Source organism: Gastrolobium bilobum, unplaced genomic scaffold (assembly GCF_033153095.1).
Source record: "Gastrolobium bilobum isolate Gb01-03AN ecotype WA unplaced genomic scaffold, APGP_CSIRO_Gbil_v1 utg3223, whole genome shotgun sequence".
Classification (NCBI taxonomy): Eukaryota; Viridiplantae; Streptophyta; class Magnoliopsida; order Fabales; family Fabaceae; genus Gastrolobium; species Gastrolobium bilobum.
Genome location: NW_026897393.1, coordinates 122235 through 192407, shown reverse-complemented (window position 1 = coordinate 192407; position 70173 = coordinate 122235). Strand labels below are relative to the sequence as shown.

Below are 70173 nucleotides of genomic sequence, written 5' to 3'. Positions count from 1 at the left end.
AGGAGAGGAGGGATTGAGGGAAGGGGAAGATTGGCTGCAAAGGCAAGTTGGCCTCGCCCAGGTTTGAATCTACGTCAGGACTATAAACATTGCATTGTAATCAGCACCTTGCGAAATGTTAAATATTAAAACATGCAGACATCTGGAAGAAATAAAGAAAAGATAATAGTGAAAAGAGAAAATGATGGTTAAAACAAGAAACAACGGAATTTAATCATGTAGAATTTATATTCATCTTCTAGATCCAAATGAAGCTTATACTAGCCAAGCCCAGCCTCAAATCATATCACGTCATCAGCAGATTGTTCAATATTCACCCAACCTCAGGACATCCTGAACTATCGATTATTAATCATCATGGTAGCAAAGAAAAGCAAGGGTCGATTGTATATGACCAATCAGATATAGAATACTATCCAAGTCTATGCATCAATATTCAACACAGTATGCACGTTTTCCCCCAAGATAAAGAAACAAAATCTAAACAACTACATGCTCCCAATTGTAGACACCCTAAGAGGGTAATCATGATATATAAGGGTAATCATGATATATGTATATGTTCTTTAATTCTGATGTAGATGAGGGATAATACCTTTGCAAGTCGGGTGACATATGCAGCAGCAAATGCAGTGACCAACAGTCCCAGCCCAAGCGTCAGCAGCTGACTGTTTCCTCCTAATGCATTAAGTTCAGATTCTTCTTTCTGAAATGCAGAAGCAGTAGTTACATTAAAGAGGCAATCAATGAAATTTCTCCCTATCCATAATTAAAAGTAAAAACAAAATCATTAATTTAATGAATTGCAAAAGAGAAGGGCAAAGAAATCACTTCAATACTGCTTAACACACAAGACTTGTAGTACATATCCTCCAGGCAAAAAACCCTGGCAAATAATACTATTGCATTAAAATAGTAAGCAATGTAAGCAAAGCAGATAATTTCACCAACAACATAATGTTAACCATCCTGTTAGAATATTAGGATTCTGATTGTTTTAGGAGTCTTATGATGCTAGGAGTCTTATTGGGCTGGGCTTATACCAGTTGAACTACACTAGGAATTGACTTAGATTATTAGTATGAATAGGTATTAGTGGTTTGCATCTATACCAGATCATATCATAATAATAACGACTGTAGAGTCTCCCTTCTCTCTTTTCTATCTTTTCCCTACAATTACTGTTTCCGCTTCCGGGTCCCCAATGGAACTCCTTTGTTTAATTGTTTGTTCACCATTAATTTCCAGTGGCTATATTCATTTTTTCCAACCACCAGTCAAGTTGTATTGAAAACCCTTCATTATCCTTTTTCTTCCTATGCTGTGCCTTAGATCCGTAGCACTTTCAACCCCCCCCCCCCCCCCCTTTTTTTTTCTTTTTATTCTCGCCAATATCTTTCCGGCCTCTGTTTTAATGGAGCCATCATCAGAAATGCTCCAGGTCTGCATATCCAGTGTGCGAGAGCACCTGGAACTCCTCTTTGAGCAGTGACTTCAACAGACATAGGTCAACCATCCTTTTCTGGTCTAATCCATTCCCTTGTGCCTCTGTCATTCTCTGGTCTAATCCAGCCAGAGAAGCTTAGGAAGAAAGCATCTGACCATCCATATTCAAACCAGCCAAACAATTTGTAGCCAAATTAATCTTCAAACATGAGTGTGAAAGATTCCTTAAAGAACTAGATGGCACACAGATCATTCACAGAAATGTCACTATCCTCCTCCAGAAAAGAACAGCATCATCAGGAAACAGGTGAGAAACCATAAACTCATCTGAACCTACTTTATATCATATAAGAGAAACCTAAAGCAGCCTATCAACCACTAAAATCAACAACAATGTTTTCTTTGTATGCTAGAGGCCAGAAAACTCTAAGAAAACTGCAGTAATATATTTTGTTAAGAAATAATGCCTAACAGCACGTCAACATGCCTTTCAGCATCATCCATTTCTTTCTTTATTACCATCCCATACTCCTCCCATGAAACACACACAGAAAATGATGAAAAGAAGAAAACAAGAACGTGAAGCTAACCGACGGCCAAGAAAATTCTAATAATGATTGAATAGCTAAAATACCAAGAATACTAAAACATCGGAGGGAAAACCAAGTACAAACTCACAATTATTGCTCTTCCAAAAGCGCCAGCACTAACATAAGCCCATGTTCCTGGAAGCATCCCCAACCAACTGCATGACATTTATTAATTAGTTTTAAATCAGAAATTCACGAGAATTATACATGTTCAAATGTAGTTCAAGATAAATAAACTGCGACAACCCCAATTAGATATACAACTTAACCAAAATATTCCAAGTTTCATTATTAACTTCATTTCATTACAATATAGCTATAATATGCTGCAAATGATTAATGACATTTTATAGCAACATAACCTCTCTTTTATGAACCAAAGCAAAGATAATTTTTATGAAATTGTGCCTAGTCCGAATTGTCACAATTTTTTTTTTTTTACCTGATCGTAAGTTCCATGCTCTCAGTATACTCATCAGTTCATGAAATCACTATTGCCAGATATTAACAATAATTGAATAGCAATGCATTTTCTCCGGAATCAAGATTAATCTATATATATTGCATGTCAAAATTTAGTCCGTTTATGCTGAGAGGTTATATCACTTGTTACAAAAAAACACTGTAGTTTAAAGACTTATGCACATAAGATACCATTCATAACAAGTAAAATCATCAAAACGGAACTATGAATATTCTAAATTTCTAAAAATATGGATTACTGAAAGAATATGAAAGATTGGTGTCTTATATTGGAAAGAAAGAAACAATTAATTCCATTATTCCAACACTAAGAACCAACCAATTAACATCTTGACACACACTAAAAAGCGTGGGAATCATCCTTTTATTAATATTATTAAACAATAAAATTAGAATTTTAAACCGGTAATTATATAATTAACCGTTTATCAATTATTTTGATTACTTATGTTTGGTCAAAGGAAAAAGAAAGTTTATAATAACTACAACTACCCATTTTTTAGGATAATGTTTGTATGGTGGTGAAGAAAAAAACACAAAATCTAACTTTTAGCATTACATACTAAAATAGATAAGCTCAGTCAAGCATGATATGATTTTGTTCTTTTCTATTCCTGTTTAACCATTTAGATGAATTGTCCAAGAAGGCAAGAACACATGGCAACTTATAAAGTCCAGAGCTTATTTTTAAATAGAGAATGTTCTCTCTAAAAGTGAAGTAGTATCGAGATTAAAAAAGACATGGAAATCAGTATAAAATTGGTATTGATCAGTAATAAGCAACACACCTTCCCAATACATATGGAATAAACTTAACAGATGTCAATCCATATAAATAATTCCCCAAAGAAAATGGCAGCAAAGGGCTCAGACGAAGCAGGGTAACAACCCTGAAGCCATTTTCTCCAATTGCTTTGTCAATAGCAAGAAACTTCTTGTTTCCTTCCACCAGTTTTAGAATACGCTCACGAGCAAAATATCTTGCAATTAGAAAAGCAACACTTGCTGCCACCTGTAATGCGTTATAATATTAGTTTCAATAATATACATACATCTAGAATCAATTAACGTAGACAAAAAGAAATGAACTCACCGTTCCGCTGATAGAGACTATGATAGTGCCAATAAAAGATCCAAAAAGAAGTCCAGCTGACAAGGTTAAAGGAATGGCAGGAATTGCAAGGATCTGAGACAACATTAAAAAAGGAGTCAGATTGAACATTAAACATCTAGTCCATGGTCATTATTCTGATGTACAAACTAGAGAGGGAAGAACAACATGTGCACGGGAAGGTTATGAAATACTAAGTTGAGTGAAGAGTTACAGAGAATTGAGATTGAGGGGAAGTGGTAGATGCATTGATACCTCCAATCCAGCATAAACTGCTACAAATAATGCATATCCAGCTGGACCATAACCTGCGATACACGGGATTAATTTAGAGGACAGACATAACATGATATGATAGTATAAGTTCCCAGAAATTTAAATGAATGAAAAGAATAAAATAAAGACCTTCTATGAAGAGTGAGAAGTGGTTGAGGAAGGAATTGATGTTGTCCTTGTATATATAACCAACGGAGGCAAAACCCCCAACAATACCGAGCAAGAGTACACCGGCCAAAAGGGTACCCTTCAAGGCAGTGTCACTGTCACCCTCCGACTCGGTTTCTCCTTCATTCTTATCGCCATCATTCTTTGGGCTAAATAGGCGCTTTATGCCAGGTGGGGCAGTGTTGATCTTGATCTTCCCTAGTTGCTGTTGCTGTTGCTTTTTGGTCTGTCTGAGGGAAGAGCATGGTGTGAGCAAGTGAAATCGTTTGTGGGGTTTGAAGATGAAAGAAGAAGAAGAAGGTGGAGAGAAGGGAAAGTGGTGGTTGTTGGGGTTGGGGTTGGTGTGACTGTGAATAGAAGAGGAGAGGCACGGCAACGTGAGAATGCGCATTATATGAAACTACGGATGAGAGCGGAATGGATGGAAACAGCCTCGGCCTCTGTCCCTGCCTCCCACTCCCATATCAGTATCTCACACATTTCTACTCTTTTTGTGGTTCTTATTATCTCTCCACAAATAACTCTGAATTTCGCTATCTTCAAATATATTATTGTGGACTTCCTTTTAATTTTGTCATTCTATCTAAAAAATTTGCAATTTATTCTTTATAGTTTGAACGATATGGACTAGTACCATAAATCATATTTATTCATTATTTGGTCTCAAGTTAACAATCTTTATAGTTAATAAATAGTTATATGGGATATGTTATTTTATCTATCTTTTTTTTTGTCTACTTTTATTTATCACTTTTCAATATTATTATATCATAATCTCAACTACTTTTACCATTTCTATCTCCTATTAAGATTCTGATATAATAATGTAAGAAAGTGATACATAAAGGTAATCAGAAAAAAAAAATATATATATATATATATAGAATAACTTATTCCTGTATCCCTAATTATAATTACTAAAAAAAACTAACTAGTTATTTATAAAGTTGTGAAACTCGCCATCTTATTTGGCATAAAAATATTATTGGAAAAAATATAACAATAATGATATATAAGTGTAATACTGAGGCATTTGTAATAGGCTAAATCACATGAACTTGTGTGATTTTTCAAATAACCACCTCAAAATTTTGATTGATACAATTAACTATGTACTATAAAATTAAAACAATTAAACATATTTAAAAAATTTAAGACATAAATATTAATTCACCAACAACCATTACAGTTGTCTATCACTTCAGCCATGGCATGGTTTCAACTAACCGAATAAAATCCATGTCTGATGTTTTCCTCCTTCGCTTTCTCGGGGTATCTTCTCCATTGGGCAGCATCGAGGACGAAGTGGGAATTATTAGGGTGCTGCCAACGTACACGATGGTGATTGGTGTTGTTCCAGTGCATGTGGCTTCTGTCGTTGTTAGTTCAGCGTGCTCAAGCAAGTAAGACTCATGCTGGAATTTGTTGCCCAACTCCTGGGTCAGCTGGAAGACCTTACCGGCGTACATCGTTGGCATTCAGATTCTTCAATTGCATCTTTTAACCTTTTAGTGGGGGTCCTTAGAAGGTTTCTTCGTTGCCATTGACATCGTGAACAACATGTTTTCCTGTGACTAGTAAACTTGTTCCAATGAAACCACTGTCAGCTCTAGCGAGATAACCATTGGTGTCGTCATCTTAGAGGGATAAATATCAATAGTGTGGGTGTGATTTTCTTCGCTGAAATCACCGTCGTAGGTAGGATTCACTTATATCCTCAGTGAAAAAAATCTCAAGAATTTTAGAAAGACCCGTAAAAATATAATATAAGAAACACTAAAAAGATTTTTAATTTACAAATTTCAATTATTTTTAATTCGCTTATACGATGATATTCAATGATTGATTTCTTCACTCTAGAGTTTCATGCCATTTGTAACCCAATGTAAAAACACCTTTAACAGTTCTTTAATAGAGAAAGGCCTAAATCAATTTTTTTAGGTTGTATAACAGGAGTAGATTTCTTTTTTGGATAATTTTTCAAATATGTGACTGGTGAAAGGTGGGTGGCAATGGTTGGAGGCCAATGGTAGCAGGTGGTGGCTAGCAATAATAATGGCTGTTAATAGGTAAGAATAAGGGCAAAAATGTCTTGAAATGTTCATATATGTTTAATTGCCCAAATCTTATAGTGTATGGGCGTTTATTGTTTTAATTGAAAATAGTGGGTGGTTATTTGAAAAAGCACTTAAGTTTATGATGATTTTATGCAATTTAACCTTTGTAATATTATATATTTGAGATTTTTAAGAGACAAGCAAATATTTATCTGAATGATTATTTTTAATTTTAGTTTGTTTGCATTTTAATTTCAGTTTTCATTGCCATTAAATGGATTTTCTTTTTCTTTCTGATAATTGTTGAGCTATACATTATATGAATTTGGACAGTTTACTTTTGATGGATCATTCTAGTTAGGCTGAGTTCTTGATTCTTAGATTATTTGACTTGGTAGTTTAATTTATGATGCTAATTATGTGATTTGGTATTCACTCTTGTGAGATCTTTGAGCCTGTATGAATGGAATTTATATTTCTGTCATTCTTTCTTTGTTGTGTGCTCTTCTCGTGATTTTTCTCTCTCTAGAACTTGCTCCTTTTTTTTTTAAACTGCACTTTTCACTTGCATGCATAAATATGATAGAGGTCTTCTTTCTCATTTCCCCATTTTGGCCAGATAGCCCCTCTTGCATTATATTCCCTTTGGTTAGTCCCTTTGGTGGTGTTTGGTTGGGAGCTTTTCAGCAGATATCTATGTTTCTCAAGTATGACTTTTAGAAACACCATGTTTGTTTCAACGTATTTTCACCAAAAACCCATCTATCCGATTTGTATGGATTTATGAGAAACATAGATATCCGCACTGTTTAGAAACCCAATTTGAAGGTGGGATTTTTCGGAAAACCGGTTATCTGGCCTTTAATGCACTGTTGATTTCATAAAGTTACCTAATTTTCCCAGTAAAGTTTTTTCCCACCAAACAACTTTTTTTTGCATTTTTCTACCTATCTCACTTTATCTATCTTTCCAATCATTTCTCTATCTATTACATTTCCCTACTATTTCAAAAAAAATTCATCAACCAAACGCCCCCTTTGTGCCTTTTATATCATTCTTTTTCTATCCATGTTACAAGCCTAAGTGTAAAATCATGTGATCCACCACCTTGAAAATTTATTGAGAATTGGTTTCACCTTAACTTTGTGTTTAAGTGTAGGAGTTGTTCGAGGCGTGCAATATTTCAAGTGCGGGAGAAGGTATTTTATTTTGTTTCATTCATCGCATTGGTTGGGTCATTGTGTTTGCATAATTAGCTAAATTCTAAATATATATATATATATATATATATATATATATATATATATATATATATATATATATATATATATATATATATATTGCAAAAATTGCAAGAGAAAAAAATGTTGAAAAATATATATAAGAAAAACACTGAAAAAATTAGAAAAGGAAAAACAAAAAGAGAATGTTTATTTCAGTGACTTTATGTTCTTTGTTAGTCTTTATCTTTGTTTAACCTTTGTTTTATTTTTATTTTAGTTTTGTTTCCTTAGTTTAGTTCTTAACTAGTGCTCTTTTAAATTTCTTGGGTGCATAGCCTCTCATTTCCATACTTAATCCATACCTTCTCCCTAGCCCCAATACAACCTTGAATAAAAAGTCCTCTTGATTTGTGCATTCATGTGTTTTGAGGAGTGGGAAATAGAAGTTAAGCAAGCTTATGGTAAGATAATTTTCTTGAGTTGAATTTGAGTGATACACTGATTTACCCTATACACTTAGAGAGATTGATTGAGTGCATCCCGTGAGAAATCATATTGCGTGATTAGCATTATTAAATGAGATTACCATGTTTTATAATTTGAGATGAAGAAATTTTTGTCCTGATTGGTTGATCTTTTGAAGCTTTGTGATCCTTGTTCAATTTTTATATTATTCTTGGCAATTGTTAGAAAGGATGGATTTATCTTTTAGTTTTTACTTTTATTTTGTTATTTCCTTAGTTTTACTTTGAGTCTTAATCTTGCTGATGAGTGCAGAAATATAAGTGTGATAGAATTTGATAATTGATATTTATTACACCTATTTGTTACTTTTGATTAGTAATTTTATGATTATTGTTGTGCAATTTGCAATCAATTAAATCAATCACACAAATACGCAAGTGCATGTGTCACAAGTAATAAAGGGATATGTGAGTCCAAGATCGTTTCCACGGAGATGATTTATAAAGCAATGATTATTTAAGTAAAGAAACTATAAAAGTATTAATTTTTATGGTTGAGTTTGTAAAATAAAAGATAATTAAACTAAGAAAACAGTAAACTAATTCTAAGGTATTAAAATGATGGATGAGATATAGGTCATGTTCAATTTCTCTGATACAGCAATATTGAAATGACGCTTTAACGATGTTATATCAATGTTTAATCAGTAACCGAACACTAAGGTATGCTGGGGCTTTTGGCCAACTTAACATATATACCCAATAACTAATTCTCACATCTCTATGGGTAAACTAATTACTGAATTGTTAAAGTGCAAGTTCAAAGGCAATGTGGTGTGAATGATCTCTCTACCCACAACTTAATCAAGTTAACTTTCTTAACCTCATTAATCCACACAATTCAACAAGGGTCTGGATTCGGAAACCTCTCGGCCCCAACCTCCTCAATATCATATATGTATCTCTCGACATGCACACATGAATAAGATTAAGCAAACTCGTTGAAAAACTAATTAAACATTAATAAAACAAAGTTTAGGCATACATCTCAATGTTATAGCATAGGTACTTTATCACCTAATCTATAGAGCAATTTAGCTCATAATGAAATTAAATAAAACAGAGAAAAGGAAGAAAGAACTCATTGGAAAACAGAAAAGAAGATGAAAACGAATGCTGATAGGAAAACTTCGTCACGGTCTTGCTCCAACATTACTCCAGCAGCTCTTCCTCCTCCGAGAATCTTACTTTCTCTCTCTAAAACGTGGGTGTGGGGTACTACATTCTTCCATGCCTTCTTGAATCGTAATGTAGTCCTCTTTAAATAGGAAAATGTGGTTGGTTAATTGGGCTTTAGGTTTGGGAGCGAAATCCATGAGTTATGCTGCTGCAGCCTTATCTTATCCCTATTTTCTTGGGTTGTTGGCAATTGATTGGATAAGATCTTGATCTTCTTGATTTTATTCTGCCAATATTGTTGCTGATTTGATAAGAGTTTGTTATCCTTGATTCTTGGGATTTTGAGATAAGAATAAATCTTCAAAAAACGTCCCTTATCCTTGCTTGCTGGTGTCTTATCCAATTGTTAGGAATAACTAACTTTTGAATTTTGAAAATTCAGTTGTTCCCTTGTCCACGCTGTCATGTTGTAGTCATTTCTATATCATTACTTCGTTAGCTTCTCTGCTACAGCATTCTGACGTTAATTTTTCCTGCAAAGTCAAACACTTAACAAGTCATATTTTCTTATACAAAATCAAGGAATATTGTCTCATTTTCCATACTTAGTCATCTCAAAGCACTTAATCATGAATATGTAATATTTAGCTCAATTATCGTGCAAACAAGACAACTTATATGAAATTTATGCAGCAAATTCATCATAAAAATATCAAATTGACTCTCATTTGGGAGAGTTAACAATTATTTAGTGTGCTAATAATGGTTTATTGGGCAAAATTGGATGTTGGATTTTTAATTGAGTTTAATTCGTTTTTATACTAAAAATTAATCTAGATTTACACTGTTGCAGTATTTTGGGCATAACTTTTGTTCTAGATATCCAATTAACCTCGTTCTTATCCCATGTTACAGATAATTTAGAGAGCTACAAATGTTATGAAGACATGGAAGCCAAATTCGGACAAGAAAGTGGTCAAAATTGGAGCCAATGTTGTACTGCAAATGCTAGAATTTTATCTAGTTAATTGGGCTTAAGTTTGTAATTAGGAACTCAATGTTTATGAGACTCAAATCCATTATTTATGTTTTATTTCCTTTTATTTTCGTTCAGAATTGTTGAGCCCATATAAAGGAAATTAGGAAACCTTGTTTAGTGAACTTTTGATTATCGTTTTGTAATTCATATTTTACAGTTTTAGGATTAAGTACAATTTACGTTTTCCTTTCTCTGTTCTTCTATGCTTTCTTTTATTTTAGTTATGGTTTTCGACTTATCCAAGCGAGGCTAAGCACCTTTTAATCAGCCTAAGGGTTGAGGATTCTATGGTTGAATCCCAAGGACTTGCTCTTCATCTTGAACCGATTTTATTTTTCTTCCCTTAACTCAGATTGAACATCGTGCGATTGTAGGTGTTGAATCTGAGATATGTGATTGCACTCTAGGGAAGAGATTAAATGTAGATTTAACGTTTAGGTTGAGCATTGGTTCTCAAAATAACAACAACAAAAATTGTCAAGCCGAAATGGTTCTCAAAATTCGGCAACTGGTTTTGTTTGGCATGAAAAAAATTTGTGCTTGTTAGAAAAAATTAGTCAACCTAAAAATTACTTAGGCCAATATTGTATCCATTAATTGTGGTTTATGTATTTCATTTTATTAAGAATTGTAAAGTATTTGATTCAATTCAAACAAGTTGATTTGTATTTTTCTATTATTACTTTTTAAAAGTTGGCAAAAGATTTGTTTGTAGAGTTGACGACACACTTTTCCAAATAAGGGATCTGGACACGAGAAAATTTTTAGTGATCCAGGACCATCAACAAGTAAATTGTTCCTTTGTGGAAATGTGGATTTTTTTTTCACTTTACTCTTTTATATTATTTATGTTTTTATCTATGTCCCAAATTTTTCAAAGGGAACACTGAAATTTTTCTCTATGAACACGCCTTTTACATCTGACACATGGTAAAAAGGATCCACATTTACTTGACAACAAATGAAATATTACATTTCGATAAAAAAAATTTGGGCGAGACATTTCAGTAAAAAAACTTCAAAATTCGTGTCAATATGTTATGTGTCCTAGGTTTTGTTTTTGCTTTTTTTGTTTTTTTGATACTAATGGAAATTAAACACATAATCTAATATAACCTACCAAAATCCCTCACCACTAAAGGTGTTCGTGTCTGGCCATTTATGTGTTGGAGAGACCGTTTCTTATTTTGTGCTGAAGCAATTTATAAAGCACAGGTCAAAACAGGAGAGATCAAATGGCATTACTTGAATGCTACTGCAGGTACATGTGAATAAGCTGTGTTCGGGGGGGGGGGGGAGTTATTGTCTATCGTCGGCATCTATGGTAGAATTACTTGGATCGATTTTGGAAGCAAAAATCATTCGATCCAATCCTTTCGGTTTGATCATATAATCATCTATTTGGTTTGGATTTTCTTTACAAATCCAATATTATTCGGTTTAGATTGAATCAGTTTTCGATTTGTTGAAAAGCTCAAGATTTGTATAATGATTATTGTGCAAATAACATATCTTTTATATGTATCGGCTTTGTAAAATTTGTATGATGATTATTGTGCAATCTAGAAGCATCAGTAAACGATAATCTAATTTTCAATATAATACAACAAAAAGTTGAATTACCATCTTTTATCTCAAACAAAAAATTTACAGTGTGATTGTCTAAGATACAGAGTAACCCAAATTTTCATCTTATAGAAAAGCGTTGTACAACAATAACTCATGCAATAAAAATATATGATGTATCTTACCAAAAAAAAACATAACATAGATCAAGCACAATCCACTTTCTCCAACATGATGAGTTAATGGGTTTTGAGTTTAGAATTTTGCTATATGATTTTTGGGTTATGATTGATGAAAGATCCAAGTAGATAGAGGGTAAGGTTGGGAAAATATTAGATCAGTTTGGATTGGATCGTTTTTCATTAACCAAACCGAAAATCGATCCAATCCAATTAAACTTTATGATTTTTTTTTGTTTTTTTTTTCGATTTTCGATTTTTCATTTCGGTTACAGCTATTTGAATCAGTTTGGATTAGTTGATGAACACCTTTAGTCACCACTAAACCAAAACTAGTGACTTAGTTTTTACTTTTTTCAGATCCTGTGTTAAAATAAATATTAATAGAGGAGGGTGGAGGTTATGAAAGTGTTCAATTACATATAACAGGCTACTTCTTCTTTTGTGTTAAAAGAGAGATTATGAATGCAGTGATTGGTTAATGTTGGGCCAAGCAGTCCATTTGTATTATTTTATCCTTAGAAGCAGAAACTTTCAGAAATAAAAAACTAAGAACGTGCAAATGGCTAGCCCATTGATGTGTTGGGTGCTAAATAACCAGCCGATGCGCTACAGAATTCTGTTCCCTTCTAATATGTGTAGAAGAGAAAAATCTAAATAAATGAAATAAAGAAATACAGTCATCCATTACAAGTCCAAAATAGGTCCTGGGCTGGTTGCAATCGCTGAATCCCTTGAACACCGCTAGACAGACCCTTTCAATGATTACTTACATAAAATGGAAGTCTTGTCTAATTTGATATTGTGACGTTGAGCATTAACACTGTCCTACTTTTTGTGTGTGTTGTTTTATGATTCAGATCCCCCCTGCCTCCCTCTTTTAAATACGTGTTGCTTTCTTTCCTTTTGTTATTTATATCCCGTTAACGTATGCATGTGGCACGTCCTTTGATTTACATTGCATTACGCCATTACCTAATAAATTAAGATTTGAGAAGAGACAGACGCATCTCTCAAAAAGAAAGAAAAGAGAGAAACATACTTTTAGGGGGTGTTTGGTCAATGGCGGAGCCACGTTAGAGCAGTAGTTGCCTTGGCACTGGCTTATTTAGCCACGTTCATTTAGCTACACTTCAAACGTAGCAAATTCTGTTTCATTTTTTTTTTGAAAATTAGCCACGTTTTGGTCGTAGCCATAGAACCGTAGCTATTTGGGCACTAGCTGAATTTTTTAGCACTTGCTAACCTGCCATGCTGGCTCCGCCACTGTGTTTGGTAGAGGATAAATTTTTTTTACCAGGGAAATATATTACTAGGGATATGGTGGAAAATGAAGTTTGATAGAAAAATTAAAGAAAAGTTGTTTGGTTGGCCAAAATTTTACTGGAAAAATTGAGTAGAATTTTATAAGGGGGCGTTTGGTAGAGGAGATAATTTTTTTAACCAGGGAAATATAATTAATGGGGAAATTGTGTGAATGTAAATTTACTAGGCAAATTTTAAAAATGGTGTTTCGTAGGACGAAATATTACTAGGAAAATTGATTTAACTTTACTGAGTCTATTTTTGGTTGAAAGTAAAATTTTGATGGGTAAATATATTGAAAAGCCAAAAATACCCCTTATAAATTTTGATGGGTAAATATATTGACAGAGTATGAGGGGCATTATAGTCTACAAGATAGCTCCAAATTTTGCACTTCCCTGGTCTTCCACAAATACCAGCTCGGATGTGGTATTCACAAACAGTATTTTTCATATCAAATTACACACAACTCTCATTTGCATGGGTAAATGCATTGCCTAATTTTATTTCTCTAAATCCTCTACCAAACATGGCTTACATGGTATCCCACTCTCACTTACCCATCCATCCCACCAAAAACCACCTACCAAACACCCCCTAAGTCTATGTTTGGTTGAAGGTAAAATATTGATGGAGAAATGGGTTAAAATTACCAAATTAACCCCTTTTTATTTTTGAGATATAATTGCTTTCATTTGTTTTCAGTGGTTGAATAACTGTGTTGGGAAAAGGAACTACTCAACATTCTTTCTTCTGATGGTCTCGATCATGTTAATGGTCAGTCCTCTCCTCAGTATTATAGTCTCTTTCAATTTCTGACCCCAATAAAAGAAAGTGTTTCAATTGGGTTAGTTGAATCTTTTCCTACATTTTTGTCCTGTTACAGCTTATCATTGAAGGAGGGGCTGCAATTGTTATATTTATCAGGTGCTTTGCGGATAGAAGGGGAATAGAAAAGGAGCTTTAGAGGAAGCTTTATGTAGAGTTTCCAAGAGGAGTTCTTGCCACCATATGTGTAAATAGTTATTTGAATTGTTTTTGGCCATTGCTGTATTCTGTGCCGTACTTGAATTTTGGATTCAACATCCCTTTTGATTTGCATTGAACTTCCTGTAATGCTTCAGGTGTTGCTTCTCTTATTGACAGCTTGTAGTTTAGCAGTAATAAATGAGGGTGATTTCCGTCCACCGTTTGTGATCTTTATTTCGTTGCCTGGCTAAACATGAAATACCACCACGAGTGTGGTTTTCTGGAACAGTGATAAACATCACATTTTGCAAAGAAAACGCAAAGGATTGGGCAACCAATTTGTCTATCTAAATTTTTTTCAATCCTGAACCAAATGTGGTCAACCACAAAACCCAAAGGAAGTTGCCTTGGTATCTCTCTCAAAAACTTCGACCAAACACCCCCTTAGACTTTAGCTAATTGGGATCCCAAATTGTACAGTTTCTATATATTTGATGCAGGGAAAGAATTATTTCACATTGGAATCAAAATAATTTTTTTTTGTCAAATTAATTGAATAATTATTTTTTTATCTGGTGATTATATAAATTAATTAGATATTTAGATTTTTTCCCAAATAAATCAATGTTGTAATTTTTGTTGAATATAGATCATACTTCGTATTCAGATGATTTATTGCTAACTCATTGCAAACTCATGACTGACTCATTGCAGATTCATCTCTAATTTATTGTTCATGACTTATTATATTTTTTTTAATAATTTCAGTTTGGGCTATGAATAATTATTGTTTTAAGTGTTTTTTTAAAACCTATTTATATTCATTTATAAATTGAATGATTCGAGGTGAAAATAATATAGATAAATTGAAAGTAATTTACATTGATAAATCACGGTAAACTGCTGTGTCATTTTTCTCTATCATTTATCTCTTTTCTTGTTTGCAATCTCGTGTGTGTATATTTTCAACAATTTGTAGATGAGCGAGTGATATTTAATATTTAAAGTTATTCATTAATTATTTTTAATTTTTCATAAAATACTGATTAAGTTTTGTTATTATTATTATATATGTGAGAGAGAATAATTATTTAAGGATTTAGTGTTTGTTGTGTTAAATTATCTCTTATTATTTTAAAAAGATGAAAATACAGAATATTTTCAGAAGATTTATAATGCAAGAGAAAAATAAAATTTTAAGAAAATAGTATTTATTTATTTTTATTTATTTATTTTTTGTTGGTGGTAGGAAATAACTTTTGTGACAGAAACACTTTTGATTTGACATTAATTAATTAATTAATTAGAATTGAAAAATAAATAAGTAACAGAGGTGGATGGTTTTCACTTTTCATTTCATTCCGGTGTTGCGCGATTGAAGACGGTAACATTCTGTTGTGAGTGAGTGCATATTATTTTGACGGAAGAAAAGAATAAGAGTTGGGATTTGGAAATCGAGTGAATTGAAGGTGTAGGTAGGGTTTGAGGGTTGTGGATTTAGCGATGAGTGAGAGTAACGGGAAGAGCAGTAGGCAGAATGAAGAAGATCTGGGGCTGTACTTCCTTGATGTGTGTAGGCGTGGAGGTCCAACGGAGATGGAAGAAGACGAGGAAGAGGCACCAACGGAGCTCAACACCATTAACAGCTCCGGTGGTTTTGTGGTTGTTTCCACCGACAAGCTCTCAGTTAAGTATCCTACCCTCAACCTTCACGGCCACGATGTTGGTGTTATTCAGGCTAACAAGGCAGCTCCAACAAAGCGCCTCATCTACTATTTCGAGATTTATGTGAAGGATGCTGGTGTTAAGGGTCAGATTGCCATTGGCTTTACCTCCGACACCTTCAAGATGCGAAGACAACCCGGGTGGGTGCCTCCTTCTTAATTCTTTCTTTCTTTCTTTAATTCTTTCTTTCTTTAATTATTTCTTTCCCTTCCAGGTGGGAGGCCAATAGCTGTGGATATCATGGAGATGATGGATATCTCTATCGTGGTCACGGCAAAGGGGAACATTTTGGCCCAAAATATACATCTGGTGATGTAGTTGGTGCTGGAATTAACTACGCCGCACACGAATTCTTTTTCACGTAATCCTCCCCACACATCCTATCCTATTCTATGATTATTTGTTCTCTTTAAACTTTTTCTCTGCTTCCTCTCATAACAAGATTTTACTCTCCATCTTCAATGCCAGTAAAAATGGGCAAGTCGTCGGCACAATTTACAAAGACATGAAGGGTCCTCTTTTCCCGACCATTGCTGTTCATAGCCAAAATGAAGAGTATGTTTAAATATCATCTATCTCTTTCTTTTTCATTTACTGGAGTCGCTGCATGCTTATTTATTTATTTTCCAAATATCGGGGTAGATTTCTATGTTTAGTGTATATTTGTGAAGCCACCTATCAGATTAGAGTAGTCAATTGCATTAAAGATTTTTGTATTTGTATAAAATCTTGCAACTCAATTTCCATGCTGACCATGCGTGTAGTTTATCTTCTCCACACCAAAATGAACCTTCGTTCTCTTTTCTCAACATGTAAAGCTGAACAAGGCTATTAATAACATGTGACCACAAAACATCAATGAGGTAACAGCTCACTTAACTAATCTGTTAATCTGACAATATTTTGGAGTGAGTTGTAACGTTTTTAATGAATTCAAGAAAGTTTTACGTATGTTATCATAATAGATGTGAGGTCTGCATAGTATATGTAAAATGTGGGGAGGGAAGAGTAATTTACTCTGATGTTTAATGTATCCGAGTATGATTCGCCTAGACCTGCCACTCATCTTTAGGAATTTTTTTTCTTTTTTTGGAGACCAGCCATTTTGATCGTCTGCGTACATTTTTTAATCCTTGATTATTTTTACCTTCCTTTCATTTCAAAGGTTCTTCTTTTTGGCATCAGTACGTACTACTTAGTTTCAAATAGCAGCTGCTTTTGATCATTAGTTGAGGTGTTCAATTTTTCAGGATTGTGTTTCATTTATCTCTAACAGGGTGCATGTCAACTTTGGCCAGAAACCATTTACTTTTGACCTAAAGGTAAGAACCATTTTTATATTTTTTTTATCTTTGTGTATATATCTTACCTTAGACTTTTAGCATGTTATCCTACTTGCTAATGCAATAACATGAATATTTTGTTACTTTGTATTTATTGAAGAGGGAAAACCTTTGAGTTTACTTCCACCCAGTGACTTGTTCCATAATTTTGTCTTTGAGCTGGCATAATGGTAAAGTATATTTTTGTTCTTATTTTCTTTGAATTACTTGCTCAATGCTTGCTACATGTTATGAGGAATATTTATTATTATGGTTTTCTCATTATTCAGATCTCGGATAGGATGCTTGTCAGATGTTAAAATCAAGTAATCATGACTTTAGTTTTCACCTTTTTATTTGCTGTTTTGCGGACTTCTTTTCTTTTTTGCATTTTCAACACTGAGAATGAGAAGATAAGCCTCTAGTCGAGCAGGATTGGGCCTATTCCTGAGAAATCTTCTGGGTCATCTGACCTGAAGGTTTTTTGCAAAATGTAGCTGAAACTTATAAATATTTCAAAACACTTTTTTCTTTGAAATTACTTAGAGGCTTGAATAATGATAATATTACTCCTGGTTTCACTTTTAAAATTTTCCATTGCAATCTTTTCCCTTCTGGACAAGTAAGAAATTGCTGATTTAAACAGTTGGGAAATGATGCTGATTATGTGATCATGATGATACATGTTTAAATTTTATGTTAAATATGTTGCTTTCGTTGTTAGTGTTATGGGGATTAGTGTAGTTGGAATCACATAAATCGCAATACAATTAATATGATTTGTCAATTCTTTGATACATATTACTTGCTGTTTCACTTTGGTGCTGGAATCGTGGCCTGAATTGCCAGAATTGTGCAAGAATTTCAAGAATCCCCACTTGGCAGCTATTTGTCTTCGTCTTCATTTTCTTCTTTATTGTTGGTGTTGTCTTTTTTCTCACCTAAAGGTCAATTGTCTTCATTGTTTTCTTTGTCATTGTCGCCGTCTTCCTCTGGTTTGAGGACAACGTGGAAGGTTTAGGCTGAGGACTTGAAGGAGGCTCAGAATTTGAGGAAAAAAGGCAAGAGATCGATAATGAAATGGATGGGAGAACATTGATATTGCTAGTTAGTCTAGTTCTGGTAACATTTAGGGAAATTACAATAAAATTACTGTTAAGAGTGTTAGTGTTAATAGTGTAGAAGTCCCACATTGAGTGTGTCTCTTTGTATTCTTCAATTGGTTTGCTATATAATAGCACCAATGTTGTGTAGTTTAATACAACAAGGATTACTATCATTTCCTCTTGTATCTATGATATTTAACATGGTATCAGAGCCTTTCACTATGTCTCCCAGTTACAATCGAGCGGCGCGGGTGGTAACGCCGGCATTGTAGCGTTCGCCCGGGGCTAGTAAAAAGACTAGCGCAAAGCCAGTCCGCGTGGGCGCCGGGACTGCGGAGCGAGGTGGAATGTTAGGGTCCATTTGTTAAGAGAGGCTTTGGGCACTCCCATCCTTTGAGCTAGCTTTTGGGGTGGTGCATCTCAAGGTCATTGAACATAAGAGGTAAACTTAGATATGAAAAAGTCCCCACACACTTCCCCTTCCCCTTGAGGATAGTTTGGAACATTTACCAGAAACACGTGAGGTCTGATCGTGTTGTGACGCAGATAAGATCAGTTCATAAGTTCGTGTCGTGATGCAGAGGAGATCGGTTTGTGAAGGGGAGTCATAAATGACGTGGTTCTACGTAGATCTGCGCGTCAAGAGATAAATTAAAACGACGATGATCTGTTGCATCCCAAACCGCATCGGTCTAAACAATTTCGCGAATTCGATTCCGCTTACATTTGGTATCAGAGCCTCCTGGACCGGTGTGTACAGCGGGTACGCTGTATTCCCAGTGGGGGAGGATGTAATGTCCCACATCGGTTGGAGAGGGGAACGAAGCATGCCTTATAAGGGTGTGGATACCTCTTCTAGTGTGAGGCCTTTTGTGGGGTGTCCCAAGAAACAAAACCGTGAGCCCGTGGGCAAAGCGGACAATATCACGCTACTGGATTTGAGGCTGTTACATTAACGAAGCATGCCTTATAAGGGTGTGGATACCTCTTCTAGTGTGAGGCCTTTTGTGGGGTGTCCCAAGAAACAAAACCGTGAGCCCGTGGGCAAAGCGGACAATATCACGCTACTAGATTTGAGGCTGTTACATTTGGTATCTAGAGCCTAACAAGAGGAATCTTAATCCGTTTAACTTAGTTAGGAATCTTAATCCGTTTAACTTAGTTCTATTTTCCATAATTTCAATATGGTTATAGAGAGATATCACCCTCCTTGAGGGATTCCCGTTGTTATTTCTTTTTCGGGTTTTTCTTAGTATGCTCTGTGACTGCAGCTTAGACTGATCTGTCACATCAGAAAAGAATGATCGTTGAGAAGTTGTTGGGTTGACCACCGTTGTCGTTGACCGACCACCGTTGACCGCGTCGTCCACCGTTGACAGCCGTCTCCGGCGACTTTTCCGATGACTTCCGGCGACTTTTTCGGCGATCCACCACCGTCTTCGACGACTTTTCCGACGACCCACCGCCGTCTCCGGCGACTTTTCCGATTTCGCGAAGCTTTGTTTTTCTTTAATCTTCTTTCTTCCCAAGATGGAGTATTTATACTATTCATCATCCATCTTGAGGGGGAGCACTATCCAAGTTGCTGATGTTGTCTCCGCTGATGATAATTCCGGCACTGTTTAGAAGTTCCTCTTAAGGGGGAGCACTGTCCATGTTGCTGATGGTCATTCCAGCACAATTGTCTTTGCCGATGATAATTCTGGCACTGTTTAGAAGTTCCTCTGGAGGGGGAGCACTGTCCATGTTGCTGATGGTCATTCCAGCACAATTGTCTTTGTCGATGATAATTTTGGCACTGTTTAGAAGTTCCTCTTGAGGGGGAGCACTGTCCATGTTGCTGATGGTCATTCCAGCACAATTGTCTTTGCCGATGATAATTTCGGCACTGTTTAGAAGTTCCTCTTGAGGGGGAGCACCGTCCATGTTGCTGATGGTCATTCCAGCACAATTGTCTTTGCCGATGATCATTCTGGCATCTTCCATGTTGATGTTCATTTCGACGCCATTTTTAGCACATTGTTGATTTTTTGGTTTCTCATTTAGGAGATTTATTTTGATGTTATGTTACTTGGTCTTTCTTGTAATAAGCTTGTAGCATAGTCAAGGGGAAACCACGGCTGCTCACCAACTGTTAAATGAAATGTCTGAGAGGGATCTTGATGCTGATGTCCTGGTCAGCTCAGTTGTCTTTGCCGATGATAATTCTGGCACCATCCATGCTCTGATGTCCATTCTAGCACTGTCTCTTTATCAGCTCTTTAGACTGATGGTCATTCCAGTTGATTTGTTGTACTTAGTCATTTCATTTCGTTGATGTAGCATTGTTGTTTTTGGTTCCTAATGGGAGTATTATTTATGTATCAAGCTTGTAGCAAATGATCTATATGCTACAACTTGAGGGGAAGTGTTAAGAGTGTTAGTGTTAATAGTGTAGAAGTCCCACATTGAGTGTGTCTCTTTGTATTCTTCAATTGGTTTGCTATATAATAGCACCAATGTTGTGTAGTTTAATACAACAAGGATTACTATCATTTCCTCTTGTATCTATGATATTTAACAATTACAATCACAAGTAGCATTTAGGGAAAAAATTGAATAGATGTGAGTTTGCAAGTGTTGAAATTTGGAGGATTTAGGTAGGGAAGGATAAAGTGAGAAAAATAGGACTCTCACTAATATTTAATGAAATTAATAGGTGTGAGGATGTGATAAGATTGATATGCTATATTACAAAAGACAAAGCCCTAATTCTTATTTATAGTAATACTAGACTACTAATCCTTATTAAATAAGGGAACAAAACATGAATTATAATGACATATGGAAACCACTCCTGAAAGATCATCCAAGATCCTTTTTGATATTTTAAGATACAATAATGATATTATGAGATGTTTCCTAGATATTCTAATGATAGTTAGGCTATGCACAAGCCTTGTAACAAAACAAAGGCTTCTAAGTTCTAACCTACCAAAATAAGCCAGTAGGAAGGAGCACTAGAATTTTTAATATGAGAAAACAGAGAGATTGAGTAGTAAAAATAAGGGAACCACAAATACATCACCCACAGACCAGCAAAGCACAACAAATTGGCATTTCCATGAACAAACTAGTATGCACCCACAAACCAGCAGAGGACAAAACAAGAGGAAGGTTGAGGTTGTTGAAGCCAACCTAGAACAGCCCACCAAGAAGTCATTCATGCAGAAACAGGGGCACAAGGTCACGACAAGCTTCAAACAAAACAGCCCTTGCAAGGGTTCAAAGAACTCACAACACCCATTTAGATAGGGTTCGAAGAATGAAGCTTAAAACTAAAAAATGTTTGAAATGCAATTTGAAGTGAGGTTTACATGTCGGTGGTCAAGTATTTATGTTCTGGAACTCCCCCCCCCCTTTCCTGAGGGATTCAACCCACACCAACATAGCACGGATTTTCTAATGACCACACTGAACATGCATGAACCCAGTGTGATTATGATGAGATAAGCAATTTTACAGCAATCCCAGCAAGTTGTGTTCTAAGTTAGGGTTGAGATTGGAGGGATCTTCCAAACACATAAGCATACGATTCTACAAGTTAGAACCTGATTTGATGACCATACTGGTAACAAGTGTGACGAAAACAAAGGGTATATAGGTGGAACTAAGAGGATAACTTGAGTATTCATGACGATGGCCATGGCGGATGTGGATTTGGTGCTATTTGTTTGTGGAAGTTTGTTTCACATTTCCCTGGATGTAAACATGTCTTCAGGTGAAGGAAGAAATTCTTCCTCCCATCCAATAGGTTTAGGGCGTACCCTTCATAGCGATGCGTTGCATCGGACCCTGGGTGCAACGAAAAATGGGTCAGGGTCCTTGCCCCAAGGCAAGGCGCCAGGTCTTCACCCGGATTTGGTGAAAAGTAGGTCAGGGTCCCAATACGCAGATGGGCGAGCGTGGCGGGCAAGCACCGCCTAGGGGTTAAGGGTGAGATTGGGAAGCTGGAACATAGGAACCTTAACTGGTAAATTGAGGGAGCTAGCAGAAATAAGGATGTTAAGGTGGATGTGTGGTTATACGAGGATTGATAAGATAAGAAATGAAGATATTCGATGAAAGGTAGAAGTAGTACCGGTAACTGAAAAGATGAGGGAACATAGATTTAGGTGGTTTGAGCACGTAATGAGACGGTTCCTGGATGCTCTTTGTAAGAACAAAAGTTTGTTACCAAGAGTTCGACACAGAGAGAGGTAGAGGTAGAATGAAACTAACTTGGGAAAAGGTAGTTAAACAAGACTTAATGTAATGGGATATAAATTGGCGGAGGGTGTGTCTTAGGACGACATGGAGAAAACCTATAAGTAGGGTGGAAGGTTAAACCCGTTGTTATTCCTTTGTTCCAGATGGTCCCTTTTTAGTACTTTTCCTCTTCAATCCCCCTCTCTTTATTTTCCCATTCGTGTCTTTTATCTTATTTCCCCTTCCTCAATTTTAATTTATTTATTTTATTATTTATTTATTTATTTTATTTTTTTAATCTCCTCTTATTTATCATTGGGTTCATCTACCACCAACCCCAATTAACTTGGGTTAAAGGTGCTGTTGATGTTGATGTTGATCCAATAGGTTTGGGGTTTGTGCTCCAAGAAATCTTAGCCATTTCTCATGCATGGAATGGTGTATCACAGTTCGACAAATGTAAAACAAACATGCTCTTTGGTGATATCTCTAAAATCTAAATTATATGGATGAAGCCCAATTAATATTTGGGCTTGGCTTAGATGTTCTCAAAATGTTTTATATTTTGATATTATTCTTATATCAACAAATGTGAATTAGAATTTTTTGCTATTGTTTAAATTATTATATTTATTTAATGTACTTATATTATCAAAAAATCTTGATATATGTATGTATATACTATGTTGCACCGACACCGACACCGACACGGGATACGACACGACACGACACTCGGACACGTTAATTCTAAAAAATGTTAAATTTCGATACGTCAGGACACGTTTTGATATTATAAAATATTTTTAATTTATGTAGTGTATATTATATTTAGTATTCAATAATTTATCAAAAAAATAAAGCTAAACTTATAATACCCATCAATTTTACAAATAAACATAATATATCCCCAATGTTTATATTAAACTCAATAAAATCGTAATCGTAATCTAACGAATCTAATAGTTGGAACTCAAAATACAATGCAACGTAACCTTTGAACCTTTTTTGAGTCTTTGCAACGAGTATTGGAGTGACAGAAAGTGTCGGAGTGTCGAGAAGTGTCGGACACGACACATTAGGATTTTCGAAGTGTCGGTGTTTCATAGTATATATATATATATATATTTTTTTTTGGTAGGTAGATATATGTATATTATTTACATGTTTATAATGTGTCATTATGCGAATTTTTTTTTAATGCAATTATTAATAGGTGATCAAGAATCTTATGGTTCAAAATACGTTTTGATTAAAAATTAAAAATTATGCCTTCATGATTCGATTCACAATTTGACAATCCTGGTGGGGATGAATTAGAATAGGTGTGCTGTCTCAGCTGGTGTTCCAGGGCCGCTATTTTGAATATGCTTTTTCCTTTTCTTATTAAGAATTTAATATCCTTAAAGGTGAAAAAATATTTGCAAGTGTGAATATAAGAGGTTCTCCAGAAGGATAAGAGGTTCTTCGCCAGCCTTCGGGAGGAGAAAACATGGTAGTTAGATATCCTTATCATACATCCTATGCATCTAATAAGGTAGTACTTTGATGCAATGGTAGATCAAATGAGTTCAGTGTGATTTAATACATTCACAAAAATGACTGTTATATGACCTTTTTGTTTAAAAAGAACAAAGTTTTAAAAGATCTTTGCTATTTATTTTTCTGTTTCATTATTTTTCTTGAATATTTGTATTATTGGACTAGGAATTTGAAGCACAAGAAAGAATGAAGCAGCAACTGAAAATAGAGGAAATTCCAGTGCCAGCAAATATCAGTTACGGGTGAGAGATAATTACCTTTAAATAAACTTTCTTATTAAACTCATTTCAATTAAATTTTACTTCAACTAATTTTGTTCTTCATTTCCAATCATTTTTAATCTAAATTAGTTCCAATCATTTTTAATCTAAATTAGTTCGAGCTTACTATCAGCTCTAAATGCCCATCATATCTTGGATTATTATTAGGTCCGTTTGTAGTTGGTAGCAGGGTAAGATTACAGAACTTAAGATAAATTCCATCACAGTTTTTGTACATATGGATTTACTTACAGATTTCTATTATATTGCCTGGAGATTTGTATATGCCACAAATTGCCGTCTGGGTGCTATAGTCAGCTTGCTAGATCAAATGACAATGTTCTAAGTTTAACAGATGAGTTTCTGAAGGTGTAATGTACTAAGTGGCTCTTAGAAGTGCTGGAAGCTGTAACATTTGAAGTTTAAACCTTGAAATTTTGATAGGGCTAAAAGAAATAGAGAGTAAAAGCTCTGTTAGTGTAGCTGTGCAAACGGGAATCTGAACCTGGTTGATGAAAATGTAGTTATTGGTTTGTGTTTACTGTCGACACCGACGAACCAGTTTCTTTTTCAATTTCAGTTTCTCCCGTGGAAAAGATTGATTATCAAGAGTTTTTAGACTTGTACATAATCTTATGATTTTATAGCATATAGAACTGCGTCCTGTTGTAAGAGATGAGGTTACCACTGTTGTGGAAGTAGATTTATGTTTAGATCATGTCAAATTTATCTCCTAGTAATGCCTTTTTCTATAAAAAAGAAGATAGTTTTCGGTGGTGAATGCATGTAACTGTTTTATTTAATTTCGTGGCATTTTAATTATGTTTTCATATAACATTGTCTGACTTCTTTTTTTTATATTAAAAAAAAATTATTTGGTCTTGCTATTTTTTTTTCCAATTCCTTTTTGCAGATATCAATATTTTCATTAAAATAGCCATCTAGTGTTGTAAAGCACAAGCTGTAAAATATCTTCCAGATACATCTAGGGTGTGAATTTTTTTCTTTTTAATGTTTGTAATATAAGTAACGTTTCTTGAGGTTTGGAATGTAATTCATTAAAGATTTTAGAGAAAGTGCAGGAAAATGAGAAAAAGTGAGAAAAACAGATAGAAATTGAGGAATCTGACTATCTATCTTCACATATTTGTTGACTGGATATTCTGAGGACATGTTACAGCATTATACAATTAGGTGCTGACTGCTGCATTTAAAATGACACATACTTTTTCCTATTTTCATTATTTACAGTAGCTAGCTGCTAAAATATCAAATATGAGGGTTTTTTATAATGGGGGTGATGTATACCTTTATTCTTCAGTTGCAAACAGTATTCATGAGTGTTAATCAGAGAAAGGAGGAGAATAAAAGACAGTGAGGAAGCAGAATGCCATAGGTTGAGTACTTATAATATTATGAACTGGGGTTTTACCTATTGTTTTTAGTATATCAGATCTTGTATTGAGAGAACATCAACTGATAAACATAACTACAAGAATAGAGATACACAAATTATAAAATTAATTTACAATATGACATGGCTCAGGCTGTTATCAATCTCAGTAACAGGCCCTTTGAGAATTTCAGTGTAGACAGAAAAAACTTATTATGGTCTTGTAATTTCCTGGGAATGCTTATTCTTAGGCTAAGGAAAACTTCTCTAAGGTTGCATACTGTAGCTTTTTGTGCTTTCATATATATATTAATCTATTTCGCCTGGGCTGTGTGATATCTATGACTTTCTTGGGAACCAATACTAGTAAGAAAGTAATAAATACGTATGAATATTCTTAATTTTGATATTCTTTCTTATTAGCAGAATTGTCCGTTCCTACTTGCTACACTATGGCTATGAAGATACATTGAATTCATTTGATGTGGCTAGTAGAAGTACTGTTCCTCCTATATATATAGCTCAAGAAAATGGAATTGATGAGGAGGAAATAACATATGCGTTAAATCACAGAAAGACTCTGCGGCAGGTACATTATTTCTTGTGACAATTTATCTTTTTCAATGTGTATAATTGGGATAGGAAACAAGGGAATATTAGGAGGCAATTGGTTTGTTTTCTGCTGTTAATATTAGTTCATATGTTTCCTTGAAATTGCCATATAGCATCTGGAATTGGACTTCGAATTGAGCTTGGAATTGAAAGGTCCAATTCCAATTATCCTGATTGGTGTATACATTAGAATTGGAAGTCTAATTCTGAGTTCAATTCCATGGATTTAATAAATAACTAATTTATATTGTGTTCGATTCTTAGTTTAGATCCTAAGAATTACAATTACAAGAACCAAAGATCAAAGTTAAAATCAATATTTTATATTTTTTTGTTAATTATCTTTGTTGCTTACATCCTAGAGAAACTATTGCTGTCTGTTGGCATACACCAACAACCATTGTCACCAATAACCATCGCTGCTAGCACATAACACATTGCCGCCGGCATCCTCTTATGGAATTCCAATTGAATTTAGAATTTTGATTCTTTATCTCAATTTTTTATTTGTCCTAAACATGAAGATTAAGATTCTTAATTTTGACAAAATTGGAATTGAAATTAGAATTGTAAGTTGTAATTCCAATTCTGTCATCCAATGGACCCTTATAATTACAAAAATACACCTTGTTTTCATTCAGTTTCCCATTTTTCGAAATTTTGGGAAAGAAATGGTGAAAACAGCTTTTTCCTGTTTAATGATGAGAGCATGGTCAAATGTGACTGATTTTGCAGAATGTCTTGCTAATTCTTGTGCATGGAATGATATCAAAGAAAGGGATTTTTTTTTTCTTTTTTTTCTTTTCCTGTTTTAGGTAATACTGTAATTAGTTTCTTTTCTTTTGTCAATATCATTCAAACATGAAACCACTAATATTTTGGGGTCATACATGCTACTTGATTGTGGTCATACCTGCCCCTCTGAAAATATCTTCTATAAATTGAGGAGAAGTATAAGCTTTGGTGTTGTTCTGTTCCCATTTTGTTTTCATTGGGATGACATATGTAGATTTTATAAATATAGTGAAAACAATATTTCCTTGTTTTCACTATTTTCTTAATAAAATTTTGAAGAAAGAAAACGAACTAAGCCCTCTTAAATTCTAGGCAATCTTTATGTGTATGTCTCTTCTGTCTGCTGAATAATGTTCTGTAATTCTCAATTATAATCTCTTTTCATTTGTCATACTTATTGAGGCCTTTCTATCAGTTTCAATGGAGTCAGGCCTTCATATTGTCACATGAATTAATAGATATTATAATACCATAGATTAGAATTCTTCTCTCTTTTTACAGAAGTGTCTTTACTTGGTTATAACACAGAATCGTTTAGTTATAGTTTCCATGACTCAGTGTCCTTTTAAGTTCCTGTATTGTAATTGATGGACATTGTGGTTTTGCTGTCCTTTGTTTTTGTATTTTGCTAGTATGATATCCTGGCTATATGTATTGCTGATTTGCAAACTTAATTTGGCTTACCTCTTTTTTCAATGAAGCTAATTAGGGATGGAGAGATTGATGATGCATTTGGTAAATTGCGTGAATGGTATCCCCAGATTGTTGAGGTGGGCTCTCTCAGATTATAATGGTTGTCAACACAGTTTTGTATATCCTGTTCGTGTATCCTGGTGCTAAGCTAACTCCAATTATACTGATTAAAAATGCAACAAATTCTGCTGTGGAGTATATATTATGATCTTTAGTATTGTTGAGATATATAAAACCATTAATGTAGCCTCACCCAACAGCTTAAGCTTTTGGGTTGAATTGGTTCTTTACATGGTATCAGAGCCTCGTGTTCCGGGTTCGATCCTCGCCGCCTCCCACTTTCTTTCAAGTGGAATTTCTTTGTTCGCGCAGGTAGGTGGGCTTGTGCATTGTCCACCCTTCAAGCCCAGTAGGCTCTCATGTGAGGAGGCATGTTGAGATATATAAAACCATTAACGTAGCCTCACCTAACAGCTTAAGCTTTTGGGTTGAATTGATTCTTTACAAGTATATTTGTAACTGAAATTGCTTTAAACTGATTCTTAATGAAAGGAATGTTGATGGTGATTATAGCTGATGCTATGCTGCACTTAAATTGTTATTTGCGTCCTATTCTGTTATAGTTGGAGCGATAATATAGTGGAGCTATACTGTGCTTTGTTGTCTTCTGTTTTGTTTTCCTCTATTGGTCACTCTTTCTGCTTTTGTGTTGTTTGAAAACTTATTTGTGCTAGAATTTGTGGTTAGATCAAATCATGTATGAAATTCTTGATTTGATATTTCTCTGTAAGAATCTTCTGTCATTATATTTACCTCATCGGTAATGACAATCAATTGTGATTACTGCAGGACAATACATCAGCTACGTGTTTTCTGCTTCATTGTCAAAAATTTATCGAATTAGTTCGGGTATATTCCTTTCAATATTTAGTTTTGTAACTATTAGAAGCCTCTCCTACTTTATTCCTGTCCTCCATTAGTATATCTGCAATTAGAGGTTTTTTTTCTTTAATGTTTTTTGTTTTCATTTGATAGTAGTGATTAGTGATGACATATATTTAGGCTTTTAATTTCCAAGGCTGGTGCTTTGTTAATTAGTCAAGCTTAATTGACACCAGTTATTTATCTTTTATTACTCATTCTAAATTTCAAGTATGTTCTTTTGGTCATCTAGCTTTGATTTAAAGTCCCTACTAAATGGACAGAAATTGAATAATTTAATATTTTTACATTTCTGTATGTGATATTTAGGTTGGAGCACTGGAGGAGGCTGTCAAATATGGAAGAATAGAGTTGTCAAGTTTTTTTGGGTTGCCTGTTTTTGAGGATTTAGTTCAGGTGAATTTTCTTATCAAGAATTAAATTGAATACTGCTTCCCTAATATCCCTTGCTGATTTCGAATTTGCAGGAGGCTCGCTTATCTGTGCTTGAAGCATATGATCATTCTAATTTTATATTGCACTAGATAAACATGAGCAACCTCATCTCCCCTTCTTTATAAGCTTTTAAGACTGTCTAAAGATGAGACTTGGAGGGAAGGGGAGCATGCATTTGCCGTGTCCAACTTTGTAATTTTATCATATTTTCTTTTGTATATTTCTTTATGGCCCCATAATAAAATTAAACTTTCACATAATCCCTTTAGTTATTGGAAAGTATTGCGTGCAAATGATACAATCTCTTCTATCAGTTACGATTTACCTATACAAAATAAAAGGAAAAATAAAATAAGAGAGAGTAGAAGAAAAAGAAATAGACTTGAAAAGTTTTCTTCGTGTTATATATATTTGGTCTGGCCTCCCCAATATTAAATTTCTGGCTCTGCCCGTCTGAGATCGTTCCATCGCATGCAAGAGAGAGAAATCATAGTTGTGTTTCCATATTATATGTTTCCTTTTTTTCTCATTGTGGTATGTTAGTACTGATAATTAAATTCGCCTTTGGGTTCTTTATAGGACTGTGTTGCTTTGCTGGCGTATGAACGACCACTGGAATCCTCCGTAGGTTATCTGCTAAAAGACTCACAGCGTGAAGTTGTAGCTGACACAGTAAATGCCATGATATTGTCCACAAATCCCAATATGAAAGAATCAAAAAATTGCTTGCACTCCTATCTTGAGAGGTTACTTAGACAGCTCACTGCTTGTTGCTTAGAGAGACGATCATTGAGTGGAGAGCAGGGAGAAGCTTTCCAACTTCAGAGAGTGCTTAGCAGTGGTAAAAGAAACTAGTGCTAGGTTGATATGTCTATTGATCTCTTACTGTTCTGTTCATATCTCCCCGGGTTTTGTAACAAAGCCAAGTGATCAAATTGATTTTAGCGTCTCGTATACTGTAGAGTCCCTCTTCTATTTACTTGATGCATACTCATTCATTTCTTTGGGAGTGGGGGTTCTCTATGTGCATGTAAGCTTGTAACCTTGTCATCATCAAAACAATTGAAATGGAAAATTTGAACTAAGCAACGATTTCAACATAAAAAAATTCGTGTTTAGAAATAGACGAACATTTTTGGATGCTTGTGGAAAGCCATTCCTAAATTTTATTATTCTATTCTCAGTTTGAATTTGTAATTCGTGAAGCCTTTTGGAAATTATAGTTACGCACACTGTATATGTGTTGAATCTGCACCCTTCAGAAGAATCAGTACAATGTCATTTTAAGCAAGTCCCATTTCAAAATGAGTCTGTCACCCTTTCTCTAACTTTGCTTTTAGCTTGCCCTAATACCAAAAGGAAATGTACAATGTTATCATTTTTCCATGACCTGTAGAGATGTAAAATCTTATATTTAATTCTATTGGCATAACATATACGGATTTTCTAATTGATTAACTAGCTAGTAATATGGTACTTTAAAGAATATTACATAGATGATGCAACATATAGAAAAAATGATGATAAAAACATCAATAGTGATTGCAGAAACTGCTTGATCGCTAAGCTCCATATTCTTTCCACCAAGGCGGTCAACCATGTCTGGAACAGATTCCCAGTTATTGACCTGTTGCTCATAAGGATCCTCCAGTCTCATTTTCATCTTCTCTGCTTGGCGGCTTGCAGCCTCTTGAGCAAGGGTCCAATCATAAAATCTTCGACTTTCTTCTTTGCTAAGAACATTGTAAACCTCTCTTAATTTCATGAATTTTTCTGAGGCAGTTTTTAGTGGGAGGGAAGTTGTGTCTGGATGGTACTCCTTCGATAGTCTCCGGTAAGCTACTTTAATTTCTTCTAAATCCGCATCTGCTGATACTCCTAAGAATCTGCTTGTTTGTTTCCATCAACCAGTTAGTCAAATTGACATGTAACATATATGACAATTGAGCAGAAATGACAAGTCATATATAATAATAATAATAGAGTAGTGTAGTGTAGTGACTCACTCGTAATGAGAACCTGAAGAAGCGGTGAGCAAATCAGCAAACTTTTCACCCAAGAGGTTCTTGGGTTTCTGCTCTGCACTGTTTTGTTGGTGTTTTTCAGTGTTAGTACCTCCAATCCAACCTTCATCTTGGTTGTCCCAATGGATTCTTGTGTCAACACCAGGAGGAGGTGCTCGACCCTGCGAGGCTTGAACAGGCTGCACAAGAGTACTACTGTAATGAGTGTTTGTGGTTCCTGCCCTCAAAAACCTTACTCCTCTTGCTCGATTATTTCCTAAGATGGGATTGTATAACAGAACCTGTGGAGCCGCTGCGGAAGCCATGAAAAAAATAATGGTCAGCTTTTGATGATACCTCACAACTAAGTCACAATAAATACATACATACACACATACATGGCCTACGTTCCTCCACTTTCTGTGGTTCACACACAGACTTAGCCTCTAAGCTTGTCATTTAGCGCGATAACTCATGTGTCAGCTCGCTCCATCTAATCCTTGCTATTTCAAATTTAAAAATCCGTCTCCCTATGATCAAATTTCATTTAATTAAGCTCGATTTAAATATAAAGGCCCAGCAATGCATGAGTTTTTATAAAAAAAAATTTAATGCATGTTATTATTTAGAAACATAATGTTCAAAGAAATTTGAGCATTGATTAAGGCGGCAAAGATTTCAGTTTAGGATAAGAAATCAATTGATGAGGATAATAATGTGAAAAAAAGAGTACATTGGATAGAGAATGCTAAAGGTGGGAAGAAAACTCTCTTTTTCCCTAAAAAAAAGAAAAGAAAAGGAAAACATGCGTTATAAAATAAGAAAATAGACGTAATTGTAGAAAAAAAAAAACGTAGAGAGATAATCCCACTCTTAGGGGCTTAAATTTTTTATATTGTTCGATCCTAGAAGGATTCGAGATGTCCATTAATATTGTTATATGTATTTCATAAACATAGATGTTTTTTTTCTCTATTTTACCTATTGGGCTTTTGGACTTTCAGCTGTATGCTTCTTATCACTACTTGCCTACTGGGCCAATTGAAGTGGCTGAGGCCCACTTTTGCAACACAAGAAAAATGCACCGTTTTGCTTTGTGAAGGCAAAAGCTTCTTAACCCTTCAGCTGAGCACACAGTAACATAATGTGATATGTTTTTTACTGATAGCTACCATCCAAAAGAACTCTCTCGAAAAAGGCTGTTCGTTAGGGTTTGTGAGTGAAATCATTCTGAGAATAGCAAGTGATACACTGAGATTTGATCTATGGTGTTTTGGAGAAACTTGTTCATCTCAACAAGACGGTTCTATTGATCGGTGTACTTTTTCGATTGACGGTCAAAGAGTGGAAGCTCAACCTTGTGAGGAAGATCGGTGAAGCTGATGTTGATCAGCTTGTAGATCTTGTGAAAGGAACTACGATTCCTTGTTGGCTCAAAGATTGGGAAGTTCTCTCAACCTTGTATCAAGATTATATTTCTTGCTGTTTTGTTTCATGTTAAAGTTTCTTCACATGCTTATTTTGTATACCTGAAATTGTATACTGTAAATTCTGGTTCTGAACTCGATTTGAATATAGAGTAATCTTAGAGGGCATTTAACCCTCTTTAGGCCCCTGGACATAGGAAACTCACTGATACTGAGTTTCTAAACCTGTAAAATACTGGTGTAAATCTTCTTTATGCTTTCTTTATTACTGCTAGCTATGGTCAGCTTGTTATTGTTTGTGAAAAGCGTTCCCAAAATTACAACAGATATGTTTCTATAAGATTTAGATACCCTCTCTGAGATATCTACAGGTACCTCAAAGAATAGCACATAATTGTGCATTATAATAACAACATAGTCATAGGGATGATGTGTGTGCAGTAACAGTTAAGAGATAGAAGGTTCAAAAGGTGTGTACTATTTATAGATGAATTATCTAACAGAATTGAACTTCTGGACCTCTTAGAAATATTGAAGTCCAGTTATTGATCCATTGCTATTACACTAGAATTAACCTAATTTAAGAATCTTCCATTAACTTTCCTCTTAACTGTTAGTCTTTATTGAGCTTTTTAGAATGTGGGCCTTTATCTGAGGTCCATAACGTATAAAAATTTTAATCCTTTGTCAATGTAATTTTTTTAAATTTCCTTGAGTTGATATAAAGTATTATACTATCATTGAATTATGTATTGTTATCATCCAATTTATGCTATAAAATTTGACGAAAATGCCTACTCTTCCTTGTAAAAACTCGAGTATCGAGATTTTTTTTTCTTGTTTTTCCTTTTAATATTCATAAAGTTTATTAGGAGGAGATTGTATTTATTTTTAGAGTAAACACCCTTTTTAGTCCCTGTCAATATCTACGAAGTCCTTTTTAGTCCTTGGCAATAAAAAAGGACTAAATTGGTCCCTGAAATTACAAAAAAAGGGCAATGTTAGTCCTTATTTCAACTCCCAAATATGTAGAGTGACCCTTTTCTTGTACTTTCAGGGATCAATTTGGTCCTTTTTTATTGCCAGGGACTGAAAAGGACTTCGTAGATATTGCCAGGGACTAAAAAAGGTGTTTACTCTTATTTTTATTAAGTTTGAGAATTAAGAATTTAATTTAATTTTAAATATTTTGGGTTTTGGATACAAAATTTAATTTAATTTTAAATATTTTGAGTTTTGGATACCTCAGGACAACTTGGGACTTCTCAGGTCGCCCAGATTTCTATTCTGCAACACCTCATAGTCCATAGGCACAATTGGTATGAGTAGTTTCTTTAGGGTGTTCATCAATCGATCCAAACTTGCGGCGACCGAATTAAAAAATTGATAACCGAAAACCAAAAAATTGAAAAATGAAAAAAAAAACACAATTTAATTTGATTGGATTGATTTTTGGTTTAGTTGGCGAAAACTGATCCAATAATTCTCCAACCTTATCTTCTACTTACTTGGGTCTTTCCTTAATCATAGCCCAAAAATCATACAGCAAAATTCTAATCCCAAGATCCATTTATCCATCATGTTGGAGAAAATGGATTATGCTTGATCTATGTTATGCTTTTCTTTTGGGTAAGATACATCATATATTTTTATTGTATGAGTTATTGTTGTACAACAGCTCCTCTATAAGATGAAAATTTGGGTTACTCCATGTATCAGTCAACCACATTGTAAATGTTTTGTCGGAGATAAAAGATGACAATTTAACTTTTTGTTGTAATATATTAAAAATTAGATTATCGCTTACTGATATTTTTAGATTGCACAATAATCATCATACAAATCTTAGACTTTTCGAAAAATCGAAAACCGATCCAATCCAAATTGAATAAAATTGGATTGGATTAGATCGAATTTGAAAAAAAAATCCAAACTGAATGGATGATTACATGATCAAACCGAAGGGATTGAATCAGATGATTTTTTCTTCTAAAACCGATCCAATCTAGACCATGAACACCCCTAGTCGTTTCAGCATCCAACAGAATGGAAATAGCACTAAACTAACATTCCATTTACCTACAAGGGTTGAAACAGATTTATATCTCTCCAGTATTCATACAGCAAGCATCAAACTGCAATTTCATTCCACATTGATTTACACCACACCAACCCGCATCGGTACATGACAGTTGAAACGAGATTATGAGGTGATCGCAACCATAATTTAAAACTTTAATCATAATTGTTTTGTTTGCCAATTAAGGTTATATGTTTGGGTGGCAGGTTATATTTACAAATTTTTTTGTTTACAAACTACACATTCTCCCGAGAGAATACAAATTTTTAGAAACTACACTATGTTCTCCCGGGAGAACATAGTGTAATTTATAAAAAAAATTCAGAAAGTTTGTAAATGGATATGTACCTTATGTTTGGATATGGTGACATCAGTTGGTTAGTGTTGGAAATCGACAATCACACAAATCGCAAATGAAAAGAGAAAAGAAAAAGAGAGAATAGACACAGAGATTTACTCTGGTTCACCCAATTTAGGCTACGTCAGCTTGTCTGTACTATATTCACCTCACCACCACTCGTTACAAGTCACTCGGTTTACAAAAAAAATATAAATAGATTAGAAAACTCAGCAGCTATTCATGGTCCCAAGCCCAAACTACTAAGAAAATTACAATAAATCAAAGGCCCACAACAGTAACTAGCCTCTACGGGCCTGGGGGTGCTGCCCCCCGGATCCCCGCCCGCTCACCTGGGAGCGGGATCCTAGTTGCCTTTCTGCTGACCCCGACAACAAAGGCCCTCATCAGCATGCGAAATATGAGTCATACCCAACACTTAGAACCTGGAAAGCACGGACACGCAAATTTTTTAAAATTTGCGTGTCGGACACATGTCCGACACGGACACGCGTCCGACACGCCGTCAACGCTCGGACACGTTTTCGAACACGCTCGAACACGTTTTTTTTTATCTTAATTTTATTTTGTTAACTAAATATAAAAAAAATAATTTATAAATTAATTTTTTTCTATTATGAAATTTGACATGAAAAATTAACAAAGTACGAAAAATTATTTTTATTTATATTTATGATATGAAATTTAAATATTTGATTGGTTATATGACTTATTATGGACTCTTATATGTATTAAATATAAATTATATTATATATATTAAAATTTTTATTTAATATCAAAACGTGTCTCAACGTGTTGAAATATGACATTTTTTAGAATTAACGTGTCGGCGTGTCGTGTCGTGTCCCGTGTCCTTGCATCATAACTTAGAACAACTTGACCATCACATAAGCCAATGCCACACTTGTATATCGCTGACATCTACAAAGGCTTAGCCCGAATATGGGCATCTGAATGTAGCCTGTTAAGGCTACCCTTATCCACCAGAAGTGAATACCGTCGTATAAAGACGGTATAAGAAAGGCATCCTTCCACTATAAATACAGAGAGAGACATTAAGCTTAGGGATGATCGCCTATCCATCAATACTTGAATATCTTGAAATTAAACTGACTTGAATGTCGAAGTATCTTAGATATACATCCCACAGTATCCTCAAGTTGCCCAAACACTTCAACACCAGCTCAAAGTATCTTGCCAATATCCCAAATATCTCGCAAAGTACAGTTCAACCTAAATCTTCACCAACAAGTACTAGGCTCAACCATGTATGATCTAACTCAATAGTTTTTGCACAGATCAGAACCAAAAAAGTTATTTTATTAGAGTGGTTTCATTCCATCTCCCCCGAATGGGGAGGTTAGAAAATGAGAGTATTGGATAGAATGGGATAGAATGGATTCCAATATATTCCATTCCTTCCAATTTTAAGAAATCCAAACAAAGATAAGGGATGACACTTTCATTTCTCTCCACCAATCCAAGGGTTAAGACTGTTCTCACTAATAGAATTCTCTGTCAGGAATCTTACTAATTTTCTTCCTATCCCGTTACAATTAATATTACACCCCTGAACCCAAACTGCCCCCCGATCGTATTGTGATGTTTGCATGTGATGGAGTGTTTGTTAATCAGTCCTGGCCGAGGTTGAGAGGATAACCAAATGATGTTTGCATGTGAAAGTAATGTGGTCAAGAGGAAAGGTCTGGCCGAGAGAGGGAATACTTGCAAAGTGTCATGAGAGTCAACAAGTGTCTCTCATGCAACCTAAGAGAAGGGTGGCTCGGCTGCCACCTTGAAGACATGCAAGAGAATTGTGTTTAATTAACATATTTGAATGCTATACAATGTATGGTGGGCCGTGGGTGATTAAAGAGATGCTAGGTAGCAACTTAAGCGGATGGTAAATAGTACAGGTACATTTCTTAGGTGCAAGTTGAACTGATGTTTTCTATATGTGCCACAACTCTGGTGGTGTCTAAGTCTTAATCATGAATCAGAATTAAGCTAGGAAACACAAATAACTTCCTAACTGTCTTAACTGCACTGGTTTGGGCCTTCTAATGTAAACCCTCAAATCTTTTGGCACAGCAGAATCTTCACCCGCAACAATAACTGAAAATAAATCGAGATTACCGGAGTGGGAAATAGATTGATTGACATGCGATTAATACGAACCCAACTAGTTTGGAATACAAGTGATATTGATGTTGATATACATGAAGGATACTTGATGCAGAATTGTGGGATTTTGCATGTTATTTGAAATGTGAAAAAGGGTTTATAATCATATTTGGCTAGTTTCAGCATGACACGTTTATCTTGTAATATAGGATAGCATCGTGGCGTTTTGGTCAGTATAGCTCACTGTCAGTTGAACCCAATAGTATTCATGAGGTTAGATTTGCTTCACAGGTAAGTTTCAAGCTTCCCAGCAGAAATTTGCTTCACCAATCAATGTCAGCAAGTTTAGTTCCCAAGATATTACTGCATCACAAGTATTATGAATAAATATCGTTCAAATCCTCAACCAATCTTAAATTTTTTGTAGCGTTTTATGCGACTACATCTTACCAGCACTAAATCTCAGATTCTAGAAGAAAGATCAATATGCCATATGACAGAACTTTTTTGGTCTTCTGCAGTTCTCATATCAGAAACTTAAATCTTGATCCATGATATAGTTCCCAGCAATAAATATCCAGAGTGAGAAAACCACTCATCAAGCATCAAAGAATGCAGATAATATTGCTACATGTTTACCAAAAAACAATAAATCCATATTCAACCTTTGTATATGATTATTTCCTTTCTTTCCCTTTATAGAAATCCTAAGAAATTTTTTGAAAATATAACTACCCAGCTTTCCTCTCTTTTCCCTTTTTCCCCCTCCCTGATCAGCAATTTATGTAAGGTTCTTTTCTGTCAGGAAGCAAATCTGAGTTGATTACTTGACTTCCCATTATATTGAATAACTAAATTTGACCAACCAGGGAAATTCCATCTTCCTGCAATGTATTGTCTTTCATTAGTGCTGTCAGATGTTTCAAAGTTTGTGAAATTTCATCAGAACTAGGATGTGATATATCACCAGCAACAAATGAGTTTGTCTTTTGCCCCACTACAATCCAGCTACACCCAGGCATCTTTTGGATTTCTTTCTGTATCATTGTTCTCCTTAAATATCTAGCTTCATCCCAAAGTCCTGATGCAGCATACATATTTGAAAGCAGTACATATGGGGAAGAATTTTGTGGTTCTAGCATAATAAGTTTCTTAGCTGCCCTCTGTCCCCTTTTTTCATCACCATGTATTCTGCAAGCACCCAATAAATTGGCCCAAATCATAGCATTGGGTTCAACATCTAGTTTGTCAATGAACTCTTCAGCTTCTTTGAGAAAACCCCACCGACCTAGAAGATCAACCATGCACGCATAGTGATCTTCTCTGGGCTCAATGCCATAATAGTTTACCATGACGTCAAAAATTTGACGACCCTCAACAACCCACCCTGCATGGCTACAAGCGGTAAGCACTCCAAGGAATGTGACATCATCTGGTGTAACACATGATTGAGTCATCTCATCAAAGACCTTTAGGGCACTTTCTGCGTAACCATTTTTCGCAAATCCAACTATCATTGAGTTCCACGAAATCACGTCCTTTTTAATAGCCAATTCTTCAAAAACTTGCACAGAACTTTTTACTTCTCCACATTTAGAATACATGTCTACAAGGGCACTGCTGGTTAACTCATCTAAGTCAAGACCAATATGAAAAATTAGAGAATGTATCTCTTTACCATCTTGCAGTGAGGATAAGAGAGCACAAGCTCGAAGAACAGTAACAAATGTTGCTTGGTCAGGTAAGATATTGTTGTCACGCATTTCTCGATACAAGTTTAAGGCCTCATCACTGCGCTCATTTTGAGTGTGTCCTGAAATTAAAGCAGTCCAAAGTACAGTGCTTTTTAGGTTAGAAAACTCTGAGAAAAGATTGTTTGCATCAGCAATCCTTCGTGAATCCATATACATGCCCAACAATGAGGTACCTAAGAATTCACTGCCGTATAAGAGTCCCCTCTTCACAATAGCACAATGGATCTGCATGCCTAAAATTACCTTAGGAGGCCCCTTACAAGCTTCTATGAGGCTTGCATATGTAATTTCAGATGGCTTCAATCCCAATAGCTGCATCTCATGAAGAAAATTAATAGCTTCTTTTGTATTTTTCAGAGCATATCCTGCAATCAGAGCATTCATGGAGACCACACTCCACTCAGGCATGATAGAATAAATCTTACGTGCATCTTCAATGGCCCCACACTTGGAATACATGTCAATAAGAGAACTTCCAGCAAAAAGGTTTGTTTCTAAACCCAACTTAACTGACAGGCAATGGAACTGCAGCCCTGTTTCGAGTACCTTAACATTTGCACAAGCACTAAGTATGCTTGCCAAAGATACCTCGTCAGGTACTATGGCATGTAAATTCATTCTCTGGAACATATTGAAAGCATCAGTCTCCTCTTCTTCTTGCACGTATCCAACCATAATGGCATTCCAGGAAATATTATCCCGATATTTCATGAGCTCAAACTGTTTCCTGGCTTCTTTCAAAGCCCCAGCCTTAGCATACATATCTACCAATGCATTGTTCACACATAAATTGCTTGTAAATCTTTTCTTGATAATAATTGAATGCAACTGGCAACCGATTTCTAGGTATTCAAAGCAAGCACATGAACTCAACATGCTAGCGTAGGTAAATTCATCCGGTTCAATGCCGTGAGTTGTCATGCCGGAGAACAACTCCATGACATTATTTAAATAACCATTCTGTGCATAAACTCCAAGCATGGCATTCCAGACAACATTATTTTTCAGAGATATAGCATCGAAGACTCGCTTTGCAGCATCCAGCATTTCACACTTTCCATACATATTGATAAGAGAACTTCCAACGTATATATTGGAATCGAGACCTTGTTTGATGGCCTCTGCATGAACAAGCAAACCATGATCCAAGGCCCCTAAGCTGGCAATCGCGCTTAAAACACTCCCCAGTGTGGATCTTGAGGATTTTATACCACCCTTCCTCATTTCATGAAAGAAGGCAACAGCGTCCTTATAGTGGCCACTCTTAGCATGACCAGAAATCATGACATTCCAAGCCACAACATTGGGGGCGGGCATCTGTATCTGTTCAAACAATTGACATGCATCATCCAACTTCCCTAAAGTCATGTAAGCATTCAAGACAGTCACAAACGCCACTTGGTCTGTATAACAACCACCAGCTTTATTCTGCATTTTGTCAAACACGTGGAGTGCCTCCTCCGGCAAACCAACTTGCACATAACCAGAAATCAAAGCCGTCCAAGAAACAGTGTCCAAGTGAGGTGCTGCATCAAATATAGTCCTTGCATCACTGAGACAGTTGCATTTGGCATAGAGATGGATAAGAGCACCCTGACAGAATGAACTGGATTCAAGGCCTGTCTTAATTACACATGAATGAACTAACCTTCCAAACTCAATATTCATAAGTTTGGCACAAAGAGACAAAGTGATAGCAAAAGTGAATTCATTAGGCAATTGGCCTGAATGTATCAAACAAGTAAAACAGTGAAAAACCCTTTCAGATAACCCATGCCTTGAGTACATGGAAAGGAGGGAATTCCAACCCAACAAATGCTTATTATGGGCTTCCAGCTGATCAAACAGCTTTTGAGCAAAGGCCAAGTTGCCACACTTAGCGTATAGATCAACAATTGCATTAGCGACGAACCCTTGTGAGGAAATCCCATATTTGATGGAGTGGGCGTGAACAAGTTTGGCATCCACCACATGCGGCGAGGGGTTCTTGGCAATGTAAAGGTAATTGTATACACCAACACGAACACCATTCTCTTGTCCTTGTACCTGTGACTTTGGACACCCAACACTCGAATAACCTCGCAATAAAGATTTCACTCTAACTGCCACACGCATCTATCTATATATATATATATCTTGCTTTCTATTTCTTATTCTTACAAATCAAAACATCAAATCCACTCTCAACTCAACTCTCTATGTCTGTGTCTCTGTATTAAGAAGAGGCGCCATGATTACGGGATATTGAATTAGGATTTTAAAAATCTTATAAATCTTAAAAGATTATTTAGAATTTCAAGATTTTTTAAAAAGATTTTTTTTATAATCCAAATTTTATAAAATTGAATTTTAAAGGATTTTAATAGAATTTATAAGATTTGAGAGGATAATATGAATTTATAAAATTTTAAAAAATCATATAAATTTTTAATAAACTAAAAATTTATAAGAGTCAATAAAAAAATAATAAAGAAATGCAATGATATTAATAAATAAAAAAAACCTAATATAATTTTCTCAATCACTAAAACATAATATAATTTTTAACAAACATTCAAAATTAATGAGTAATAGCTTTCCACATATCTAAAGTTATACTAGTCTTCGGCTACGGCTGGAGAATACTCTTCAGATTACTCAAAAAAAAAAAGTTATACTAGTCATCAACGCATTAGTATTTTCTCATTCCTGCTCTTGATTTGACCAATGAATTGAAAATTATCTTCTTCATTTAGTATAAGAGCTATATATATATACACACACACACAAACACGATTATAAGACTCAATTTTTTTATTTATTAAAATAATTCTAAATTTGCATATAGAACCAAAAGTTCATGATTCGTTTGGAATTTTTTTCATTTGATCCTGGAAATCTTGGGGTTTTTGTTCTACGTGATAATAGATGCATGTTTTCATCAAGTATTCTAAGAAAATTTTGAATCTGAAATTCTGGATTTTATTACATGAAAATTTAGAAAATTTCTCAAATTATTTTCAATCGATACATTGAAACCTTAAATCAGTGTTTAAAAACCCGACCCGGCCGAGGTCAGGGGTCACGGGGTCACGAGTTCAACCGGGAGGGTCACGGGGTCACTATGCTGACCCGGTTTTATATATTAAAAAAATAAATATATATCCTATATGAAAATATTAAAAAACAAACCACCAATCATCAAAGATTCAAAATATACATAGGGGGCGTTTGGTTGAAGTTTTTTATTTGGTTCTCCATCTATCTTGAAGTGGCATTCTATGATTGCTTTGTTTGGTAGAAAGATTAAAAAATTTTAGCTATGCTTCTCTTTTTCCCATCCTTCATAAGTATGTGCAGAATCAAAAGCAAATCATGGTAGAACTTTACCATTTAAGATGTGGTATTCCTAGAAAACAAGCTAAAATGCAAAAAGGTGAATGAAGAATGTTACCATATTACCCTCTTCTAAGTACACATGTCTACATCTCTAAAATATCAAGGGTTATTTTTGGTATTTCAACACATTGACCTATCATTATTTCACCTTCAACCAAACAAAGACTCACAAAATTTAACTCAATTTCCCTGGTAAAATTTTGACCAACCAAACAACTTTTTTTAAATTTCCCTACCAAACTCATTTTCCTATCATATTACTGGTAATTGCATTTCTCTAGTAAAAGAAAATATCTCCTCTACCAAACGCCCCCTTAACATAATTCACCAATTACAACCACAAGTCAATATTACACAACCTAATTAAAGTATCAAGATACCAAAGTACAAAACTCATATTCTAATGGAGGCACTACATGATCCGGTTCTGCCTTTTTTGAGAAGGTCCCTGACAAAGGAAAATTTAAAGGTAGTAAGAATGAGTTTTTGTTTTCCATCGACGACCGTAAGGATTTCATTTGAATGGGTAAAATTCTTACCTTTCTTAGAAGATTCACTGCAGCGAGGTGAAGATTGAAGACATCTAGGTCAAGAGAACGATTAGATTTAGATTTGCAAGCATTTTTATTTTATTTTTTTAATAAAACGATGTTGTTTCATGAAATTTTTTTTTTTAAAAAAAGCATGCACTGACCCCCCCCCCTTTGACCCCTCTAACCCGGGAGTCACTGAAACCCGACCGGGTTTTGAGGGTCGGAGGGGTCGATATGCATATAGGGTCCGACTTGTGACCCCAACCCTGAGAAGGGAGGGGTCAGGGTTGACCCGGGGGGCGGGGTGGGGTTTTAAAACACTGCCTTAAATTGCTTTGAGATTTTTGAAAAATAAGTTTTTAGTTATCTATTGACATAAAAATTGTTTGAAATTGTTTCCTATAGCGAAGGAATTTCGTTTATGAATGTATTGTTATGAAATATAGGGTTCATATTATGAAAGTTTCAATCTTTCTTTAAATTGATATTGTTTCATTGATGTAAAACGAAAATTGGTTTTAGGATTTTAATTCCCTCGTTGTTTTTCCATTGTTTTATGTTATTTTTAATACAAAAATCACACTTTTTGTGTAAGAAAAATCGCGACCTATAACTTGAAAAATTAATTTTTAAACTTTCAAAACCTCTCAAAAAACGCTCAAAAATTTGTTGTTTTTGAGATGGATATATTATAATCGTGTTGGTTTGTTGTTTCTAGGTTATTTTGCGATGAAAATCGCTCAATAAATATTTATTTTTTTTGAGCTTTGACGAAGCTCCTAATGCAGAACCCGATCGGGTTTCAAGCGAGTCAATCCGTCAAAGGAGAAAAATAAAGACATTGCAATAGATAAATCGCAATAAATCCTAAGGAATGGGGTGAGATTGTGAGAGAGACATCCTATTTATATTTATCGCTAAAAAGTCTCACAAAATCTACACTAATAGAAAATCCATTAAAATTGTCAGATTTTTAAATATCACAAGATTATTTTTTCTTTGTTTAAAATCCTGATTGAAGACCGACGAATTTGGACGGACTTAAAATAATTTTTTAAAATCAAATGACTTTTTTTCAATTCTTTAAAATTCTAATTGAATATCAATAAAAATTTTTGTCCAAAACTAATCCATTAAAATTCCAATCCAATATATCCCCATAAACCAGGCATTGGCCATGATATTTAAGCACGTCGATTGTATTAAATTACGTGCTCAACGGCATTTTGCGCTTTCCCTTCCTAGTTACTGATAAATTAATGACTTAACACGCGCGCGGCTTCAAATCTTGTAAACATTTCTGTTCTTTTTTCCTTTTCCTTTCTCGTGTTCTATCCTGAACTAAAAAATAAATAATATTATTAATACAAAAAATTAAATTTACTTTTTTATTTATTTTATCAATTTCATCAAGCATCCACTATTTAGTTATCTATGAATGAATGGGTTATATTTTTACGTTGTTTGTTTGACAAATTTTCTGCTTGGATTTTACATTGTGATCTCCGTTCTTAAATCACTTGGAATTTACTGCCATATTAATATTGTCATATCATATTTTTTTCAAAATAATAAAAACCTTTATTCAGAATTGAAATATTTCACTACGATACATCTTGTTAAAATTCTAAGAGAGAGAGAGAATTGTTTAACACAAAGTAGAATATATAACACAACGAAATATTTCAAATCTATAGCTGTACATATTTTTTTTTTAGTTCCCAACCGGTTCATCTTTCCTATTATATTTGGTTGGAGTACTCGTTGGATCCTATTAAAAGGGGTCGCTCTTCTAATTTTTTCTTTTCATTCTCAAGATTGAAACTCGAGACTTTTAATTAAAGAATTAGACTTCTTATTATATGTGCGGAGGATGTTTGGTATTACTGTATATCTTTATCCTTTAACCATTAATTATTGCACTGATGCAGTAGCTTCCGCCAATCTAGTGCATAAAATATCACTATAAACTTTTAACAGATATATATTCTAGTTTTGTGCTTCTTTATCTTCCTCAGAAGTAATGTTTTCCCCCTTTTCAGCAGCCTCTTTTAGTTGCCGATCATCATCAACAATAATTCGTTTCCCCTTGTCATGTGCCTCCGACTCTTTTTCTTCAACAATCATTTTTTCCTTGGATGCAACAGTGCTGCTGTATAACAAAATAAGATACAAAGCATTTATTTGAAGTAATAAAAATGGGGAAAAAACAATTATAGAATCACTCTCTCTTTTTTCTTTTTCTTTTTTTAAACAAAAAAATGATTAGAATCTGTAACAACACCACAATATATAGAACAATACCTTGATTCTCCCTTTTCATGGGAACTATGAAAACTCTCCCGCTTGTAAGGTTGCACGCGGTCGATGCCAGCCACGTGTCCAGCAGTCTGAGGTTGATTAGGTAATGATATCCTGTGAGTGTGAGGAGGGATTTGCATAGTTGGTGGGTTTGCTTTGGTGGCTTGATCTCTGAAAAATGCAAGAAGTTGGTTCACAGCTTCTAGCTCTCTCAAAGATGATATTATTTGGGACCTGAGATTCAACTCATAACCAAGAGAGCCATGAACAGGGTCATTTCTCCATGATGTACCCTCTGCAAGTATGGAATCCGCAGCAGCTTGTCTTTGATGTGGTTCCACAGAACGCATAATATTCAGCAAGTTGTTAAGGCCAAAGAGCCTGTAAGCATTCTCGAATTCATCTGGCATATGGCCAGGAAAGTACTGCCCAAACTCGCAGTTACGACCATCGCACCTCCTGCGTTGCCGTCTACACAAGAGACATCTATGATCCGCATTCATTTTTTTTGTGTTAATTTAGATATACAAATGCTTATGCTTATGAATACAAATGCTTACAACCCGCTGTAATTATACACAAGACCCAACGAAATATTTGGTGACTACTTTAATTCTTAGATTTTGTTGAACCCATATATATCAATTGCATAATCAAATTTTCTATGGATATTAAAATTTATTATCTTGTTTCAAATATTAGATTTCACCCTAAAAACTTCATCGGTATCATCAAGACGTATAAAAAGCTTTCTATTCTTGCCATGATATTAAAAATATCAATTTATAAGTCTACCGTTTACAAATGATTCTTTACATAATGTAAATATTTGTATATCCTAACATTAACACATCTGTACACAAAATATTCGTAATCAATATAACTTACTTGAAGTTAATTATCATATATCAAGAAGGCTAGTAGTGACTATATTGTAATTAAAATTTAGTATATCAATATTTTTCGGCCAAAGAAAAAAATAAAAACAATATTCATATAATATAAAAAATTTCAACCTTGCTCTTTTATATGTATAACTGTTTTCTTACTAAATTATCATACACGCATTTTTTATTTTTTTTTCACTGCTATGGAGGTTTTTTCTCGTTTTGTTAAATTTTATTTTGCAATGCCTATAGTAAAGAAAATGCAATCTAATCTAATGATATATATGGGAATGAATTTTTAAGTAAATTTATTCAATTCAAAATTTCGATTAGCGTCTATATAAAAAAATCTCATCAATCAATCATTTTTAATATAGATCAAAGGTACTAGCTTAACAGGGGATGTATCAATATTTTAAGGTTGGAGTTAATTAAAAAATATTTTCTAACAAAAATTAACAAAATAATCCAATTCAAACCGATTCATGAATCGGTTTGAATTGGATTAATTTGTTAATTTTTGTTAGAATTGCGGCACAACAATTTTATATTTTGAAACAAATTAATTAGACAATACAACGAAAAATTAAAAACGATTGGATTAATTGGATCATCAATGTAAGGATACAGAGGTTCTCATGTAAGCATTTGTATATCTAAATTTTATTAATTTTACTTTATAATAGTGTAATGTCTTTCAGATATATATCTTAAAGAATATTAAGGGGAAAAAAGTGTAATAATACGGTGACAACATAGTATACATGTATAAAAATAGATCTTGTTAACAGATTTACAGATGCAGGATGAGCATTATTTAAGTAAACTTATTTGGTTGGTTTTAATTAAGGGATTTATAGTTCTTCTTTAACCGCAAAAGTTTAAATCTTTCCAGCAGACTCAGTTTGAGTAGGTCCTACAGATTAAAAAGAAAAGAAAAATAAAAGCGTAAAGATCGAAGGGTCAGCGGGAATGAATTTTGTTTTGCGGTTGAATGAGAAGTATAACTCCTAGTGACATATGGGAAAGCCCAAACCCATTAGGGATCCAGAGCAAAGCACGATGGGCAAATACCCTGCACAAGTCGCGATGCCTTCATCGCGTCAGACAAAACGCGATGCCCTCATCGCGTCAGACGAGACGCGATACCCTTATCGCGGATGAAACCCCCTCTAAGAAGAAAACTTAAGGCCCAATGCAATCTCACCGCACCTTTATTCCAATAAACAACATACAGCTCCAGTTTGCCGCGACTCTGCCACTAGACATTAGAGAAGATAAGGCTACTCAAGTCCCATGACTGACCTGCAGCCCGAACCTGGCCACTCAGAGGCCAAGCCGCCTTACTAAGGCGACATCATAACCACTATATAAGCAAATGATACAACACCAAGGTACGATCATCCTTTACATTAACATAATCATAAACTCCTGTCTCTGATAATGACTTAAGCATCGGAGTGTCTTCGCAGGTACCTCCCATTTGGTGTCAACGCGCCACAGTAAAGGACAAAGGCAAAGTAGGATCATATTGCTACTCCAGGCCCAGACCAAGAACGACGAAGGCAACTTAACCATGTGTGATTGGGCTCAATACATATTGGTCAGTCCATAGTGTATTTGGTCTGATCAACTCCCTTTCATTAAATGGATTATATTATTTAACACATATATGCTGGCTATTTTGATAAATATTTTTATTGTTATTTATATGAATATTTGGTTGATTTTTATTAAATGGATTTCATCATTTAACAGATACATGTTACTATTTTAATAAATCTGTTTTATTTTTATAATATATACGAGCATGTTGGTTTTGATTAAATGGGTTTCATTATTATTATTATTATTGGGTAAACAATGGGTTTCATTATTTAACATTTAATAACATATATTTTGACTATTTTGAAAAATCTGTTTTGCTGTTATATGTTAAATATTTAAACACATTAAATAAAACCAACCACATATTGAGATAATAATAATAATAATAATAATAATAATAATAAAGGAGATTAATCAAACTAGTCAACATGTATATGGTAAATAATGAAACCCATTAATTAACACCAACCAAATATTCACACAAAGAACAATAGAAAAGATTTATAAAAATAGTCATATATATGTTAAATAATCAAATCCAATCAATTGAAACATATTCGTTATCCACAAAAACATGTATGTAGATATGAATTTTTACATTATGCAAAAAAAAAAAAAAAAATTGTAAACTGTAGACTTATAAATTAATATATTTCAATTTAATGCCAAGAACATAAATCTTTTTATATGTCAAGCACATTTGAAACAAATTAATAAATCAATTTTCAGATACTTAGAAAATTTGATACTGCACGAATGTAATTGATATTTATGGTTTCATGAACAAAAATCTAAGAATAAATGTACCCACCCATATTTTCATATAGTCTTGTGTATATATACATCGGGTTATATATACGCATCTGCAATCATAAGCACAAGCATTTGTATATCTAGACACAGACACACACACAAAAAAGGTACACAGAAGTTCTCTAGTATATAAGAATATAACTATTTTTACTTTATTATAATATAATATGTTTCAGGTACACAGTTTGAAAATATTATGAAGAAGTGTAACAACACAGTGGCCACATAGTATAGTTGTATTATATCATATTTGGAAAGTTCAAAATAACAGCGGAAGTTCAAAATAATCAAATTTGGAAAGTGTTACCGCCGCACTTGTACTATGGACAGGTGCAAGGCTAAATTTATTACATTAAAAATAAAACCAAAGACTAAAGTTTAAATAAAGGAAATATGTCTTATGCATTTATTTAAATCTCATAAAATTTCTAAACTTAGAAACTAGCTAGAAATATAATATCCGAGTCGTGATCCTCACTGCCCACAGCTAGCCCCATCCTTTGCAACATGCTTCACTGAAAATCTGCTCCCCCGTGAAGGATCATTGCAGTTAAACAAACACAAAAGTCAGCAAAGCTGGTAATCCAAATCCGATATACAAAAATAAATAAATAAATAAACAAATAAAAAATGTAACTCATAATAATCCAAAATAATAATATAACTCAAAAATTCAAATCAAATATCAACTTGTTATTAATTATATTAATCTTTATTTAATTTAGTCTATTTAGTGGGAAGAGAACCAAGGTAGACCCGGAAAACCCTGCCAGTCACAAACAAATCACTTTGACCATAATCAATTCACATCTTCCTAGTGTGCACACCTCTTCCCAAAGTTGCTACTAGTATCCGGAGAACCCTGCCAGACACCACTTTGGAAAGAACAGATACAATCTTTTTCACATCAGTTTCGCATCGGAGGCATAAAGCCCAAAAGTTGTATTCATCACCTGGGAGGTACCATCCCAAAGCTATCTCTCACTATTAATTTTTTTTTATACAGACATAACAAAATTTTTCCAATATATTTCAAATATATGTAATATCTATTTTCTGCAGCGAATAATTAATTTCCAATTTACCAATATATATATATATATATATATATATATATATATATTAGTGCCTCGGTTTATAAAGTAAAGCACAGGATTCTAAAAAAAACAATTATAAGAAGGCACCTATTTGAAATAGGTTGATCACGTAAATCGAGAAAACAAACAACATTGCAAATATATGCATGGGAAATAGTTTTATCCAACTGTAGCAGATAATTATCTCATGTCAGTAAGACATAAAAAGACGTGCCTGTAATTTTTTTTCTTTTTTATTTTTCTTTAACTTGTGGGCTCCACATTTCTTGTTAGTGTAGGAAAAAAAACTTCTCTCATGTTAAATGAGAGAAGTATCACCCTATTACTAATCTGTAAATTGAAAGAAACGAATGAGGAATCTAATTTAATGGAAAGTGACGCACAAAAATCGAGAAGGAGATTTTTTTGTTTTGTTTTGTGAACAATGTTTACATATATAAAAATCTGACTGGAGCTCCAGATATGTAAACCATTGAAAGTGCAGCTCCCACCTGACAAAAGGAAACATCGACAAACCAATAAATATTCATCAAGAAGACCCAAATGCTCAGCCAAAATTTCACCTCCTTACAATTTTAGAACTTACATACCTTATCATCAATAATGTCAAATTTAGTGAGCAAGATCCCATCTATCAATCTGGGTGTAGGAGATGTTGAGAGGTCAGTAACTTCTGCAACAAAATAGATTGGTTCAATTACTATGATATAGGGAAAGCAAGAGAGAGAAAAAAAAGACAAACTCCAATTCCCAAGGCTTCTCCAACAAATAAGACCAGGTCGGGGTTGTTAAGGTAGATGAGCTTTGACAATGCTCTTATCAATGGTTCATCATCCTGAAAACCAGTAGTGACACTTCAGATGAACATAAAAACATTCCTCAATATGTCAATATAACGCCTAGGAGTTAAAATACGAACAAGTGCTTCTTCCATTGCCGCCTACATTTATTTCTTGAACCATGGTGTCAATATGAATGTTATGAAAGTGTATTTATAAAAAAAAGCCAGCATCAAATGTTAATAGGGTTGGGTGATAGAAACAAACATGCACTGTTGAAGATATCCTTGTAAATGAAGCTAGCTTTTTGCCTTGAAGACTTGCTGCCACTGATTCACGTAGTTTCTCAGCTATTTCCTCAGCCTAAGAGTGACACAGAATGTAAACAAAATTAGCTAGCTTAAGAAGAGCAAAAAGTAAGTCTTGTGAAAGTAAATAAACTAGAAATTTTACATGTGATATTAATTACATAAATATGATGTCACAATAAAATATTCAGTCAGGCCAAAGAGAGAGAGAGTTTCATCATAATCAAATGCATGATTAAAAGATTTCTCTTTGGAAAGCATTACTGTACAGATTTTGACTCGATACTGAACCACATGCACAACAGATCCTCCATAATAATAGTGGGTACAATCACTAGTGTTTGACCTCCAGAAGACACATATTTGGCAAATTTTCAAGGTGTAAAATCTTGAAGCATACAGCATAATTGTTTCTCTTCTCAGTTGAATAACATACATAAAAAAGACTTTGCAGCAAGGCTTTGTCATATTTGCTTGTTTTATGCTTACAAAAATTTGAAAAGATTATATATAGTGACATTAAACCTCTGTCCTGAAGACATGATTTTCATAAAACTTGATAACCCAACCAAGGCTGCCAATGGGGTGTGTGTGTACTGTGTAATAAAGCAAGATAGGCATGTTGTGATGTTATTAATATTTTCATATTTCATGTCTTTGGGGATATGGTAGAGGTAAGGGGCAATAACATATTGAAAGCAATCACACCACCATTTTGACAAAATAAAGAAGATGATACAGATTTAAAATCATCATTTTCATTAATTAATTTATTAAATTCAATCACGAGCTCAAATACATTTAATAAGAATTTTCTCACTGTTCCCCCGCACTCCGGATTAGTCCCATAGCCGGCTCAAAGAGTCGAAGCTCGTGGGGATACCGGAGGGAGCCAACTCGTCTCAAAGAGATAATTAGGGTTGGGTAACTCCAAAAAAAAATAAGAATTTTCTAAAGTAGAGTTCCAGCAGTATCTCAGTAATATGAAGCTCAGCCAAGCCAAGCAATAAGCCCACTTCAGGAAATATATAACCAAAGTAGAGTTCATAGTCATCGCCGTTGTCCAATCGATCAATTACCTTGCATACTTGTGTTCTTGCGCTTGATTCAAGACAATGTTAACATAATAGTTTGTCCCTCCACTGGATGGTTTTACTTTTGCAGAGAAATCAAGCATTTGAACAAATAAATAAAAATAAGAAACAGAGGGAAACTTTGTGATTAGCTAGACTTACTAGTCATGGCAAAAGAGCAAATAAAGGTGCTAAGTGAACTAGATGCAGCAAAAACGCAATTGTATCATTTCACAGCTATAGTTATTGCTGGAATGGGATTCTTCACTGATGCTTATGATCTGTTCTGCATATCACTTGTTACAAACATATCTTCTTATTAAATCTTTTCTGTATACTTACCTAAAAAAATCCATTGCTTAAAAGAAAAAGACAACAGCTTTGAAAGTAATTTTGGAAAAAATTTACAGAACATAAGACTTTTCTTAAATTTGTTTTATATTTTCAGCTTTCAATCACAAATTTAATTTAAAAAATAATAATTTGTTGAGCAAACAGTTTAAATTCCACAAAAAACGCTCATGATTTTCTTATGGTCTTACTTTAGTGTGAATCTTAAACTGAAAGGTGTAATTATGCTTTAAGTGTCACAACCAACAATTGCTCCCTCAAAAGCCTTTCAAAAATGAAAATCAATACAAATTTAGTAGATTTTAGAATCAATAATGTTGTGTTCCTATAGCACTACTCAGCACACCAAAACCAAGCATGAATAGAAAAGAGCGACATGGACAAAAAAAAATAAAATAGAAATGAGATGCATCAACCTAAATAGGAATTAAGCATCACCCTCTCATCCAAGGTTGCACAGTCCCAAAGATATTGACACACCAGGAAACCAAATCTAATGAGGAAGAAGTGAAAAATACCTCCTCAAGAAAAAAATAGCTTCGAGCTCTGCATTCTCTCTTGCCAAATCCAAAATTGAGGAAAAGCATCATGGCGTACATAGAATTCGAGCTCAGCAATCTCGCGGCAGAGTGACCAACAACCTGCGAAATTCCAGTGACCACAACGTGTAAAACTGCAGAATGAGTTGGGAGGGAGAGAACACATAGCTCAAAATCATGGGAATGAAGAAGGACCAAAATGTGTGGGTGGAAACCCTAGGAGAGAGAAGGAGAAGAAGGCAATACATGTGAATGGGTTTCTGGATCCATGAAATGCAATGGAAGGTGGAGTGTGAAAAAGAAGAGAGTGGGAGCTAACAGTTTTGGGTTCTAAGCCAGGCGAAAATGATAATGGCCCGAATTATAGGTAAGATAATACTAACTAAAATATAACTAATTTTGATGTCTGTTTAGTAAATTTGGACCCTTTCTTTATTTTTTCCACGAGCATAGAAACCGAAGCTATGCATCATATGGCTAAATACCATTTTCCTTGTACTAGAAGTGGCGTTCTCTCAAAACGCTAAAAATTGTATATTTTCTGGGGGTTTTATTGAACTCCACTAAAAAACCTCCACAAATCACCTAATTTTTTTTGTAGTGAAGCTAATTTTATCAAGTTTGACCTCTAAGCTCCAATTTTAATAAAATAATATCTTATTATTTTTTAATAAATTAATATATTGTTATTTTGCAATAAAATAATATCTTGTTATTTTTTTGAAATCTTCCATCTTTCCATTTGGCAAAAACATATTTTTTTTAACCCTAAATTCGCTCGTTGTCACTATTTTTCTCCCTTCCTCCATTCGCCAAATTTTGTTACTCTTTCGCCATTTCTCAATTTTTCTTCACTTTCTAAGCATCTATCGCTCACCATTGACTCTCAAGATCTTCAAGGCTCATAGTAAGTCTTCATTCTTTGTACTTCTTGCTCTTACTTCTTTCCAAAAAAATTATTAAAAAAACAACATATTATTTGACTCACGGATGTTTTATACATCTATATATCTTGTAAGCATTCTACTTCCTTGCCATTTTTTTTGTTTTTGGTTTCAAGCAACATAGTTAAATTGTTAATATTTTGAGTTGTTGTGTGCATAGAAAAGAAAAATATTACCCCAAGTTAAACATAAAAAGGAAACAAAATAATTATTTTATATTTTACGGAGGGCAGCGTGCAATTTTTAAAGGCTTGGTAAGCTAAGCCAAACCTTGTATTTTTTAAAAACATGTCAGACCAAACTTACAATTTGGCTTGTATAAAACTAACTGGCCAAACCAAACTTGAAATAAACAAAGCTCATTTAGGCTAAAGTTCGATTTGTCCTGTCTCATTTACATCCCTACTCAGATGAAAAATTAAAAGGAGATAAGTTATTATGCTTACATTTTTTTTCCAAATACTTATCTCCAACACCATTGTATTAGAATTTCAAAAGAAGAAGAGAAAGAGTGAAACTTAATTGAGATTGTGATCTAACGATATTAAAAATGAGTAGACAATATAGAAATGAAAAAAGATTGATAGAATATTTTTTTTTTTGGAGAATTGATAGAATATCTTATCCCTAGAAACAGAAGGCAATTATTATGATATTTGTTTTTTAGTGGATTTCCATTTGAAAAAAATAAAATATAATGATGTTATTGTAAATTTAAAATATTGAAAAACGTAATTGGAAGGCAAAAAGTAATGAGTAAACACCTTTTTTGGTCCCTGACAATATTTACGAAATCTTTTTAGTCCCTGACAATAAAAAAGGACCAAATTGGTCCCTAACAGTATGTAAAAAGGGCCACGTTAGTGACGGAGAAGTTGACATAAGGACTAACGTGGCCCTTTTTTCATAATTTTAGGGACCAATTTGGTCCTTTTTTATTGTCAGGGACTAAAAAGAATTTCGTAGATATTACCAGGGATCAAAAATGGTGTTTATTGTAAAAGGAAAAAAATAATAAAAAAGAAAAAGAAAAAGGGACACGGATTATAGGGAGGAATCAAAGGGTGATGGCGCAAGCAAACATGATAGTCACATGAAACGGCACACACCTCCTCATCACTCCTGAAATTCAAAACGTCTCAATTATTTTCAAGACCCGCTCTCTTCCCTTTTTTTCTCCAACTACTCTCTCTCTCTACTACAGAGAACAACAAGCAACAGTTGCATTGCAATTGCATTTGCATCCTTCCTTCTCTCTCTCTCTCTCTCTCCTTCCATCGGCAGTCAGAAATGAGTCAGTTGCCATGCGACAGCGAAGGCGTGTGTATGGTATGCAAGACTCAGCCCTCCGAAGGAGAGAAGCTCAACTGCTTCACCTGTGGCACTCCATGGCATGTCGCCTGTGTTTCCAACCTTCCAGCCACCCTCGCTAATACTGTTGATTGGGTCTGTCCTGACTGTTCTAATCTTTTGGTACCACCACCACCTGCCTTAACCCCAAATGATGCCTCCGGTAACCTGATTGCTGCCATGTTAGCTGTGGAGAGTGATGCTTCTCTCACTGTAGAAGAGAAGGCCAGAAGACGCCAAGAGCTGATGACCGGAAAGACCATCCCAGAAGAACATCTTGACAACATCAAGAAGAACGATGTGTCTGAAATCCTCAGTAGGACTCTCAACTGCTCCATCTGTATTCAGCTACCGGAAAGACCGGTCACGGTATTTTTTTTTTTTCTTCATATTTTTTTTAATTTTTCACTGTCATTCATTTCAACCATTTGTCCCTGTTTTTTTTTTTTTTTTTCCGTTCAAAGCACCGAATAATTTATTGGATGTTTTAATTTATTCCAATTAATGTCATTGACTTTGGGACACACTTAGCTTGAATGGAATTAAATGCCCTTTTAAAAATGTAATTTGATTTGCATAGATCCAATGGAGGATGATTGTTGTTTGTTTGGCTACATGGCTAAGGCGCACCTGGGATTATAGATTTACATATACTATCCGACGAATTTACAATTATAATGGATTATATATATATATATATATATATATATATATATATATATATATTAAATATTTACTCAAACTCATGACTGAGAATGGGAATGTTAATGTGAATGCAGACTCCGTGTGGGCACACTTTCTGTCTAAACTGTTTTGAGAAATGGATTCGGCAAGGGAAAAGAACTTGTGCCAAATGCCGTCAGAGTATCCCTGCAAAAATGGCAAATCAGCCCCGTATCAATTCAGCATTGGTATTTGCTATTCGTATGGCAAGGGCATCCAAGAATAATGGTGGCGGAGGGCCTTCTGGTGTTCACCATTTCGTACATAACCAAAATAAACCAGATCAGCCATATGTTACGGGCCGTGCACAAAGGAATGGTCGTGCAAATGCTGCAAGTGGAAAGATTTTCGTAACTGTGCCTTCTGATCATTTTGGTCCAATCCCACCGGAGAATGACCCTGTGCGGAATCAGGGTCTGCTTGTCGGTGAATCTTGGCCAGATAGGCTGGAGTGCAGACAATGGGGTGCTCACTTCGTTCCAGTTGGTGGCATTGCTGGACAGTCAAATCGTGGTGCACAATCAGTTGTTCTTTCTGGAGGTTATGTTGATGATCAGGATCACGGAGAATGGTTTCTCTACACAGGAAGGTTTATACTTTGTAATAGATAATCCATTCGTTCAATTCTAGTTGTTATCTTAACTCTTTTGGTTCTTCACATGTCCCTTTCTCAATACTGAATGCAGCGGTGGCAAAGATCTTAGCGGCAACAAACGCACAAACAAGACACACTCTTTTGACCAGAAGTTTGAAAAGTACAACCGGTCACTCCAAGTTAGTTGTCTAAAAGGTTATCCGGTTCGAGTTGTGAGGTGAGCACCTACTTGAACTTGCAAGTTGAATTCTTTCAAGTGCTTCATATCCATATTTATGCGCTCAGTTTGCTAACATCTATTGGGATAAATCGGCATGCTGTTTAAAAGTATTAGCATGCAATAGCAAAATTACTATTGTACTTCAATCACCTTGGGAGGGGAGGATATTGTAGTTGTAACTGAGTTGCTTTTGCACCAGTTTTGGTTCTTTGAGAGTCCACGGGCCTATCAAGTTCAGGATGCATAGGGAAACTTCGCATCAAACTGCATTTTAAAATTAGGCAGGGAACTTCCATTTAGATCGTGATGGTCATCCTGTTATTTTTCTTTGCCAAGACTGCGACAGCTTCTGGCTCAATTGGAAAAAGCAATGTTAGACTTATTACTGATAGTAGCTCAGGTACTATTGGATCGAAAAAATCGTTGTCATTTAACTTTTAGTCGAAGTGAGATTTCATTAAATTGCTAATGCGCATGTGTTTATCATTGATATGACTGAGGTAGCATGCTGTTGTAAATTTATAAGGAGGAATTGTATAATTATTACAGATTCGTTTCTCTTTTACTAGAAAGATTATGATATATCCCCATCCCTTAAAGTTTATTCTAGTGGGAGGTTTAAGGGCAAGGTGAGCATTCAGGATAATATCAGCAACAACCTCACAAAGGCTGACTCAGCAGCAAAACCGTTAGGAGGGAACATGCCACCCAATTCTGTTAGGCATGATTAAAGGGCACGTTGCTTAAATGGAGAGAAAAGAGATTCAGAAGAGAAGCCTGGAATTGGGACTATTTTGAGCTAGGAGAGAGCAGCACCACTTGAAAGTGCTGATAGTCGGATACTATTTCCTTCTTGTGGAGTTTATTCCCTTTTCTGTACTTGGAGCTTTTCTTGTTCATATTTTGCTGCATCTTGTCCTTTATATGACTTCTGCAGGGTACTTGTCTTTCTTTTTCATATAAGATATTGAAAATCCAGAAGTTCTCAGGGAAAATTTCTCGTGTGTCTTTTCATAAGTTGCTACTGATCCAGTTCTTATTAGATTATGATAAGTTAGATTACACGATCTGATTTGTTTCGTATTTGTTTTCCTAGAATCAACTCTTTATTAGGAAAGTAAATGTTTACATAAAATATATTGTAAATATTTGTACATGAATATTCAAGTAATAATATTCAATATTTCAGATTTTAACTGGGTATCAAAAAGCTCCCGATTTGGGAGATTTTGCCTGTACAAAGAACCCTAGTTTGCTTCATTGTGGTTGCCGGCTTCATTGCGGCCTAGCTCTCTTGCCTATTGTTTGAGTCTTCATTGCGCTCACAGAATTTATTTTCAGACTTCAACAAACCTTGACTGTTTTTGCTCTCTGCCAGCCACCTTCAGCCACCATAGTTGTTTCTCTGATTGCTGAGGCTACTGGCACGTCCACTGTGACTTGGTTGTCCATTCTCAGGGGACCACTGCTGGAAAGTCACCAATGAGCCCTCAACCATTGTCCTCCTCTCAAACAGTCTTCTTCCTCTCTATGAACTCAACTGCCCACTGCACCTTTTTGAGATAACCAGAACTTAGTCCTAAGGGTGTCAGACAAGGTACCAGTCCTCAGCAGAGCTGTCACACCTACAACCTCTTATTAACTCTCTCGCTAAATTCTAACTCTTGTTCTCAAGCCATGACTGATAAGGACTTGTGTTATCAATTTTTCAATGCTTCTCGTACAACCTTTGAACATTCATGTGTTATTGACTCTGGTGCTATCATATGGCCTTTCATTTTCCATATTTTGTGTCCTTTCAACCTTTTTCTGGTAAGTATAGTATATTATTAGCGTGAATAATGGCTCAATACCTTGGTCGGTGATTGTAGTCTTGTGGTCAACCTCCACCATTTCCTATACTAAAAAAATGTACTCCATGTTCTAAAACTTTCCAATAATTTGTTCTCCATTGGTAAAATTACTAAATACCTAAATTGTGCAATAACTTTTTACCATTTTCATTGTGTAGGGGAAGAGGGAACCGTTGATAATGAAAATGAAAGGGAAGATCAAAAAGTTGGAAGAAGAAAGACTAACACTTGAAATTAGCTAAACATTTTATCCTAACAATTATAGAACCATAATTGATGGTTTTAGGTCTCTTATCTGTTCTTCTTCCTAATTGAAATTGATTATTCAAATAGATGGGGGAAAACTAATGAGCTCAGATATAAATGAGCTATATAGAAGAGTTATCTGTTTGAACTCTTATAAATCTATTAAAAACAAGTAGATCTATACTGGGAAATTAGTAATGTGTTAGAATGAAAAAGAATGGGAGGATCAAAAACTTGAAGGAAGAAAGAATTTTGTGATTTGATGCTTGGAATTATCTAAAAGTTTTATGCGAGCAATTATAGAACCATACTAGATGGTTTTATGTCTCTTATGCGTTCTTCCTCCTGAATCCAGATCGATTATTCAAACTGATGAGGAAAACTAATGAGCTTAGATATTAATAAATTGTATAGAAGAGTTATCATTGAACAACACTCTTATTAATCTATTAACAACAAGTAGATCTACATTGGGGGAATCATTAATGTATTAGGAGAAATTGATACTAGAAGTCGTGGATACACTTCTTTGTAGTGGAATCCGTGGACAACCAATAAGGGACTGTCGTAATAAGGTTTACAAATCATTTTCAAATATAATTGAGGGCAAAGAGGGGGAGATTTCGCGAGACTCTTCTTGACAAACCAGCGGCAATTCTAAAATAGCACAGGTCTATATCAAAAAGAATCATTCGATACACTTTTTGGAAAATATAGGGATATTAGACAACATTTCAAGCTTTTTCATCCGCACAATCTATTTTTATGGAGAACTATTAAAGTTTCTTTACAACAAATACAAACATGAGCAAACTTAGTCAACCAATAAGGTCTTGACTAAAGGTCTCAAGAAAAAAGTTGAAGATTGTAATGATAGATGACCGGAATTGCTTGATCAAGTCCTATGGGAATACAGAACCAGTGAATCTCTGTTTAGACTCATTTATGGGGTTGATGCAATGCTATCTGTGCAAGTGGGTGAACTCTCTTGGAGAAGAACCCATGTCCCAAGAGAGCAGTTAGATCAATTGATCTACTAGAAGAAACTAGAGATAAAAGTCATCCAGTATTGAAGCCTCCGTACAGAAAGCAACCCTCGATACAACAAATGAGTAATTTCGCGCAACTTCAAAGCTGGCGACTTGGTACATCGTCGGGCAGACATAGGAAATAAAAATGCCGAAAATGGAAAGGCGATGACAACAAAACTTAGGGTCTATGCCTGACATATTAGGTGTCCTAGCAAACAAATCTTTGTTGTCTTGCAACAATTTGATTAACTTGTTTTTCATGAAAGGCTCTAGTCAAGTCCCAATTTTGGCAGTTTGACCTGGAGTTTTGCTTGGAACCAGATGTTCCAAATCGCCATTAGGGGTTGGGCATAATTCAATATTTTCATCTCTTACGTCCATCTCGGTCAACAAACCTTAGAAGGCAACTTCTTTTCCTTTTTTGGCCGGTTCATCTACTTTCACTCTATTTTTTCCTGGAATCATTGTCTCAATCTTATGAGAAATTTTTAGGCTTTCATTCTAGAAGCTCTGAGCAGTTTGTTGATTCAATATTTCCATCCTTTGCTACAAACTTCAAGGCCAAGTGCGGCATAGAAATAATAGAACCAAAGTGCCTGATTATAGTTGGCCAACCCAGTATAATGTTATAAGCAGAGGGGCAATCCAGAACTAAAAACTTGATAGTTGCTGACAAAGAATTTTTACACAAACTTTAGCTTGATTCAAAGAATTTTTTATGCTTAGATTTAGATTTAGGAATGCATATCTTTATATTTAGAAAATTTAATAAATAAGAAATAATAAATGAGTCATTAAAAACTACCAACATAACAAATAGAGATAACATCAAAGCGATTCCTTGAATGTTTTTTTGGACATTTTTCAATGTGCTGACTATTCATTGAACATGAGAAGCTACTTTTGAAAGAAATCGAGGAATTTCTTGGGATAATACAAGAGGCAATTGTTCTTTTTTCTTTGATATATGGTTAGAAATTGAGGGCGAGCCTTGGAGCAGTGGTAAAGGTCGCAAGTTCGAGTATGGGATATAGAGTCTTTGCAAAAATACAAGGGCAATGTTGTTTATAATTGACCCTCATCCCTATTCTCGCAAGTCGAGGAACCTTGTGCAACGAGATTTGCCCTTTATATGGTTAGGAATTCATATGGTTTTGTATTGAGAGATCCATTAGACAAAAAAGAAGAAAAAACACGATGTTTCTTTTGTTCTTTTCTATGTAATATGGTTTGGAAGGATAAACTGAACAATTGCAATATGATAGAAGCAAGTGGAAAGGTGGGTTTTCACGTCTTTTAGGAGTATGCAAACCTATAGTGGCTGAACTATCGGGAGCCTTAACTAGGATTGAATATGCTTGGTTCCTAAAGCTAAAAAGTGTCATTTTCGAAGGAGATGCCTTGACCGTTATCTCCATTCTTACCAAAACTGGTAATAACGCTCGAGAGTAGCATTTAATGTCCAAAATTAGAGCATGGATGGCAAAGGTTTGGAATGTCCAGTTTCAGCATGTCCATCTTGGGTACATTAAAATTTTAGTCCTTCAACTTCCTATATTCCCATCAATGTGATCCCCATTACTGCTGTACAAATCTGTCACTTTTTTCTTCGTATTTTGACAAAAAGGTATAGTCTCTTATCTTCTCATCCAAGATGGGAAATAGGCCTAGAACTAGGGGGAGGAAGTGGGTATGCAGGTTTCCCCCTTAGGAAGGTTTGCTTACATCTAGTGAGTGAAGGTTGCGTTGAAGCTCTAGATGACTCGATAACAAAAGATATTGATGCATACAGAAGAATGAAAAGCACATATCGGTTTAGTTAAGGATGTCAGTTGTAGTGCTTTCAACGGTAGGGGAGTTTTCTAAGGAACATCTAGGGTTGCTAACCGACCATAAAACCCAGTTTAAAAAGTAGAAGGATGATTGGAGTTCTTAAGGAAGAAAGAGAGTAGTATATAATCTCCTCAATAGACTTGATGGTTGGAATTGTTAAGGAACAAAAGAGACTTGAATATTGTCCTCAACAGACCTGAACAAGGTAGTCTAATTCGAAGCTGCTAATTGCTTCTCATCACTCATCAGTCTAGTTTTGAGACTGGCTATAATGAAGGCATTTTGGCCACCCTTCTTTTTTTCCTATTGAAGTCTATGTTTCAATCTTTTTTTTAAGAGAATCTGTTGAGTCTTTTTATTGCATTGATTCTTTACATTGTGACGCTTGTGAATTAGCTAAATATCAACGGGTAATATTTTCTCCTAGTTTTTATAAAAGTGTTCAGCCTTTTGTACTTATAAATCTTATGTTTGTGGCCCTACCCTTGTTGAATTTCTCCTAAAAATTGGTTTGCAACTTTTATTGATGACTGTACTTGATTATTATAGGTTTGTTTTTCTTTTATTAGATAGATTATGATTCGACAGATTATAGGTCTTATTTGCTTTGTATTTATTTTCCTATAATCTTCTGTTTATTGGGAAACTAATTTGATAAAACTCAACCATAAATGAAGATATAAAAATGGAAAAGAAGCATAACATTGTATTATTAATATTAGAAGATAATATAAAACATTAAAAAAATTATCGTCCAGCTTATGTTTTTGGGTTGAATTAATTCTTTACAACTTAAAACATAATATCTGTGTGGAATAAGTGAAAATAGTAGATAAAATAGCAAAAATAAAAAGTTAGAATTTAATTTAATTCAATATATGGTGAGCTTTAATAATCCGCACTGTGTCATTTACGCATAATCTCCAGATCTCACAAAGAAAAGCGATCCTCATATGCCCCCGAGAGTGGAGTGCGGTATGATGGAATTTATAGAATTGAAAAATGTTGGCAGATAGCAGGATTGCAGGTAGATATGTGCCATTTCATCATAGTTTGATTGCCTCTCTGTCCAGTTCTTGATTTCATGCAGTGTATCTGATGATATATTCTTGATTAGGGTTTCAAAGTTTGCCGGTATCTGTTCGTTAGATGTGACAATGAACCTGCCCCTTGGACAAGGTACGTACTTTTCTGTTCTGTAGCACATTTGACACTAAGGCTTTTTGATGTTCTATTTACTCAATTATCTTAAGCGGAAACACAGTGATGATCATGGGGATAGGCCCAGACCCTTGCCAGCCATTCGTGAGCTGAAAAAGGCTACAACTATATTTGAAAGGACCGAAACTCCATCTTGGGATTTTGATGTGAGTGATTGTTGAGGAACTTTTTTCATTTTTCAAATCCCTATTCATTTGGTGCTCTTTGAAATTTGAAAATAATTTCATTTCTTCTCAACATTGTGACAAGATTATATTATCTGAAATATAGATCATACAATTGGAGATTTTCAAATACATTTAATCAGTATATGATTTCTTTAGGAGGAAGATTCTTGTTGGAAATGGAAGAAACCACCTCCTCCTAGCGAAAAAAAGGTACAAACTCAGGAACCCGTGGAGATTGCAAGGTTAAGCAGAGAAATAAGGAAGTCCCAAACTATCTCAATCAAGGAACAATTGAGTAGAGGTATTCTGTCTTCCTACCTTATACAGTGGTCGACTTACCAGTTCAGCAGCTTCAGTTTGGATCTTCCATTTAAATGGTTAATCTTCTGAGTTCTGAGTAATGCCCATTAATACGTTCTTATCTATTTTTATTTTTTTGGGGTCATATACAGGGTTCTCGTGCCTAATATGCAGGCAGGTTATGGTTTCACCGGTGACAACACCGTGTGGTCATAGTTTCTGCAAATCGTGTTTGGAAGGTGCTTTTGCTGGTCAGGCTTTTGTGAAAGATAGAAGCAGGGGTGGGAGAACGCTTCGGTCCCAGAAAAATGTGATGAAATGTCCTACTTGCCCTATTGACATCTCTGATTATCTTCAGAACCTTCAGGTGTGTCATGATTTGCTCTTGTTATCTGGGATATTGCCATAATGTTTTCCTTATTGCTATGAACACAGCTTAGAGCTATGGTTTCTTAATTGGTCTGGTGGTGTGATTGTGTGACAGGTTGATGTAGATTTGAAGGCTGCGATTGAGTCACTGAAAGCCAAGGCTGAAGAAAATGGAGAATCGGGGGAGTCCGATGAGGATTCAGATGGATTACAGGAAGATTCTGCTGGCACGGATGAACATACTGGCTCAGTGAACAAAAATTCTGTAGAGGAGTTGAATGATTCACCTGAAGGATCTGATGTGGGTGAACTCAAAGTGACCAATGAGGTGCCAGATCCAGCAGTGAAGCGCAATACAAAGAGAAAGAAAGCTGATTCTGGAGAAAAACTGCCTGAAATGAGTGATGGTAAAATGGCTAAAAAGGGCAAAAGATACAGTAAGAGAATGGCTGAGAAAGCAGTGGATGAAGGAAATGATTCTCCGTCAAGTCCTCTCAATCTACCATTAAATCATGACTGAGTGAGGAATGCTAACCATTGAACCATCTGCTAGTCGGATTATGGTATGGTTGTCTCCTTAATATGCTGATGCAGTGATGTTTCATTATCACTGTTGGAAGAATGGAAGTGCTACAAGGACAATTATTATTTTAAGGACATTTTTTTTTTGGGTTGAAGGTACTGGTTTGAGTAGAAGGTCATCTTCTTCTTCTTGTGTTATCTTTTTGTGTTTGTTCATGGCTTTATGTGAAATGAAACTATTAAAACCGATTATTGTCAGGTATATTTTGAGCTTTTATCTCAGCTCTCTTTAGCGTTTATATTTGATGAGCATGTTTGAATTCCGTTTGCAGCCTACAAAAATCCCGAATGAGGCTGCAGACTTGATATGAAATATATGTCCAACATGTTTGATAAATGTAAAGTAAAATTAATTATGTCAAAATCATAATTGTTTTGTCCAACTACAAAAATAAAATTTCGTTATTTTCGTGATAAAGACAAGATTAGATAAATGACTTTTGATAAAAATATTTTTATTTTACTACTATTTTAACAATATGTATGTATCTGTATGCATAATTACATGTCTAGGAGTGATTTCTGTTACTTAAATTAAACAGTATTATTTTTATTAGAGTGACTTTTTACATAAATTAAAAATTCAAACAAAATGAAGTTAACAAACTGTAATTCAAGCAAACATTTGGAGAAAATTGGAACTGAAGGTGATAATAAAGTTTATATATTTACATAATAATTGGACAATGGTGGAATAAAATGAAGATTTCCGGTGACGTATTTACTTCAACCGAATTATATATTTATATAAGTTTGGTTTTAATGATTTTACAATTAAAAAGTGTTTCAGGGAAAAAAAGATTTTTCATTAATATTTTAATTATAATTTTTTTTTCAAAATGTTATAAGTGAATTTAAAGAAGCATAAAAAAATTACTGATAACTTGTGGCTGATATAACTTAATTCGAGTTGGGCTAGCTCCGTTTAGTTTAGCTTCCCGTGGAATCTATTTGCCCTTTTTTTTTGCCGTTAAGTCTAACCTGAACCAGATCTTTACAGTGGTTATGGTATAGGTAAAATAAACTTGACATTAAAAGAAATTTAAGAGAAAAAAGCTGATATATTAATAATAAAAGATATAAATAGTAGGGCCAAAGTGGTGAAATAGGGCTGAATCATTTTATATAAATCTAATATTCAAGTAAGAATAATATTTAATTCTTACTCTTTGATCTCTCTTGTCTTCCATCTAAAAATTCATATGAATAATAAATTAGAATCTATAAATAAATCTATAATTAAAATTTAATATAAAATGTGTTATTCTTACAAATTACATTGATATACAATAATGAGTTTTATTATTCTCCTTTTATATATGATACTTATCTTATGTTGTAGAGAGAAAATGAGTGGGTCCCACCATTACAAGAAAAAAGAAAAAGGTGAGGTGCGAAAATTGAAGTGAGAGAGTAGGAGAGAAGATATCTTATGTAGAAGGAGAGTAATATTTCCCTACAATAATTTAAAAAAAAAGTATTTATTTACATACGAAAGGACAATAAGCAAAAACAAAAAGTATTTATTTACTTAAAAATAATAATAATAAATAAATCTTTAAGTCTCAAATTCATAATTTCATTAGAAACATAGCTCGAAAGTTTATGCCAAGTTCTAATAGTAATTGGCACAGAAGATTATAAAATAGTAAAATTAATTGAGATGAATACAAATTTGTGTTTTTAAGGGTGAGGGCGAGAGAGTGTGAGGAGTAAGGAGGAGATGGAGGACATTGAGGATCTGCTGGTTGGAAGCAGTGGAGTTCCACCGGGCTTTCGCTTGCCAGTGGCGGCGGCTGTTGGCGTTGGCGTTGGGAAGAAGAGGAATCAACGGTCTTCTTCATCATATTCCCCTTCTATCCCTATCCCTGGCACTCAGGTCAGGTCACCTTTTTTCTTTTTCTTATCCTAAATCCTAATAGTAATAGATAGATAGATAGATAGTAATTATTGATTGTTGTTTGCTAATTCTTTGTTGTTCCCTTCCCTCGCGCACAGACCATCTACATGAAGACCTTTGGTTGCTCCCATAACCAGGCAAGTGCAACTCATCAATTCACCACACACCACTGATATTTTAATTAATTAATTACTTTGATTTTTTATTTAATAATTATTGTTTTGATTTGAACAGAGTGACAGTGAATATATGGGCGGTCAGCTTTCAGCTTTTGGTTATTCATTGACTGACAATCCTGAAGAAGCTCATCTATGGCTCATTAACACGTCAGTCAGTCACTCACTCACTCACTCTGTCTTTTACCTCTCTTCACTTCACACTTCATGCTTCATATGTCTTTGTCTTTTTTTAATAATAAATAATTAGTTTACTGGTTCAGTTGCACAGTGAAATCCCCGAGTCAATCTGCCATGGATACCATAATTGCAAAAGGAAAGTCTTCAAATAAACCACTAGTTGTTGCTGGCTGCGTCCCTCAAGGAAGTCGAGATTTGAAAGAGCTTGAAGGGATCAGCATAGTTGGAGTCCAGCAAATTGATCGGGTTGTTGAAGTTGTTGAGGAGACTTTAAAAGGTCATGAAGTCCGCCTCCTGACCCGTAAGACATTGCCAGCACTTGACCTTCCCAAGGTTTGAATTTTAACATTTTTCTATTTCTTCCCTGCCCCTAGTTTCATCTATATTCTTATTTTCTAAATCATGTGTTGTATGTCCACGATGCTTTATGCTTTGATATAGTGTATATTAACTTGATTTTTACAAACCAGTTTGGGGTTAGATCATTTAATATAGCTTTTGTAACAGGTGAGGAAGAACAAGTTTGTTGAGATTCTTCCTATTAATGTTGGTTGTTTAGGTGCTTGCACTTACTGCAAGACAAAGCATGCTCGAGGTCACCTTGGGAGTTACACAATAGATAGCCTTGTAAGTACTGTTGTGATAATAAGCCACATTGTGTGTGTTTGTGTGTGTGTGTGTGTTTATACTATTTCAGTTTGCTCATACAATAAATTCTTCACTGTTGCAGGTTGGCCGTGTAAAATCTGTAATATCTGATGGAGTTAAAGAGATATGGCTGAGCAGTGAAGACACTGGAGCATATGGTAATTTCTAACATTGATCGGTGTCTTTCAATGGCTTTCACTAATTTAGGTTATTTAGAATGTTTAAGATTAGGTTTTATATCAAGGGTTTCTTAGGTCTTATGATGTTTTACAGGTCGTGACATTGGTGTCAATCTTCCAACTTTATTGAATGCCTTAGTAGCAGAACTACCAGCTGATGCGAGCACAATGCTGCGTATTGGAATGACTAATCCACCTTTTATTCTTGAGCACTTGAAAGAGATAGCAGAGGCTTTGCGGCATCCATGCGTGTACTCTTTTTTGCATGTACCAGTTCAGTCTGGAAGTGATACTATTTTGAGTGTAAGTCAAAAATTATTGATAAGATTGTGTACAATAATATGCTAATTAACTTATTGACCGATCTGAATGTCTCAGGCAATGAATCGGGAATATACTGTGAGTGAGTTCAGGACTGTTGTAGATACCTTAACTGAGCTTGTGCCAGGGATGCAGATTGCCACCGATATAATATGTGGATTTCCTGGTTAGTGTATACTCTTCGTTACATGTTCTGTTGTATCCTTTTTTCTGGCCTGCGTAATTTTACCTGCAAAAAATGTCTAGAGTAATATAATCTTGAAGTTGTGAATCAGTTTATTTGAAAACATGCCACATAGTCACATACTAGTTCTAAGCTTGAGATGCCTGTACACTGATTTAATAATAAAAGACAATATAATTCATGGAATATTAGAATTTGGTGTCATTTGTCAACATGAAATGTGAAACATTGTTCTCTTGATATTAAAGATTATACTGTACATGATTGAAATGATTTGGAATTGATATAGATAATCTGGAAAGTATCAGAAAGTGCATAGATCTTATACAGTAACACTCATTTCTTGGGCTTTTTCAGGGGAAACTGATGAAGATTTTGCACAAACTGTCAACCTTATTAAAGAGTACAAGCTCCCTCAAGTTCATATTTCACAATTTTATCCTCGACCAGGTATGTGATCTGGCATAACATCATCTTAAGTGTAACTATCTCAACTTCATTTTAAGGATAAAATCAAAGTAGGTACGAAGTTACTAGGATAGTTTAGATGCAGGGATGTGATTTCTTAGGTCCACACTTGTTGTGTGCACCATTTGCTTGCTATTATTTATTATTTATTTATTTATTTATTTTTTTGGGGGGGGGGGGGGGTTCCTGCCTTATGAGTTGTGACTGTGCTTATATGGTAAGGTTGCACATATCTGACCCTCCCGACCACATAATTGTGAGAGCCTCATGCACTGAAACGCCCTTTTTATTATTTCTTTTACTTGTGCCAAAGTAACCCTAAATTGTGTGGGTATGTTTCTTGCAATCAAGAAGTCTTCCTAATAATTTTAAGGTCACTGACAATCTTATAGATGCATTAAGCAGTGATGAGAAGCTCTTATATTTTTCATTTTTTCCCTTTCCTAGGTGCCACTGTATGCTTACTCGTTATAAAGGGCCACACAATGTCCCCATCCTTTTGAATGATTACTAAGAGAGGTGTTTGTGATTTTTTTTTTATCTTGGTGAAGAATACTGTCATAAACATCTTTTCTTATTCTTATGAGAAAACAAAGAGAATATGGAGATTCCTATTTATTAGTGATATGGGATACATGATCTGCTTAATTCTTTTTTTGTCCCCCAGTTCCTCTATCTTAGGTAATTTTGGTTAATTTCTTTTCATGATAATCTTCTGAATTTAGTCTGCTGTATATTTACTGAGATAAAATATATTTTCTGTTTACTTTTTTTTTTTTAAAAAAACATTTTCTGTTTACTTAAGTAGAATATGTCATCTTATCTGAAGTTACCAATTCTGTGTCAGGATGCTACTTTTTTTTAATTTGAAAAAAGAAAAGAAAAGAAAACCCTATTACAAAACTGGGGAGGGATTTGAGCTGTTGAAAAATTTGCATCCTCAGGTTTGAATTTGGGTGCCTAGAAAATCCATCCAAGTTACAACCAGACCAAACGCCCGATGGCATTTGTATAGGGTGTTTATGCCAGGGTGTTTCTTTTCATTTTAAAATAGTTTTCTTACCCCTGCCAAATAATAATGATAACAACAATAATAAAATGAATAGGGACACCTGCTGCAAGGATGAAAAAGGTTCCAAGTAATGTGGTGAAGAGAAGAAGCCGTGAACTGACAAATGTCTTTGAAGCCTTCACACCATACTCTGGGATGGAAGGCAAAGTGGAAAGAATTTGGATTACTGATTTTGCATCTGATGGAGTTCATTTGGTAAGGCAGCATAGTAGATCTTGAATCATCATTTGATTTTAGTTGCTTTCAATGTCATTGGTTGCAACCAATAACATATATGTGGCTGAAACCCTTTGATATCTGGCATCACAACCATGTACCCGCCAAAGTGGCAAAAAAAAAGTTTAGGGAAAAGCGAGAGAGATGAGGTTCTTTTCTTTTTCTCTTTTTACCTCATTACATTTATCAAGAGTAATATTGAAAACCACAGTTTTTTGCTTCTAAACTTTTACATTCTCCATACTCTTGCAGTGTGTTTTGAAATATAATATCTGACACCTTAATCGGTTTAGCTCTAAAAATATCTTGCTTTCGTTCCAAGGACTTAAAATCTTTCTTCAGCACATCAGAAGTGTTGGAAGAGGTCTACTCCCATAGCATAGTCATGGGCTCAGTGGGCCTCTTGTAGATCATAAAAGAGGGTGGGATGGATCTTTTTGGGGGTGTGTATATGTTTTGCGATGATAAAAAGTGAATTATTTGAAGCTGTTAAGCACTGCTTCAGTTGAACTTGTGATTTCTATATATTATTATGTATTTATTTGTGATATCTCTCGTCTAATTTATTCTTCAATGCTGAAGGTTGGTCATACGAAGGGATATATACAAGTTCTTGTAATTGCTCCAGACTATATGCTGGGAACTTCAGCTATGGTTAAGATAACATCTTCGGGAAGGTGGTCAGTTTTTGGAGAAGTGATTAAGACGGTCAACCATGTAAGTGACAATAAAGCTTCAAACAAGCAGGTTCCTAATCAGGATATGCCTTCTGTCTGCTATAACCCATCCAAGCCTGGTGGATTCTCAGAAGAGCCAGAATCTTGTGCTTGTGGAAATGATAGCTGTTGTGGTCTGAGTACTCTCGAGAAGAGTGATAG

The 70173-nt window shown here is 34.8% G+C and overlaps 8 protein-coding genes across 11 annotated transcripts in view; 3 read left to right on the top strand and 5 right to left on the bottom strand.

Moving 5' to 3' along the window:
* LOC133306523 (uncharacterized) overlaps positions 1-4574 on the bottom strand; it is a 5151-nt gene extending 577 nt beyond the window's left edge. Inside the window, exons 1-6 of the mRNA XM_061506850.1 lie at positions 4036-4574; positions 3886-3938; positions 3613-3705; positions 3308-3531; positions 2125-2191; positions 596-706 (exon numbers count right to left, since the gene is read on the bottom strand). Coding sequence (XP_061362834.1) covers positions 596-706; positions 2125-2191; positions 3308-3531; positions 3613-3705; positions 3886-3938; positions 4036-4465 — 978 coding nt within the window. The 5' untranslated portion in view covers positions 4466-4574. The remainder of the gene's footprint in view (positions 1-595; positions 707-2124; positions 2192-3307; positions 3532-3612; positions 3706-3885; positions 3939-4035) is intronic.
* Positions 4575-15432: 10858 nt separating this feature from the next.
* LOC133306524 (ran-binding protein M homolog) lies at positions 15433-30189 on the top strand. 3 transcript variants are annotated; one of them, XM_061506853.1, is made up of 10 exons: positions 15433-15920; positions 15995-16141; positions 16249-16335; positions 17057-17102; positions 24140-24216; positions 26054-26216; positions 27736-27804; positions 28577-28630; positions 28979-29065; positions 29684-30189. In XM_061506853.1, the coding sequence occupies exons 1-10, from the start codon at positions 15559-15561 to the stop codon at positions 29957-29959; spliced, it is 1368 nt and encodes a 455-aa protein (XP_061362837.1). In that variant the 5' UTR covers positions 15433-15558; the 3' UTR covers positions 29960-30189. The 3 variants fall into 3 exon arrangements, with proteins under 3 accessions (XP_061362837.1, XP_061362836.1, XP_061362835.1); XM_061506852.1 differs by having other exon boundaries at positions 28577-28636; XM_061506851.1 differs by having other exon boundaries at positions 26051-26216; positions 28577-28636.
* Positions 30190-30467: 278 nt separating this feature from the next.
* On the bottom strand, positions 30468-31454 carry LOC133306532 (NAD(P)H-quinone oxidoreductase subunit T, chloroplastic). Its single transcript, XM_061506861.1, has 2 exons — positions 31111-31454; positions 30468-30990 (listed from the first exon to the last, which is right to left on the bottom strand). The coding sequence occupies exons 1-2, from the start codon at positions 31431-31433 to the stop codon at positions 30567-30569; spliced, it is 747 nt and encodes a 248-aa protein (XP_061362845.1). The 5' UTR covers positions 31434-31454; the 3' UTR covers positions 30468-30566.
* A 6340-nt stretch (positions 31455-37794) lies between these two features.
* Positions 37795-40965, bottom strand: LOC133306551 (pentatricopeptide repeat-containing protein At3g09040, mitochondrial). Its single transcript, XM_061506884.1, has 2 exons — positions 38064-40965; positions 37795-37980 (listed from the first exon to the last, which is right to left on the bottom strand). The coding sequence occupies exons 1-2, from the start codon at positions 40963-40965 to the stop codon at positions 37898-37900; spliced, it is 2985 nt and encodes a 994-aa protein (XP_061362868.1). The 3' UTR covers positions 37795-37897.
* A 3785-nt stretch (positions 40966-44750) lies between these two features.
* On the bottom strand, positions 44751-45565 carry LOC133306525 (LOB domain-containing protein 22-like). Its single transcript, XM_061506854.1, has 2 exons — positions 45066-45565; positions 44751-44913 (listed from the first exon to the last, which is right to left on the bottom strand). Exons 1-2 carry the CDS (start codon positions 45563-45565, stop codon positions 44751-44753), a joined length of 663 nt encoding a protein of 220 aa, XP_061362838.1.
* Positions 45566-48684: 3119 nt separating this feature from the next.
* On the bottom strand, positions 48685-52870 carry LOC133306549 (uncharacterized). The gene is made up of 7 exons (XM_061506882.1): positions 52764-52870; positions 52497-52619; positions 50514-50609; positions 50206-50302; positions 50058-50167; positions 49900-49958; positions 48685-48893 (listed from the first exon to the last, which is right to left on the bottom strand). Exons 1-7 carry the CDS (start codon positions 52785-52787, stop codon positions 48845-48847), a joined length of 558 nt encoding a protein of 185 aa, XP_061362866.1. The 5' UTR covers positions 52788-52870; the 3' UTR covers positions 48685-48844.
* A 1881-nt stretch (positions 52871-54751) lies between these two features.
* Positions 54752-64146, top strand: LOC133306526 (E3 ubiquitin-protein ligase ORTHRUS 2-like). Its single transcript, XM_061506855.1, has 9 exons — positions 54752-55180; positions 55591-56123; positions 56221-56346; positions 62240-62339; positions 62430-62491; positions 62577-62679; positions 62857-63001; positions 63153-63367; positions 63485-64146. The coding sequence occupies exons 1-9, from the start codon at positions 54752-54754 to the stop codon at positions 63887-63889; spliced, it is 2118 nt and encodes a 705-aa protein (XP_061362839.1). The 3' UTR covers positions 63890-64146.
* A 1428-nt stretch (positions 64147-65574) lies between these two features.
* Positions 65575-70173, top strand: part of LOC133306538 (uncharacterized) — a 4989-nt gene continuing 390 nt past the window's right edge. The window contains exons 1-11 of one of the 2 annotated variants that reach the window (XM_061506869.1): positions 65575-65830; positions 65950-65988; positions 66086-66177; positions 66291-66540; positions 66715-66834; positions 66938-67013; positions 67129-67337; positions 67413-67521; positions 67897-67989; positions 69114-69274; positions 69878-70173. The exon at positions 69878-70173 is cut by the window's right edge and continues 390 nt beyond it. In XM_061506869.1, coding sequence (XP_061362853.1) covers positions 65675-65830; positions 65950-65988; positions 66086-66177; positions 66291-66540; positions 66715-66834; positions 66938-67013; positions 67129-67337; positions 67413-67521; positions 67897-67989; positions 69114-69274; positions 69878-70173 — 1601 coding nt within the window. In that variant the 5' untranslated portion in view covers positions 65575-65674. Of the gene's footprint in view, positions 65831-65949; positions 65989-66085; positions 66182-66290; positions 66541-66714; positions 66835-66937; positions 67014-67128; positions 67338-67412; positions 67522-67896; positions 67990-69113; positions 69275-69877 lie in introns of those variants that run through there. The other variant, XM_061506870.1, reaches the window with a different exon arrangement.

What these genes read in the sequence shown, in the direction of transcription:
- LOC133306524 (XM_061506851.1), top strand. Translation starts at nt 15,559, where the DNA reads ATGAGTGAGAGTAACGGGAAGAGCAGTAGGCAGAATGAAGAAGATCTG. An exon ending in CATTTACTTTTGACCTAAAG is followed by an intron (nt 17,103 to 24,139) that starts GTAAGAACCATT and finishes TTATTGGACTAG; the next exon opens with GAATTTGAAGCACAAGAAAG. An exon ending in TTTTTGAGGATTTAGTTCAG is followed by an intron (nt 29,066 to 29,683) that starts GTGAATTTTCTT and finishes GGTTCTTTATAG; the next exon opens with GACTGTGTTGCTTTGCTGGC.
- LOC133306532 (XM_061506861.1), bottom strand. Translation starts at nt 31,433, where the DNA reads ATGGCTTCCGCAGCGGCTCCACAGGTTCTGTTATACAATCCCATCTTA. An exon ending in TCTTCAGGTTCTCATTACGA is followed by an intron (nt 30,991 to 31,110) that starts GTGAGTCACTAC and finishes ACAAACAAGCAG; the next exon opens with ATTCTTAGGAGTATCAGCAG.
- LOC133306551 (XM_061506884.1), bottom strand. Translation starts at nt 40,965, where the DNA reads ATGCGTGTGGCAGTTAGAGTGAAATCTTTATTGCGAGGTTATTCGAGT. An exon ending in GACAAACTCATTTGTTGCTG is followed by an intron (nt 37,981 to 38,063) that starts GTGATATATCAC and finishes AATACATTGCAG; the next exon opens with GAAGATGGAATTTCCCTGGT.
- LOC133306525 (XM_061506854.1), bottom strand. Translation starts at nt 45,565, where the DNA reads ATGAATGCGGATCATAGATGTCTCTTGTGTAGACGGCAACGCAGGAGG. An exon ending in CATGAAAAGGGAGAATCAAG is followed by an intron (nt 44,914 to 45,065) that starts GTATTGTTCTAT and finishes TTTGTTATACAG; the next exon opens with CAGCACTGTTGCATCCAAGG.
- LOC133306549 (XM_061506882.1), bottom strand. Translation starts at nt 52,787, where the DNA reads ATGGATCCAGAAACCCATTCACAT. An exon ending in GCTATTTTTTTCTTGAGGAG is followed by an intron (nt 50,610 to 52,496) that starts GTATTTTTCACT and finishes TGTCACTCTTAG; the next exon opens with GCTGAGGAAATAGCTGAGAA. An exon ending in AGCCTTGGGAATTGGAGTTT is followed by an intron (nt 50,168 to 50,205) that starts GTCTTTTTTTTC and finishes CCTATATCATAG; the next exon opens with TAATTGAACCAATCTATTTT.
- LOC133306526 (XM_061506855.1), top strand. Translation starts at nt 54,752, where the DNA reads ATGAGTCAGTTGCCATGCGACAGCGAAGGCGTGTGTATGGTATGCAAG. An exon ending in TATCCGGTTCGAGTTGTGAG is followed by an intron (nt 56,347 to 62,239) that starts GTGAGCACCTAC and finishes CATAATCTCCAG; the next exon opens with ATCTCACAAAGAAAAGCGAT. An exon ending in ATTATCTTCAGAACCTTCAG is followed by an intron (nt 63,368 to 63,484) that starts GTGTGTCATGAT and finishes ATTGTGTGACAG; the next exon opens with GTTGATGTAGATTTGAAGGC.